This window comes from Vigna unguiculata, chromosome 4 (assembly GCF_004118075.2).
Source record: "Vigna unguiculata cultivar IT97K-499-35 chromosome 4, ASM411807v1, whole genome shotgun sequence".
Classification (NCBI taxonomy): Eukaryota; Viridiplantae; Streptophyta; class Magnoliopsida; order Fabales; family Fabaceae; genus Vigna; species Vigna unguiculata.
This window is the reverse complement of record NC_040282.1, coordinates 11049614-11121702: the sequence shown is the minus strand read 5'-3', so window position 1 is coordinate 11121702 and position 72089 is coordinate 11049614. Positions and strand designations below refer to the sequence as shown.

Here is a 72089-nt window from a genome sequence, read left to right as displayed (position 1 = left end):
ATTGTCATCATCAACTACAGAAGGGGCTAGTGTTGGCCCTTCACCAACTATTTCTAAGTTTGACCAAAATGCATCTCGAATGAAGTTGGTGAAAATGTTTGTGAAGTCCGAGCTTCCTTTTCGATTTGTGGAAGATGAAGACTTCTATGACTTTGTACAATCCTTGCAGCCACGGTTTGAGGTCCCATCCCGCACTACATTGAGGCGTGAAATGTGGGAACTCTATGAAGAGGAAAAAGAAAAGTTGAAAATTTTTCTATCAAAGCAGTGTGGGAGAGTTTGCTTAACTACAGACACATGGAATTCAATCCAAAACCTAAACTACATGAGTTTAACAGCTCACTTTATTGATGAAGATTGGAAGCTGCATAAGAAAATTTTGAATTTTTCTCAAACAACAGGTCATTCAGGGGAGCTCATTGCTAAACATGTTGAGGCTTGTTTGAATAACTGGGAGTTGAAGCGAGTCCTTAGTGTCACTGTGGATAATGCTACATCAAATGATGTTGGGGTCCAATACCTCAAAAGAAGGATGTTATCATGGAATTGTCTTGCTTAAAAGGAGAATATGTTCATATGCGTTGTTGCACACATATATTAAGTTTGATTGTGAAGGATGGGTTAAAAGAGATAAGAGATTCAATTTCAAAAATTCGAAGTGTAGTTAAATATGTGAAATCTTCTCCAGCTCGATTTGCTAGATTCAAGGCTTGTGTTGAACAAGAGGGAATTTCTTATAAAGGTCTTGTTTGCCTTGATGTTGAAACCAGATGGAATTCAACTTATCTAATGTTAGAGGCAAGTTTGAAGTACAAAGATGCCTTTGTCTTGCTAGATATGCAAGATAAGAAATTTGGTGCTGAAATGGCCAAAAGTAGTGGTGTGCCACTATAAGAGGATTGGGAATATACGAGGTCTGTTCTACCGTTCTTAAAGATGTTTTATGACTCTACCATGCGCATTTCTGGTTCTTCTTACGTCATTAGTCATATGTATATGAAGGAAGTGTTTGGAATTCGTAAAAAGATTCGACAATATTCTGAGAATAGTGATGTGAGTATAAGATCAATGGCAATGAGGATGAAGGGTAAGTATGACAAATATTGGAGAAATCCCAATGGAATTAATATTTTATTATTGATTGCTGTTGTGCTTGACCCTAGGAGTAAGTTGGATTTTGTTAATTACTTCATTGACTATATATTTGAATATAGCATGGCCAGTGGATTGAAATCAAAATTATTGTCATCTTTAAAAACACTTTATGATCAATATCAAGGGGTTGAGGAGTGTTCTCAAAGTAGTCAACAAGAATCCCAACTAGATGATGAAGATGATGATCCTCATGACATGAGCTTCTACCTAAGAGCTACAAGACATAGATTTGATTATATATCAGAGCTTGATAAATATTTGAGAGAGGATCCTGAACCTTATACAAAGTCAGTTGAGTTTGATGTTTTACATTAGTGGAAGGTCAACTCAACTATATTTCCTATCCTTGCAAACATGGCTCGAGAGGTGTTAGTCATTCCCATCTTTACCATAGCATTAGAGTGTGCATTCAGTACAGGAGGAAGGGTGGTTAATCCTTATCGTAGTTGCCTAACGCCTAAAATAGTGGAAGTACTTGTTTGCACACAAGATTGGTTAAGAGGAACACCTTTCTCTATACTTTTTAATGAGGATCCTAAAGAGCTTGATGAATTTGAGCAATGTGAGTTTATATGAAAACTTTATATACTTTTTAGTTGATACTTTATATGAAAGCCTAAATTTTATTTTTATTTTTTGTAGATATAACTTCTCAAAATGAAGTGGGACCTTCAAGTGCAATTAATTTAGATGATTGAAGATGTATTAAGATGTATAACAGTGTAGTGCAGTTCATATTATAGTGCAGTGCAGTTCAGTCCAGTGCAGTCCAGTTCATATTATAGTTTATAACAGTTCAGCTCAGTTCATATTATAGTGCAGTGCAGTTCAGTCCAGTGTAATTTAGTCCAGTTTATTTTTTAGAAAAACAGTTCAGTTCAGTTCGTTTGAACTGTTTTTCAGTTTAGTGCAGTTCATGCGAACTGTTTTTTAGTTCAGTGCAGTTTTTGGTAGTTCAGTGCAGTTTGGTTTATTTTGCCCGGCCCTACAAATATATGAGGTCTCTTAAACAAAGTACACAAAACATCTACAAGTTATGTAACAAACAAAATTTGTTTATAATGTTCACACTCAACTGAGTGATTATGAAAATACAATCACTTCTTGTTTTAATAGATAACTTCTCACGCTTGAAGGATATACGGGCAAGAACCTATTTTTTTAATAAGTTGTTTAGAAGATGACGTATCTAAGCACTTAGAAGCTTTAAAAGAATGAAATAATGCGCCAACATATGCACATTAATAGTTTGTTCATAGTTTTTTCATCAATTTTTAATGTGCATGGCAAGTTTCTATTCATAGGTGTCACAAAGATTCATTCTTACCCAATGCTTCTACATTTTTCATTGTCAAAATTTTCTATCAAAGACGTGTAACTCAAATTTTACGAGACTGCTCTTTAAGGGTAGATGGTCTTCTAGGCATTCAATGTTGTATTGGAGTCATTTGATGATATCAAGTTTGTCCAACTAATGCATCTATCACTTCTTCATAAATTCTCACTCTTTTATCGTGTAGTCCTTCTAAGTAAAACCATTTATGCATGCTTTGTGTTTCTTATTTGTTTGAAAAATAATAAACTTCATTTATTGTTTTATTTATATATATATATATATATATATATATATATATATATATATATATATATATATGAAGAAAATAAACAACCTTTACCAAAGCTTACTTTGTTTGAAACTTTAATTGATTGAAAATAATCCTTAATTCAAGTTTATAAAAATAAATTAAAGAGAAAGTAGAGAAAAATTTCTAGAAAAAAAAAGAAAAATGATAGAGTAGTTTCACAATAAGCATAAATCTAGCTATAACATTTTAGCTCAAGTGCATGTGATTAAGTAAGTTAATTTTATCAATTATATAAAATAAACATCTACTCCATTTTGCGATAGATTGAAGCGCCCAAAAATAATATAAAAATATATAATTTAAATAATACATAACTATAATCAATTATATATATATATATATATATATATATATATATATATATTCGTTCATGAAATAATTTTTTCTCTCTTCATTAATTATGTTAAACATTTTCCTGATTCTCTATATTCTTTCTCCGTTAAAAATATTTCTGTTCTAATTTGTTGAATAGACAAAGTTAGATGCATTTTTTTTATGTATTTTCTCCATAATTATGACAGACATGAGGGACGATTTTTTATTGCTGAAATTGATTACATGGATATAATTCTAAATTTAATTTAAAAATATATAATATCTATATCGTACCTAATATTCTCTTGTCTAAGAAAGCAGATGCAAGTCCCTTTCAAAAGCCCATGCCCCACCTAATATTCTCTTGTCTAACATTTTTAGCTGACTCCTATTTTGTTGCATGCATTCATAAAATCTTTTTGTTTTTGACCTTTCGGACACCACAAACAATATAAAACTTTCGTAGTGTTTTTTTTTCTTTGATGAAAAACATAATAAGATAATGATTGATGGTATACCGTTAGCCAACAAAATCTGCACTGTTAAGTGCCTTATATATGGTTATATTATGTATCTTTACCTAACCTCACTTTACTTGACATCATCACTCACTTAATACCTCTGCCATATTACATTTTTATAAATATTTAGGATCTAAAACCTTTTAAAAATAGGAAAATGATAACTTTTGTCAAAAAGATAATTTTCCTTAAAAATATTAGAATCTAACATATAGACAATGATATATGCAACATCGTATAATATCAAGAAAAAGTTATAACTAATTACGCTAAATCGATCTTGCATACATTTTAACTTTAGATAAAATATTTACTTTTTTAAATTTTTAATAAAATGAAATTTATACTTTATAACTTTTAATAAACATCGACAACTCCTAAGCTTTTAATAAATGATAATTACATAACTTTTATGCCTCGGTTATAATCACAACCAAGACAGTAACACTCCCAAAACTTTTAAAATTCTCGTTGTTTTAAGTTTTTTGAATTGATGACAGTTTTATGCCTTGAGTCTCACTAAATTGAGGCATAAAAGGCCTTATGTTACGGTCAAATATCACCCGAGGCCTATGAGTGGCAGTCACTTTTCTAGCGTGGCACTCTTTTTTATTATTTTTGTGAGAATATGACTCGATTTAGCGTTTAATTGAGGCTTGAGTGTTTATGCCTTGATTTCAAATCAACCGAGGTAGTAAAACTAGTTAGGGTTAAAAAAACCAAATCGCTTCACTATTTCAACATCTTCAACCTTTGTTTCTACGAACAAAAGATGTTGATTCTAGTAGAAAGAGCACGCCAGCCACTCCGTTCACCCCTCCATTGTGTTGGTTGGCCATCGAACAGGTTGTTCTTGTGGCTCCTCTATTGTTGTTGTGAATCCTGCCCCTTTGTATGATTCATTTTTATGTTTTGTTTCATTTTTGTTTTGCCTCTATTCTTCTTCTTTTTTGCGTTATTTTGTATGTTCTTGAGTTTTCAATCTTGAATTTGAGATTGTGATGATGTATGATAGAAATTTGGTTTGTATTTCGATAGAAATTAAGTGTGTAAATTTTTTGAAGCTCGTAAAGATGAGATTGTTGATGATGGAAAATACTTTGCTTTTAAAGATGGGATTAATGATGATAAACTATGCAATATACTTTGTTTGATTTTTGAAATTATGAAAAATTATCATAATTTTTTTAATAACTAATATGCCTCAGTTGGTGTAACATCCCGAACGGATATTACTAATTTAAATAATAAAATAAAGAATTATGATGAAAACCTCATTTATTATACTTCATTTCTTAAAAACACGGGAAATTTTAAATTTTATTATATCGTAAAATAAATCAAACCCATAATTTATGAAACTCCAATACAATAACCAAGTTCAATAATCCAAATGATTACAAAGTCTTTACATTCCATAAAATAATAAACTCGGTAGAAAATTCCCAAGATAGCCCACACTTTGGCTCTATGCCTCACCAGATCCCCCTACAACATCATATGCTCACGTGTAACAGAATACAAGATCATCGCTAAACACAAGTAGATAGAGTGAGCAAACAGTATAAAACTTATACATACATACAGTTCAAATATATGCACACACATAAAAGGAACCCCTATCATTTGATTCCACACAACATGGCCACCACCATGTCATACATTCTCTATATCTTTGATGAATACCTCAAGATGTCTTACTGCCACACCTACAAGAAACAACTTGTAGAACATGTGCGAAAAACCTGCTACGGACCATACTCCGTAATGCCAGGTGGAGTTCCCAATACAAACATAGTTCGTAACGTCCCAAGACTACTAAACTCGTTAGCTTAATATTGAGGAGGGCAATCTATTTGGACCCATCCGTACGAGCCACAACTCGCACACTCACACCAGTAACACTTGCCAACCCGAGCCACAACTCAAGAGTTCCTCGTGTTCATCTGCCAAACCAGGCCATAACTCAAGAGATGTCATTCCGAGCCACAACTCAAAGGATATGTTCTGAGCCACAACTCAAGGAACACTCCAGCAAACCGACCTTTAAGGTATCACCAAAGCCTTGTAAATCACACACATCCAAAGCAACAAAACACAAGTCCTGCCTCTGTATTATCGCTTGGTGCTACTCTAGAGCCGCTAGGCAAAATTCGCTTCCAGACCATATAGCGGAGGCCTCGTGCTGCCAGGCGCTAAACACCTCTAGTGCCACTACCTTAACATACATCGCCTGGTGGGACGACCCTCACCGCTAGGCACCACGTGTTCCAGTAGCCATTGTGAGTGTAGCCATCGCTTGGCGGTTCAAACACCACCGTCAGGCGTTACACCAGTATTTGCACAGTACTGGTTTTTGTTCAGGTCCAGGCGCAATTGTTCACACACTACCCATATTGCCACTAATCCAAAGTACCATAAACCTAGTTTATTATTGTCAACAATGATTTCAGTTGTCATAACTTCTCTTATGTACATTCATTCCCTAAATGTTGTCACATATGTAATCCCAGGTATTCACTTTTATCATTTCTTTATTAACTAACGGAAATGCCCTCCCCCTTCCAACATAACCACATCACTAATTCAACCTTACCATAGAATAGACCTATACCTTATATCCAACTGTTGCATCTTCACTTAGGAACTCTAACTTTTAATTGTCCTATACCTCTCAATTCGGAAATACTTTAATTTAATAAGACTCTTTACTGCATTGTTATTACTGTCATGCTTCTTCCAACCCCCATTAGCACTCATTTTAATCACCCCAGACCGTTGTGCATATAATTTCTCAATCCTACATTCAGCATCAATCTGATTCACAAAAATCCCAGACCCTCCAATGCACCTCATAGCCACGTAGGTTTTTTATTCTGTGTTGGCGCTTGACGACTCAATCAGTATTGCCAAGCGATGCATAATACTCTGGGAAATTCCCAGAATTTCCAGCACCTGCAAAGACCCCAAAAAACCCAAAAAATCATCTCTCTCAATATCCCCACGATCCCACCGTCGATCAAACTTCCAAAGGGTTCTAATACTAACATAATTATGTAATTACAATTTCCTTAAGATAATTCCTACATCCATTAATCCTAGATGTTGTAACATCCTTATTAGATATTACTTATTTAAAATTAAAGAAATAAGAAATGAACATCAAACATTAACTCTTTTATTACCCCAAACGCGGGAAAATTCAATAATAAAATTAACGCGCCAAAACTATTTAATAATAGTAATTAAGATTATTACAATTTTCCAAAATGCAATAAAATAACAGCAAAATGACAAATTCCTAGCTTCAACCCAAGCTAGCCCTTCTCTCCGTCTCAAGCGTTAACAACATCACCTGTATCATCAACTGCTCCCGTGTAAAGAATTACACGATCATCGCCAAACACAAACAGAAAGGGTGGGCTCAATAATAAGAGAGAACACATCAAGTAATAATATAAATACACCCTGTTATATTATTATAATTAGACCTTGGCCAAGTCCTTAATTCCCTAAAGCTTTTCAACCTCTAATTCCCTAAAGCCATGGACTCAGGATTTATGATGCTCACACGAACCTGCCCGCTCGTAGTCCTGCCTCTACGAACCTCCCCGCTCGTAGTTCTACTCTACGAACCTGCCTGCCTGTAGTCCAACACATGTGATCCACCAACTATGTAAGACCTAGGAAATTTAAATAATTAAATAAATAATTATTTAATAAATGTGGGTAGTAGGAACCCTTATGGCATTTAATGCATATTGTTATAACGTGGAAAAGTACTAGCTCAAGTGGTTGAGAGTACTTAGTTATGTTGAGAGGACTTGGGTTCAAGTCCTATGTGTGCTAAATTGTGTGTTATTTTAATAAGTGCATTATTTTAAATGTTATGTTTGGATGTGGTTAGTGATAATGTAATCCTAAAATTATAGGAATTATCATGAAACATGAAAGGGTTGAGGAACCCTAGCAGCCAAGAGAAGCAGCTTAGAGGGCTGGAAACTATTGGAAGGAAAGCAAAAGCTAAGAGAGTTTTGGGTTAGAGGACCAATTGGGGCGCGAATTCCAAGTTAGGGGAGCTATTTTTAATTGTTTTGATTCGTGACTAATGTACTGTGATTGTATGAATTGAATTGCATGAACCCCCTTATTGAATTACGTTGTTCTCGCAAAATTCTGGGTTTTCGCCCAAAAACTGCCTGGCGGGCATGAAGGTGTCGCTAGGCGGCACGTCAATTTTTACCCAAATTTTGGGTTCTGTCATGAACTGCCTGGCAGTGAGACAGAACTGCCATGCGATGTGCATTGTTCTATCACCGTTTGATTGCAAAACTGTATATTTCGTGGTGTATTGATCTTTCAATGATGTCTATATTTGTGAGGTTTCAAAAATACCATGAATTCCTTACTGCTCGTGTGATTTTGAATTCCCAATGGGAATGAAGATGAGATGAATTATGATTCAACCTAAGAAAGAAATTGAATGTTGGGTTTCAGGGTATATAATAATGTATGGGGAAACCTTATGGTGCGAAAGGAGTAATAAGATTGGGAGTCAAATTGATAAATTGCGAGGGGTTATTTGATTATGGTAAAATGGGAGTCTAGATCAAATTATGGGAAATCTAGTTTTCCTTGTGTGTTTGCAGAAATGCGAGTTTTTGGCCAGGTTTTGGTGAGCAGCTTGGCGGCTCCTTATTGGCCGCTAGGCGATGACGAGCAACAGGTGTTGTGTTGTGAATTTGAGTGATTGGCAACGAAGGAAAGGAAACCATGAAAGTGAATGTTAGAATGAAATTAAGTGAGGAAGGGAGGAGGGATAGGACATGAAAATTTATGGAATATGAGACTAGTAAATGGGAAGTGGTGATAGGTTATACATATGTGAGGAGTGGTAAGATATGGTATTGAAAGAAAAGGGAAAAGTTACTGTCAATTACAGGTCTAAGTGTTAGGAAGCATAATTTTTGTCAGGTTGGTATCCTAGGATGTATAATGGGCAAGCCTTAGTGAGTAAGAAATTAATCTTAAATGGTACACTATAATGTTCAAAGGATCGACTAAAAGAGTTGACATTATTGACAATGCAGTATAAGAAAATTGCCCAATTTTAGAAAACTATTAGCCAAGATTAGCCAAGATTAGAGAACTTGGTGAGTCATGGGTCTAGAACAAATGAATATATCAAGGTGAGCTAAGAGTAATGGACTGATTTTGGTATGGCTGAGTGATTAGCATAATACCTGAGAAGAGAGGGTATAGTGATAATTGTGGTAGTATTTTGTATTAAGAAATTACCAAACTTGAGTGCCAAGACCAGTAAACAGCGCTACTGATATCGCACCTAGCGGCACGAGAGAGTGCGCCAGGCGATAGGATTCCTAGAGACAGTCCTGCATCGCGTGGCGCTTGGCGGCAAGGTGTGTTTCGCTAGGTGACAGACCTTGAAATAGTGGGTTTGTTTGGAGCTTGGCGCCTGGCGGCAAGGGGGAAACCGCCAGGCGGTCTGCGCAAGTTTCTCTTGGCAGCTCTCAGGTCGCGCCAGGCGATAATGTTGCAGGTATTTATGACTTGCGTGTGTTGTTTTTAAGCATAGATGCTATACTTGGATCAGGAGATGTTGTGCCATGAGCGGGTAGGTTCATGAATGGTGGTGGACATATGATGATATGAGTGGGGAGATTCATATCCAGTTACTCTCGTGTGAGGATACGAGCGAGGTAGGTTCATATATTTCGTGCTCACACTTGAGAGATGTTGCGTGCGAGGAGGTATGTAGCTGGCGGATCACATATGTTGGACTATGGGCAAGTAGGTCCGTAGAGCAGGTCTACGAGCGGGGAGGTTCGTAGAGTAGGACTATGAGCGGGGAGGTTCGTAGAGGCAAGACCACAAGCGGGCAGGTTCGTGTGAGCATCATAAATCCTGAGTCTAAGACTAACTACTTGTGTGTTATGAAGGTTGAAAAGCCTTGGGGATTAAGGTCTTGGCCAAGAACTAAGTAGAATGAATAAGATAGGTGTCTCATTTATATATTTTGTTAATTTATATAATATTTCTAATTTTATCAGCTCACCCTTTTTGTTTGTGATTGGCGATGATCGTGTGATTCGTTACACGGGAGCAGATGATGATATAGGTGATGCTGAGGATGCTCAAGCGACGGAGTGAGGGCTAGCTGGGATTAGAGCTAGGGATTTTTATTTTGTATTCATTTATGTTAATGGATTTTGGAAATTGTAATGATTTTACTACTACTGTTTATAGTTTTGGCGTGATGTTTAAGCATTTTAAATTTCCCGTGTTTGGGAATAATAATATTGCGACGTTTGAACTTCCTTTTTCTATATTTATTTATTTAATTAAGTAACATTCCTTAGGGATGTTACAAAATGTCATAAAGGCTTCTACTACCCGCATTTATTAAATAATTATTTATTTAATTATTTAAATTTCTCGGGTCATACAGACGCAGTATTCCAATCTCTTCCACACCCTAAAAATGTATCTTTATCGTTATTTACTCAATTACCTTAAATCGCTGCAAAATTCAATCAACCAATTTCATCTAGTATTCACTCATAGTTAGAGTTATATGTCCCTCTGATTAAAATCACCCAGAATCACCAAAACAATGAAAATCGAGCCACATTGCTCGCGTCGCCTGGCAGGTGTTTATCGCCGTTAAACGAATCATACAAAAACCCCGAGAACTGGGTTGCAGAACATGCATCACCTGGCGGCATGAACTGGGCCGCCAGATAGTTCCTCTCGGGTGCCCAGAATTACATAGAAAAGAGGATGAGTCACCTGGCAGCTTTGAAGGTCTGTCAGGCGGTTTCTGGAAATTTTCCAGAAATATGAATTTACACAGATTTATCACAGTTCAAGCTTTCAAACAATCATTCAATCATGTAAGAATAATAACATGAATTAGAATAACGGAGTCCAACTCCCCTAACCTAGTACTCCTTGCTTCCAATTATAAAAGCTTGGAACCTTGGTGATAGCAAACAATCCACTCCTCTTCCACACGTCAATAAGCTTCTAACTCCACCCTTGGCTCTTCAAAATCTCCTCCTCAAGTGTATAGATACTGCTATTCTCTTTTCTCTCTAGTGTCTCTCCCCCCCTAACTCACTTATTTAATCCTAATTACTAGAAAAACAAAAATGACATTAAAATTATGTTTAATTGTCATTCAATGGTTGTTCCTTGGTGGTTTTCCATTCCCCTTGGCTGCCCCTTTCTGACGGCTAGGGTTCCTTACCTTTCTCATTCATGCCAAAATGCTTTAGCAAAAAGAAAGCTTAATTTGTGTATACTAAGGTTCAAACACACATCCATGCAATTACCAAGCCAATGCATCACCATTCAACCAATTCATGTTTCATGATAATTCCTATAAATCTAGGATTTTATTATCATTCTTCAACCTTTTAAACTAGTTCTATTCCACGTCATACAAGTCAACATGCAATGTCATAAAGACTCCCACTACCCGCATTTATTAATTAATTAATTATTTAATTAATTAAATTTTGTGGGTCTTACAGTTGGGACATAACCGAGGTAGTAAATCTCGCTTTCTGCCTCGGTTGGACCAAACTCGAGGCAGAAAGTACATTTAATTTTTTTTATTTTTGATGCCCATTAGGCTCCAGTTGTGGAGGGAACCGAGACAGTAACACTAAAATATGCCTTAGTTCATAATGAGGAATAAAAAACTGTCTTTTTACCTCGCCTGCATATGTCTTGGGTGCAAACCCGAAGGCAAAAGTTAAAAATAACCGCGGTTAAGAAAACAATAGATAACTACTAAAAAAAACTCAAGAGAAAAACAATTTAAGTCTTGAAAAATCAAGAGGAAACAATGTGACATTAACTCAACAACATAGTCACACAAAAATATTATTATATGCCTAGAAAAAGTAATCAAGAGGAATTTCAGGATCAATACACAACATTTAAAACTCGGACAAAATCAAGAGCGTATTCATTTTCACCATCATCTGTAAAATTAAAGATAATATGATTATCTAAATCATTTCCATCACTCTTCTTGTCCAAATAAATATGGGGATTTAAAGATTGAAAAACATAAAACACAAATTGGAAAACAAAATTAGAAATCAAAATAGAAATCAAGAATCTCAAAACAGATTAATCCAAAGATTCAAGACTCAATCTATATATATATATATATATATATATATATATATATATATATATTAAATCATACATATATTAAAATCATATATCATTTATATATTTAATGGATACAATTTCAATTCATTCCTTTAATAAAACATTGTAACTAAGTATTTAACTATTAGTCCATTAGCTATATCTCATGTCATAATATTATTGACATCAATTACTAAAGACACTATACTCTACTTCCAAAAGATACATATGTTGAATTAGAATAAAAAATATGCACCTATCACATTACCTTCACTAAGTATGTCATTAAAGCAAAGTTATATAACATGGACTATATTCCACTCATGTGATAAGGTAAATCCCTATAACCATGCATTGACGTCTTCTTCAAAAGCCCTTTGAATCGTTCCCAGGATTGGTTCATTGATTCTTCATAGTCTTGTTGGAATGATGTTATCTCTTGCTTTCCCTAATTAACCTTAGACTGAGGGAAAATTTTTTGAAGAGATTTTTGTACCAAATCATCCCATTCAATTAGGCTATTTTTCAGGGAAAGAGTGCAACCATACCTTTGCATTCCCTACTAAGGAAAAAGGAAACACACTCAAACGAATATCATTATCAGGTACTTAGTTTATTTTCATTATGCTGCAAATTGGGAATGTGGCCAAGGGATTATGTGGATTTTCATGAGATAAACCATGAAATTGATTATTCTACACCAAATGAATAAGGGTAGGCTTCATTTCCATGTTTGTTGCAACTATGGTTAGCCTGGCTATGCTGTTAAAATTTAGTAGACTTGAAAATGTTGTATAGTCTCCCAAAGTATGTTGTCCTTCACCTACTCTAGCCATATCCATCTCTTCTTCCTAATCAAATGGTTGGATATGTGCGTGATCAAAGAAATTCGTTGTACTTTCTACTATTATGAAGGAATCTTGACATGCTTCCTTGAACAATCTTCTCCTTATGATCTTGTTTCTCCGAGCTATTCTTTCAATCTCCAAATCATCGAGTAATTAATTAGCCGGAAACCTACGTCTCATGCACAATTAAGAAAACTAGAAGAAACACATTAAATAGTGAAAAAACAACTTTTTGAAATAAATATATAACCCAAATCGGAAAACAAACACAATTAAATTAAACCAAAGTTTAGTCTCCGATAATAGCGCTAAAAACTTGTTACGTGATTGGCAAGTATACCAAATCATACAAGTAATATAGTGGAAAAGTCCATATATCGTCGTATCCCACACAGACTAACGTGGTTTAAATTAATTGGTTAATTACTGATAAATGGTGAGGATAACAAAACAAATTTTGTTTAGATAAAAGATAAATTTAGAATTAAATGTAAAGAATAAACAGAAATTGGCACAATGAAAACAAATAGATTGATTGAGAAAATATAATATAAAAAGTTCATCGGGATTGGGATTCACGGTTCCATTCTAAGTAAAAACAACAAATAATACATTTTTGTTTCCGTCTCTCACGCTCATCATTTTTAACAAGCCTTGATTTTGTCACACAAGCTTAAACTAGAATAATAAAACCTTTATGTCTAACAATTCTTACTATTTCATTTAGATTAATGACCAATATGTTGATCATTAAGAATAATCAATGATCACATCTATGTCTAGCATGTGAAATCAATAGTTGTTTTATCCTACTCAGGTTTTTCAAACAATCTTTTGGATCAACCGGTACTCCCCAATATGCACAATATCTAGAATATGCACAATATCTAGAATATGCAAGTTGAAGATCATAATTTGGTTTCCCAAACTATCTTTCAGATTAGTTGGTGCTCCCGAATGTGGAAAATTCATAGACTATGTAGTTAAAATAAGAAAAAATATAAGAGATTATGGAAAATAATAATATTGAATGAAGAATTCACAAAGAATTAAGAATACATTACACCAACCCCCATGAAAGAGAGAGTTAGTTACTCCTAAACATACTGAACACTAAATTAATGATGAAATTGAATGTCTTCAGCGTTTGCAATGCCCTTCTACCTTCAAATGTATAGATATCAAGTTTTTTTTCTCTCCAAATGTGTGTTTTAACCTCTATCAAGCCCTCAATTTATAGATTTTTGAAATGCACAGCTCGCTGGACGAATTAAGCATGATTCGCTGGGAAATTAGTCCTTCACTGGGCGGATGGCAAAAAAACTTGTACTAGAATTTCCTGTTGGATATATCTTTTTTTATCAACTAGAACTCCATATATTCAATTTACTCTTCAATTCTTCTAACATGTAGTTACGTAACCAACTTTGTGGATAACTGATATTTTTTATAATCTTTGATTATTCAATATTCCACTCATTATGTTGATAATCTTCTATTAAGACTTTGGCAAGTGTACCAAGTCGCGCAAGTAGTAACCGATAAGACCCAGTTATCGTTTTCCCAAGGGAGTTGCGTTTGTTTAGTTAACTATGCGTACTCACTAATTTAGGCAATGAATATGAACATAGATTGATTTGAAACAAGTGAAAGCATAAAATATTTCTAAACTGGAAAGTCATAAAATAATTAGGGCAAAGACTCATTTGGGGTTGGATTTCATGACCAAAACTTTAAGCAATCATCTCAACAATATATATTTTAATATAATCAAGCTTTTACATCAAAGGTACTCAAGCACTAATCCCTTAGAGGCAAGTTCTAAGCTATTATGTAGAAATACTAATCCTTTAGATATTTAAACACAAAAAGATGCATTAAAAGAAGATGTCTACAATGACCAAGAGCTTTGGTTTATGTCTAGAACCAAATCTCTAGGTTGTTTTATCCATGTCTAACATTCCAAAACATTTCCCAATGATTAGATACCACCAAAACACATAGATATTCCATCATGCACGTAAATAATGTAGATAGAATACAAAAGTAGTGAAAGAGATTCTATTGCAAAGAAGAAACTACAATGAGTTTAGGTACATTACATTCAACCCCAATGAAATGGAGTTTAGCTACTCTTATACATCTAGAACATAAAGGGAGTTGAAATTGTGGAGTGGATGAAGAAATATGAATTCTTTGAGCCCTAAAAAGTGCCTCAACCTCTATCTTGAGTTCCAGTAGTGTTCCCTTTACCAAAACTGAGTTTTTCCTCGAGTCTCGACACTTTCAATGTTTGTCCAAAAGGTGATTTCTCGCTGGGCCAGAAGTCCTTCTCATTGGGCGAACAAGTCTTCCTCGCTGGGTGAGCACATCTTACTTGATGGGTGAGCGAATTCAAGCAGTTGCTAGTTATTCTTCTTCAATCTTCCATTTTTCCTACAAAAGTTCATAAACAACAAACTAAACCTGCCTTTGAAGAATAATTACAAAGTCCTAAATTCTTTCATGGAATTAACATAGAACACATGAATAAAAGACAATTAAGAGGTTCTAATAAGTGTAAATAATAGGTAATTATCACACTTATCAACTCCTACAATCTCCAAGATTTCCCCTTATTTGCCCTTTATCTTTTCACTTTTATTGAATAAAACCTGAAATATCAAATAAAATCACAATAAAACATAAAATGAACTAAAAAAAAACATGATAATGTCAATTATCTCCTTTCTTGGAATAATTATGTTTACAATGCATTATATGAAACTTGTCATATAAATACATAAAGTCAGTATTTTAGTACAAGTATAATTATGATAGAATAAGTGGGCTCTAAAAAGGGGTTGGATAGAGCTTGTAGAATTTTTTTTGTCTACAACACTAAATTAGACTGTCTAATTCTCCAAGAATACATAAGGGATTTTATACTAATTCACCCAAAACACACGAGCTACATCCAATTCTTTTTTAAGCACACAACTTAAGAGGTCCCACTGATCAACAAAATTGAATACAACGAGTATGCAAAACCTCACCAGATTACCCCATATTCTTTCATAAGATTAACAATTCTCAAGGAACGAAAAAAAAAAACTCTCACTAAGAGCATAGTTAAAGCTCACATGGGAAAGCTTCACAATGTGAAGAATTACAAAGTTTTCTCTCAACTCAACAAAAGACACAATGTATGCAATTAAGATCCAAAAATAAAAGTTGATGTGTTGATCAATTTTTAACTTAATCTTTCTATATATCTTTTGAAATCTTGATCACTGCTTGTATATAAGGCATGCTTTGATCTTGCAATGCCTTCATGTAGAAATCTTAAGTTGTATATTCTAACTTTATGATAGATAAATCTTGTTTTAAAAATATATGATTTAATCTTTTCAATGTTCATACTTGAATTTGTTAAAGGAGATAATTCAAACATAATATTTAGATATAGCAATCAAGTGTAATCAAACATACTTAATCAATAATCCTTAAGATTATTTGTTTCCTAAAAAGTTGTGTTGGTGTAATTTGGCTGTAGAAGGGGGAAGGAGGGAGCATGAATAGAGCATGAAAACAAATTCAAAAACCACGTGCACAAATATACAAATGCAAGCAAATTAACTAATTAAACTAAAAGTGTAGGGATAGAGAAAATGCACACAACATATTTATAATGGTTCACTTCAACTTGAGGCTACATCCATATTACAAGTCAGACGTCAATATTAACCATTTAATTCCCAAAATTCCACCGTGTGTTTTTTTACGTTTGTTGCCTACATGTGACATAAATTCAATGACGTGGTAAGTTGTTTTGTGTTAGTGATAATACAGTACTTAAATGAAAGTACACATAGAAAAAAATTAAACTAAAAATAATTCAAATAAAAAAGTATTATATAAAAAATCATTAAAAAATATTCTACATGGAAAAATAAGTATTAAAAAGAAGTAAAAATGATAAAATGTGTATCTTATAAATGATTTGATACACCATTCAACAAAATTGCACAAAGGAAAAAAAATGTGTGAGTATAATAAGATAGAAAATACTTTGAAAATCTAAGAAAATTAAGAAGATGCGTGTTTTATATTACTTGGTAAATGAAAGGTTGTTGAGAATCACACAATAGTAAAATAATCTCTTCAAACATAAGCCTACATCCACCAATACTCAATAAAATATTATTATTCAACATGCAATTTTTTGTACAAAAAACTACAAGCCTTCATCCAATATCTTCTCGAGAAAACTACAAACCCTTCTCGTGTGATTTTTTGTGGACGAAAAAATACCGGAAATCTTCATCATAACGAATTTATTTCTCATTCTAAACATGATGAGTAATTCGATAAAATTGAGATTAAATCATACTAAAATAAAAAGTTTAACAACTATATATGGTATGAACAAGTTACGAGCGGACAAAAATCTAAAAATGGTACGAATTAAATTTAAGCAGTAGTTCATATTATTTAGTATTTTTTTCATTTAATTATTTTTTTTTATTTTATTGATTCTCTCTATTTATAAATACTTTTTAATAACTATGAATTTTAAAAATGTAACTCGTAAAAGAAGACTAAGTATTCCCTTAATTACTTCTTAGGACATAAAATAAAATAAAAAATAGAAAGGCATGCACACCTAAAACATTTGAAAATTTCAGCCTTTTTTAAGCTAATTAAGAAAGTCGTGATAAATAAATTGTTTCTCTTTAATTAATAATAGAAAAGATTCTAAAAAATTAAAATAATTAAAAGATAAATAGATATTTTAAGTAAAAGATAATTGAGTCTAATAATTATTTTTGAACAAAAGGATATTCTTAGATATTGCTAAGTGATAATTATTAATTAGTAAGAAGATATTAAACAAATTATGTAAAAGATAAATTGATTATAAGATGCAAAAACCGAATTAGATTTCATAATTATATATTTAAACTGTTTATTTAGTTAATATTCTTTTAGGGGATAACTAAATTTTTTGCTAAGAGTTTTACTATAAATAAATTAGTTGGGACAGTGGTATGACACTCAAATGTAGAGCTTTTTAGTTATTAGAAAGTGAAATGTGAGGAGTTTTCTTAAGGAGAACGGGAAGTCTTTTTGAAGTTTTCTTTTTTTTTTTTAAGAGGAACGTGTGGGAAGATGCATAAAGTTTAAAATGAAGGTTAAAGGGTTAATTTAAACATTTGAATATCCATGTAAGAGAAGCTAATGTTATGGAAAATGACTTTATACTAGGAATATTTACAATAATTATTACTCATAAATACAAAATATCATATAATTTGAAATTTAGGAGAACAAATCAATCTATGATTTTCTTGTTTATTCCTAAGAAATCATATCAAAATATACTCATAATTATAAAATATCCTATAAAAATGAAATTAGGAAAAACAAATCACTCTATGATTTCCTAGCTTATTTTAGGAAATCATATCAAAATATTGCAGGAGACAAATTAATTCGTGATTGACATCCCCTCAAATTGATAGGTCTTGGTCAAACAACATCAATTTTCTAACAAGAAACTAAGGACGCCGGCAAGGAACAACCTTGGTAAAAATATTTGCAACTTCAAGTTGAGTAGTGACATGAAGGAGTGAAATAATATGATCATCATAAGCTTCATGAATAGAGTGACAATCTACTTCAATATGCTTGATGTGTTCATGAAACACTAGATTTGCAATAATTTGAATGGCACTTGTATTGTCAACATATAAAGGCGTTGGATCGTGTTAAGGAAACCTAAGTCCAGCCAAAAGACCATGAAGCCAAATTATTTCAGAACAAACAGTAGGCATGGCACGATACTCAGATTCAGTAGACGATTTAGATATGGGTGGTTGCTTCTTACTTTTCCATGAGATCAACGAAGAACCTACAAACATGCACCAACATCAACGAGTGTCAGAACAACAAACCCAATCGAGACCACTATAAGCAAGTAATTTAGAAGGTGCACCAATGGGAAAAAATAAACCTATTTGAGAGTTACCTTTCAAATATCTAATTATGCGACGAATTGCGACCAAGTGAAGATGGCGAGGAGAGTGCATGAATTAACTCACGTGTTAAATAACAAATGAGATGTTAGGGTGTGTAATGGTCAAGTAATTAAGACTACCCACAAGTTGTCGATATAATAAAGGATTAGGAATAAGGTCACCTTTAGTGCGGTGATATTTAACATTAACTTCAAGAGGAGTATCCACTAGAGTGGCTTATTGAAGGCCAGCCATAGAAATGAGATTTGTGGTATACTTATGTTGATGGACAAATATAAAATTGAAGGTGGATTGAACTTCAACGCCAAGGAAATAGTGTAAGTGGCCAAGATCTTTCATATGAAATGAAGTTTGTAATTGTTGTTTAAGTTCTTGGATAGATGCTTGATCAGAGCTAGTAATAACCATATCATTAATATAAATAAATAGGAGAACAATGCATGTAGATATGCAGTGAATGAACAAAAAGGAATAATATTTACTCTTGGTAAAGGAGAACCCAAGGAGAGTGGAACGAAACTTGTCATACCATGCTTGGGGAGCCTACTTTAGACCATATAAAGAGTGTTTGAGCATGCACACACATGTAGATGAAGAAAGGAGGTCGTGAGGAGGAAGCATGTAAGTATCTTTAGTCAACTCACCATGAAGAAATGCATTATTCACATCAATTTGATGAAGGGACCAACCATTAGAGGTAGCTATAAAAAGGACAATTCTGATAATTGTCATTTTAGCAATAAGTGCAAATGTCTCATCATAATCAATGTCATATTCTTGTTTGTTTCCTAGGCAACTAATATTACCTTGTAACAATTGGGTGAACCATCAGAATATCGTTTCACATAATACACCCATTTGCAACCTAAGTTTGATATCTGGAGGGAAAGAAACAATATCCCATGTGAAGTTCTCTTGTAGAGCCTAAAGTTCATCATCCATTGCCTTTACCCAACGTAAATCTTTAACAACTTGTGAGTAACTAGTAGAAATGATGTGTCAGAAAGAAAAGTTGTTAGAGAAGTATGAGAAGAAGCATACATGTCTACCAAATACATATTAAAAGCATGAGACATTCGACTTGATCATCGTGGTGCAATTGGTACAGACACAGGTGGTAGATCAGATTCGGAAGGGGGAGTGAAAATATATTAATAATGTTGTGAGGATAATGTAGAAAATGTGGGAAGAATAGCAACATCATTTAAAATAGGAGAAAGACAAGGAAACATAAATTGACTATAAAAATGTTACAGTTTTGGAAATGCAAAAACGTTGATTAGAAGTATCATAACACAAAAATCCTTATAAAAGGGACTATACCCCCAAAGAGGCACATTGGACCGATTGTGCTCTAAGCTTATGCCTTTCAAGCGAAGGTAAAGGAACAAACACACACACCCAAAAGCATGTAAAATACTATAAGCAAGGTGAGTTTTAAAAAGACAAAAGAAAGGAGAGTTAAAATCAATTACCATAGAAGAAAGGCAATTGATTAAAAACACAACAATGGATAAAACCTCCACCCAAAATTTGTTTGGAACAAAAGCTTGAAGAAGCAATGTGCAGATCACATCAAGCAAGTATTTTTCTTTTCAACAATGTCATTTTGTTGAGGAGTATTAGGACAAGAACGTTGAGATACAATATTTTTTTCTTGAAGGTATTCCTGAAACTCATGACACATGTATTCAGCACCAGAATCTAAGGAAAAAGTTTCAATTTTGGTTTGGAATTGAGTCTCAACATATGTCATGAATTTCTTAAACATGGAAAACACTTTAGACTTATGGCGAAGAAAATATATTCAAGTAAAGTGATTATAATCATCAATAAATTTCATAAAATATTTCTAACAAGCATCAGAAGCAATAGGAGATAAGCCCCTAAACATCACTATGAATTATTTTAGGGCAAGACAAAGCACGATGAACACTAATTGGAAAAGGAAGAGTTTTACTTTTAGCCAATTTGCAAATAGAATAAAAAAGATTGTACCAGGAAAAACATTTTTATTTTCCAACAAACCAGTTTTAAATAAGTGATGCAAAATAGTAGAATTTAGGTGACCCAATTTTTTATGTTAAACCTCATAGAGATTTAGAACATTATTACACACAAAAGACAAAAGACAAATGATTAGAAATAAATTGGAGCAAAAATAATCGTCCCACTTTAGGCTCCTTCATGATCATCTTCCCTAATACCTGCTTCAGCACAAGACAACCAGACCTAGAAAATTTAACATCACAATTATAGTCCATTAATTGATCAACAGACAATAATTTTGAAGAAAGTCTAAGTGGGACAAGCACATTCGGAAAATCAGGGGTTAGATCACCAATATTAGTCACAAAAAGATTATTTCCATCAACAATTTGTATTTTCTAAGTACCATTATAAGAATGTACATTATAAAAAATTTTAGAGGAACTTGTCATGTGATTGGATGCAACAAAATTAAGGAACCATAGGTGAGAAACACTAGAGGACTTACCCTGAAAACCCAAGGATGAAAGAGCGGAAAGTGCCATTTGTTGAATTATTTCAGGCTGAAGAGCACCACCATTAGATAGACATTAGGTAGGAAGACAAGTGTTTACATTGGTAGTGGCATGAAATGCTTGTACATGACATTTTGTTGGTTGTGGAGGACGTGTGGGACAGTTAGCAATGATATGACCTTGTTGCTTGCGATAACTACAAAACTTCTTATGACAATTGCCAACAATATGACCAAATTGTTTGCATGAAAAGCATTGGCATTGTCGCATATTACGACCTTTACTTTTATTTTGGGAAACATATGCAACTAGAGCAGGTTCAGAGAGAGCAACATCACAAGTCTGGATCCTTGGGTAAGTAAATGTTTATCTTCCCTATAAGTTCAACAATACATGTATCTAAAGATGGATCTGACTCCTATTCTGCAAAGCACTTCTAACAGCCTCAAATTCAGAACGAAGTTTCATGAGAAACTGATCGCGCTTGCTACTATTGTAGATTTCTTAAACAGACGAGAGTGAAGTTTGGGGAATAATAACATATAAAATGGCAAAGTGTTTTCTCCATTAATTTTCCTCACATATCACAATGAACATGCTTTATATCTTATTATCAAAAATTGACCTTTAACTACATAATAATAATAATATAAACTCAATTCAAATCCAAAAGAAAGACCAAGATTAATTAGTTTCCCTTGCCTTGATATTCAAATGTTTAAACTAACCCTTTAACCTTCACTTTAAATTTTAAACTTTTCCAAGTGCAGTTGGGTATTTCTCACCATGGTGAGTTGTATTTCTCCCCATTTTTCTACTTCAAAGCGAGGAGCCTTTAAAGCCATTTACCAACAAATTAACGCCCTTGAATAAGCACAAATCGATTGAACCAAACAATCAACTCACTCTCCTTTCTATCTTCATATACAGTATACTAAACCGGAAAAAAGCATGGCCTAAGTAATTTATGCCATTATATTAATTTATTAAAATATTTAGATTTTACTAATCAAATTAATATGGTATGAAACTAATTTTTACACATGATTTTCTCTTAATTTTAGTTCACATTTATTTCATCTTATTAATAACTATTTTTTAAATGTTGGCGTATATAGCTCAAACTTTATATTATGAATAAAATTGAAATGCAATTTTTATTAATATCTTATATTCATTTTGCAAGCATTGTCTATCTAATTTTAATTTAAATAATTTAATATAATTATTTCACATTTATGTATTCCGGTATGAATTTAGTCTTTCAATGAATTAGATTTAAATCCAATAATTTTCAAGTTATACTTTTATCAGTTTTTTGATGAAAAAAAAAAGTATACATACAAAAATCAATCTATATGTATACCATTAACGTATTCATGGATTAATTTGATTTGGGTTGTTCAAATTATGGGTTAATTCTGCAAATTATATTAAATTAAATTTTCCAATAAAAAAATTCATTTTATTTTAAATAAATAGTATAGTAAATCTGTAACTAAAAGATGAGATGCATAATTTTAATAATAATTATTATAGTGGAGTCTGATTGTATATAACATACTATTAAATTTTAACATAATAATATTATATTAAAAATAAAATTTTAAATGTTAGATATATTTACAAATTTATAAATATTAAAATATAAATCTGAATTAAGTTGGATTCTTATAATATTTTAATCCACTAGTGACTGCAATTATTCATCTTATTCAATTTTATTTATTCGTTATTATCCTTTTATCTAATTCAATACGCTTAAATTCACTTTGAACTTTTTCTGGTTTGATTAAATACAATTTTTTTTATCACCCCTAGAAAAGGCAACAGTATTATTTTAAGCAATTTAATGATTAACTGGAAAATCTTAAATAAATTTCTAATTAGTATATTTTATTAAAATCATTAATAAATATCATTTATATATTCTACAGAACTAGTTGATACAAAAAATTAAGTAGTTAAAAGAGTTATTAATAGAAATTAACTTGATATCTAATCATGCATTTTTTTTTTCAAGCTTTATTTTAATAACTTAGAAATGATACAACGAAAATTAAAGCGTCAAATGTATCAAGGATTTAAAAATATTTCACTATCTATTAAATAATTAATAAATTATTCTTCCCAGTCTCGGGAAAATATTAAAAAATTCTACAGAAAAACAATAAAAAGTAAAGTGGACAAATAAAGAAATAAGAATCAAATGAGTAAAAGAACATACAGGTAAGAGGGTGTTTTCTGGATTCATACTGTTTTATATATTTTTAAATAATTAATTATTCAGTTAATCTCAATAAAATTTACAGTTTTTATATTTAAAATTTATCGATTATAAATGTTTATATAGTTATTTTAATTAAACTATAGAAATTAAGAAACTCAAATAAATAAATATATATATATATATATATATATTAAATTTCTTAATTAAAATAAATTTATTTAACTATATAGGAAAGATCATACTTTAAAATTTAAAATATTTTATAATGATTCAATATGCAATGTAGTTTTAGTCTTTATACATTTTTTGGATGTGGAATTTTAATTTTACTAAAAATTTAATTGCTCATTTAGTCTTTTATTTTCTAAAATGAAATTATTCTAATTCATTACTTATTTACGTATGATATTAATATTAATGTTTAATAATAAATTTAAAATTTCAATAATTATTATTATTTAAAATTTTACCATTATTTACTCAAATATTTATGTATTTATCTAATTTGCTTAAATAAATGATTTTTTTCTTGTTTTAATAAGAGAATGCTATCTAATTCTTAAACGAGTGGTTATTTTAAAAAATTTTATTTGTTATTAAACTATTTGTATTATTTAAATTGTTTGTATTAACTATTATAATCTTTGAGTGTATCATTTGGGTTGCCTTTTGTATCTATAAATAGAGACTTTTCCTTTTGGTAATGATACACAAAAAAAGCACCGAGAAAATTTGCTCTTCATTCTCTCTTCTTCCTTCTCTTCTTTTATCTATTATTAGCTTTATTTTATAACATGTTATCACCATGATGCTTCAAACCAACTATTGAGAACTAGTAGTTGTTTTTTCTCTCTAAGGAGTGTGTCTCAATCCATATTCTTTCTAATTTTCATTCATTTACAATTTTATCTTATATTCTAATTTTTGTTATAAGAATTCTTTAACTTTATCAATTTTTATTTGTGTCGTATTATTATTATTATTATTATTATTATTATTATTATTATTATTATTATTATATTACTTTAAGTGCTAGTTCTAAATATGTCAAACCCTGCAATTTTAATTTGTGATCCTTGATATTACAAGGAAAAATTACTTATATTGGATATTAGATGTTGAATACATTTAGATACAATGGATTTTGGTGATGTCATTAAAGAAATAAATAAAGCATTTGAGCAACTAATTTGCTTCTATAACAACAAAATTGTGAGAAGAGATTTCACAAATATTTTGAATTTATTTCATGTATTCTTGTAGCTAAAGAAATCAATGAGCTTTTGATGAAAAATCATAAGACCCGCCTAACTTCTTATTCTTCATTCCCATAATTGAATGCAAAATGTCTTTGATTCATATTTTCATGGTCATAGTCATGACCTTAGTCGTGGTTGTGGTCATGCTAGTGATAATGGTCATAAAGAAAATTTCAAAGAGACATCTTATCACCAGAAGTATAACAATATGAGAAAAAGAGAAAAGAAAAATGTGAAAATAATGTCAAATAAGATGAGAATATAAGTTATCATTGTTGTGGTAAAGGCCATTTGAGTTGTACTCAATGGCGAACCATTGAAGTGACAAAGGGGCCATGGCCCCCCAATTTCTTTATATCTATATAATTTTAATTTATTTTAAATAATTTTTTTAAAAATTTATTATTTTTAATATATTTTGATATTTTAATATTTTTTTATATATCCATATTATATAAAGGAAAAGTTATTTTTTTATTGTCCAAATTTATTTTTTCATTTTACCTTTTAAATATATTTTAAAATAAAAATAATTATTTTATTAATATTATCTTTTATGTAATCATTTGTTTAATTTAGCCATTTTTTATTTAACTCTTTTTTAAATTTAATCATTATAAATGAAAATTAATTATAGTAAAATTATAAAATTATTTGTATTTAATTTTATAATTATAATAATAACAATAATTATTATTTTATTATTTTTTATTATCACAAAAAAAGTAAATATAATGTTTTTACTATTTTGTGTAAAAATTTTGGAATTACTCTTTTGGTTCATATTTTTGCTCAAAAATATCAAGTTGGTCCTTCGGCTATTTTTAGTCTCAATTTGGTCCTGATTTTTTAAAAAATGATGCAATTTAGTCATTTTTTGTTAAATTTCTTAAATCAAATCAAGGACTTTTCATCAAAATTGAAGTTATGAATAAGGATGGTTTATTTTATTGGTGTAATTGACATAATCCTAATGTCAATTTTGATGAAAAAACCTTGCTTCGTGCTTCAAGAAATTTAACGAAAGAATCAAATTGCATCAATTTTTAAAAAGTTGGGACCAAATTGAGATTAGAAAAAATTAGAGGACCAACTCGACATTAAAAAATGAACGAAAAGAGTAATTCAACCAAAATTTTGGCATCTCCAAGATATTGGTTGAAGATCCGCCATTGGTTGTACTTGTCATACACCAAAGCATCTTAAAAAATAAGGAGAAGAACATAGAAACATACTTTTTTATTAAAATGTTGTTTTTAATTATGGTCATATGGATGTCACTTATCTTGATATTGTTATTTCCTTTGCTAGACTTGATGAAAGCATTCATCACCACATTTTTAATTTATTTTTATTATAATTTAATTTAAGGTGAATTTTCTATGGTGTTTTTACTATGTATATTGGTTTAAAATATGCATATCTAATGTTCGTATTATGTATAGGTATAAGCATTTTTTTTCTTTTGTACTATAGAATGTATATGTGAATTGAGATCATTTATTATTGCATAAATTTTATATAATAATTGTTATAGAAGTGTGAATGAAGATATTCAAATACCAATATTATACATTATTACAAATGAATATCTTTAAGTTAATGTTATATTAAAATGTACATATTATGCATAAGAATGTGAAATATGGGTTTTGATATGGATTTGTGGTTTGATTTTGTTATACTATATATATACATATATAAAGGTTCAAAGTTTTTTGGAGATGATGTTTTATACTTAGTTTTATTTGAAATGACTTGCCAAGTTGTTTAATTTTAAGTGGTACCTCTGAGGTTATTAAATACATTAAAATTTAATTATATATATGATCATTTGGTATATAAGTAGTATTGTATAGATTAATAAATAGTGTAACACCTCCTACAATTCTCAAGAGTAATAATATTTTTTTCTCTTGCTTTGTTATGTGAGAAGTCAATATTAGCTTTATCTCTAGTACTACAAATTTATTTGAAGGCTCTAGATGAACCACTTACATCTACCAAGAAGTTTAATTGAAACTTATCAAGTTTCAAGGATATTTGTCTAAATGGACATCATATTGAGACAAACAATGAAAGGATATATAAAATATCTTTACATCACTATAATTGAATTAAATAAAAAATGTGTATTGGAGAATTGAGCTAAATAAAAAATGTGTATTGGAGAAATTATCGGTCTTCTCTTATGACTTGTACTACATATATATTAGTGGAATTTGAAACACATGTCATTGTAAGCCAAAAACTTACGAATCAAAAATGAGTTCCTTGTTTGACATGATCAGTTGGGTCATCTTGGATCTATTATTATGCGAAAAATAGTTGAAAAACTCATGTTGACACCCACTTAAGAGTCAAAAAATTCTTCAATCCAATGATTTCTCATGTATTACACGTTCATAAAGGAAAGTTGATAATAAGACAATCACCAGAAAAATTAGAAATGAGTCAATCTCATTTTTAGAACGAATACAGAGTGATATTTGTGGTTCAATACCCCCATCATGTGACTCATTTAGATATTTCAAGGTTTTAATTTATGCATCAACTAGATGGTCACATATTTGTTTATTATCAACTCACAATCAGGCATTTGCAAAGTTATTAGCACAATTAAGAGCTAACTTCCCATATTATCCAATTAATAAAATTTGTCTTGATAATGTTGGTGAATTTACATCTCATGCTTTTCATGAGTCAATTAAAATAGAAGTTGAACATCTAGTAGCACATGTTTATACTCAAAATGAACTTGTAGAATTATTAATAAAACGTCTAAAACTGGTTGTAAGATCATTACTTACGAGAGTTAATCTTCCATTGGCTACTTGGCTATATGCAATTTTGCATGTTGCAGTATTGATTTGCATCAAGCCAATAAGTTATCACAAATACTCTATTATGCAGTTGGTTTTGGTCAATAACCTAAAATTTCTCATTTAAGAATTTTTAGGTGTGGTGTGTCTATTTAACTTTCCCCACCAAAACGGACTATGATGGGTCCTCAAAGACGATTGTGAATATAAGTTGGATATGATTTTTCATGAATAATTCATACACAAAATTAGTCAATCAATTGCCAAATGTTTTTATTAGTAGAAAAAGGGTAACTAAATCATATATATCACCTGTTATTGTTTCCAAAGGTAAAAACTCTCAAATGAGAAAATGAGCTAAAATGCAAGCTGACCTAATCGAAAAGGTTGAAATCTCAAAAGATTTATTTGACATAATTATTCGGTTCCAGAAGAACATCAGGAACTTGAAATTATTGAAAATGATGAGATTTCAATAAATTATGTCATAAATAAGATAATATGGAACCAAAATGAAATCAACATTGACGATACTTTTGTATATAATATAACGATGAGTATTATGAGTGAAAATGAGGATCAAGAACCAATGATCATAAAAGATAGTTAACAAAGAAGTGATTGACCAAAATGAAAAGATGCAACAGAAGCATAATTAGATTTGCTTCCCAAACGAAAGGTTTTTAGACATATAGTTCGCACACTTAAGGGTGTAAAACCCGTTGGGGACAAATGAATTTTTGCTCAAAAAAAAAAGAATGGTGAAATTATTAGATACAAAACAAGGTTAGTTGCTCAATATTTTTCACAAAAACCTAGTATTGATTTATGAAGAGACATATTCATTAGTATTGGATGCAACAACATTTCGATATTTGATTGTCCTAGTTGCACAAGAAGGTTCATATTTACATCTAATGGATGATGTTACAACCTATTTGTATAAGTCTCTTGAGAATGATATTTATACGAAAATCCCTGCAGGATTCAATTTGTCCAACAAGGCAAATTCTAAAGAGGATTATTCAATAAAATTGAACAAATCCTTTTATTGATTAAAGCAATCAAGACGTGTGGTATATGTAAGATCCGAGAAAATTAAATAATTAAATAAATAATTATTTAACATAAATGTGGGTAATGGAATATTTATGATATTTAATGCAGGAAGTTAAGATAAGTAATAGTAGAAGCTCAAGTGATTGAGAGTTCTTGGCGTTTAGACAAAAATCAAGAGGGGGTGAATTGGTTTTAGGTAATAAAATTAATACTTTAAAATTTTTTTCGAAATTTTACCGATTAAATTAAATATCAATTCCTTTAAAAACAATAGTAGATGAAATAAAGAGATCATATGTCCAGTTGTTAATCTCTTCAAATCAAGAGATTAACTCAATCACTAACAAAAAATCATATTACAATCAAATCATATTACAATCAGATAACAAATGAATAAGGAAAGAAAACACCTCTCTTGAAGCCACAAGAGATGAACACCTTTCTCTGAATCACACAGAGAACCTTGACCTTAGCTTTCCTAGCAACAGCAACAACACTCAATCTCCTAGAAACTTCTCAGGAAAAGTTATCGCTCTACCCACACTAGGTTTTTCAAAGCTCTTTTGAGAACACTCAGAGAACTTTCTTTGTAGTCACAACACTTAGCACTCTAGCTTCTCAAAAAGGTGTTTTCGAAGTTGAACTGCAGTTCCTTAAATAAGGTTTTCGAAAATTAGGTTAAAAATTGAAACGTCATGTTCCAACTGCCAAGGATAATCGATTATCAATAAGGATAATCAATTATTCTTGTAGGTTTTCTGAAAAAAAAAATTTGAACAGGATAATCGATTATTTTAGGAGATAATCGATTATTCCAGTAGGTTTTCGAAAAATAAAAGTTTTGCATTGATAATCGATTATCACTGTAGTTTTTCCAAAAATAAGAAACTTTAGAGAGACGAATGTTGTGCTGCTGATTCTAAGTTTAATTAAACTATTCTACAATATACTTATTTTATTTTACAATATAACATTTAACCATTAAACATTTTGTCTTCATTCTTGCTTGATCATCATTCATTCCTTGATCATCATTCAAAATCAATGGGCTTCCTTCTTTTTTGCCAACGAATTGTTGTGCCTTACCATGCTCAAATGCACGAAAACCCATCTTTTTCCACATTATTTTTCTGAATTTCTAGGTTTCTTCCCAGAAACAGCTTGGTAATGATGAATAGCCGCCAAGCGACTCATCTTGTCTGACCTAGTTTTCTAGGTTCTACTATGAACTGCTTGGCAACAATGAATACCCGCCAGGCGGCGCAAAGGCGATTTCTTCGTTTTTGATGTGTTTGTGGTGGAATTGTGATGTTTTGAGTTTTTGTGAAGTCCATACTCTTGGTTGAATGTATAATGCTAAAAGAATTGATGTTTATTGTCTGCATTGTTAATTTGGTGTGGATTTAATGAGTGTATAAACATGGAGGGTTCATGTTAGGGATTGGGGATTTAATTGTTAATATGAATTTTCATGGTGTGATCTTGATGAATTGGACATTGTATGATTTTACTGTATGGATATACCTGGTGGGAAAAAAGCATTTATGTGATTTTATGCGACTTTTGGACTGGAAACATTAATTGGGAGTTTAAGACTCTCACAGGTGCGGAAAGTATTTGGGCTTTGCCCAAAAACTGATGCACCGTCCAGCGGTATATATCTACTGCCAAGCGATAACTAGTGCATGGGAAGTTGTTTTGGTGGTTTTGGATATTTAAGCGAGAGTTGGATCCTGTGAGGGTTGGGTTAGAATCCGGAATACAATAAATTATGCCAAAATGCACCCATTTGATAAAAAAGGGAGGTCTAGGTATGATCGAATGGTAATTTTAAGGTTTAAACATAGTATATATATGAATTAAAAGAAAAAGAGGGTTATGAAGCTATGTTTTGTTGTAAATGAGTTTACTAGGTGTGTTTGAGGCATTTTGGAGGTGTAGTTTATTGGATATAATTGTGGATGGTTATTGTTGTTGAGTCCATATGGGAACAATGCATTATTGACCATTTCAAGTATTGGCATGAAGTGCATGGTTGAATAATATGGGTGGTGAGTTGGTTGAATGGTATATTTGTTAAAATTATAACTGAGATTATAGGTAATACCTAGACACTTAAATATGCAACTTGAAGGTGAACTTGAACTATTAAAGTGTGTTAAAACCCGTTTTAGGGTGCTAAACCAGTAGCTGGCACGCTACTGGTATAGTGCTTGACAGCGCGGGTGAGGTCGCCAAGCGAAAGGGGTACCAGGGGCATCCTTGGATCATGTGGCGCTTGGCGGTGAAGCGTGAACCTCTAGGCGATAGAAAATTGTGACGATTTGAATTTCAATTATAACTTATATATTATATTAAGTAATTTCCAGTATGGACATTGCAGTATAATTGTCTTAATAAGTACTTTGTTAAAAGAAGGGTATAAAAATGATCTTATTTGTAGTTGTATTTATATGAAAAGATCATAAAATGAATTTGTCATAATTGTTATTTATGTTTGTGACATAAACATCGTTGGAACTCCTAATGAGCTCACAAAGGCAATATTGCATAAAGAAAGAATTTGAGATGAAGGATCTTGGAAGGACAAAGTTTTGTTTGGGATTACAAATTGAGTATTTAAATAAAGGTGTTTTGTACATCAAGAGGCTTATATAATAAAGGTACTTAAAAGGTTCTATATGGACTCCAATGATGGTAAGATCATAAGTTGCTGATAAAGACCATTTTAGACCTTAAAAAAAGGATGAAGAACTGCTTGGTTCAGGATTACCATATCTTATTAAGCACTCTAATGATGGTAAGGTTCTTAGGTTTTTTTAGACCTCAAGAAAAGGAAGAAAAACTTATTGGTTCGGAAGTACCATATCTTAGTGTTATAGGAGCACTAATGTATCTTGTCAATTATACTCGACTTGATATAACATTTGTTGTAAATTTTTTAGCCTACAAGAAGACATTGGTTTGGAATAAAACATATACTTTGTTATCTTAAGGGCACTATGAATATGTACTTATTTTATTGAAATGATTCAAAATCATATCTAATGGATTATACAGATGCAAGTTATTTATCAGATTCTCACAATAATTGATCACAAAGAAGTATTTGTTCACATGCGGTGAGATAGCAATTTTGTGGCGGTTTGTGAAACAAATCATAACAACTACATCATCAAATCATGCAGAAATTTTGGCATTAAATGAGGCAAGTTATGAATGTGTTTGATTAAGGTTTATAATTCAACATGTGCGACAAACTTGTGGTCTATTATCAAAAAAATGGAATCAACAACCATATATTTCTCAATTGAAAAAATGATATATTAGAGGTGATAGAACAAAACATATTCTTCCGAAAAAAAAATCACTCATGATCTTCAAAGAAATGGTGATACAGATATCTAAAAGATTTGTTTATGTGAAAATCTAGCAAATTTATTTACAAGGTCTTTGTCAAGGAAAACCTTTGAGCAATTTATTCACAAGATTGAACTCCATCATCTTAATGACATAAGTTTACATGAGAGGGAGAAATAGAAGATGTACTGAATAATATTATATGGAAGAATAAAAAATGATGTACTATTTTTCCCTTAATAGATTTTTATCCCAAAGAGTTTTTTTTTTTTTTGTAGTAAGGTTAGAATGAGACACATCTCTAGATCACTCAAGGAGGAGTGTTACGAAATTAATGAATAGATGTTCATTAATTTACTAACAGTTACTCATAATTGATTACTATTAATGTTATTTAAACCGTATTAACTATTGTAATCTTTGAATTATATCATTTGAGTTGCTTTTTATATATACAAATAAAGATTTTTCCTCTCGATAATAATATACAAAAATACCTTTGATTCTCTTATTTTTCCTTTTTTTTTTCTTTTTCTATATTATTAGCTTTATTTTATAATATTATATATATATATATATATATATATATATATATATTTAAAATTTAATCAACCTCGAACTAAAATAGATTCATTTTAAATTCTGAATTTAAATCCACCTATATCTTTTTTTTTTTTCATTAACGTACAATTTTAGTCTCTTGTAAATATGTAACTATCTATTTAATCTATCATTGTGTTTTTAAATTAAACAACTTTAATTCATGAACAGTGTGTAAATAATGTTAACATTCATTTCTTATAATTAAATTATAATTTGAGCATTATTTATTTAAAAATATTGGTTAATGGTTTTCAATAATATGATAATATATTATGTTTAAATAATGTTTTTACTGAAATATAAATATATTATCTTTTCCTTAATTTTAGGAAAGTTATTATAATATGACTCTTTTACTCGAATTTTATGTTTATTAAATATTTTTATCTGTCAATCATAGTAATAATATTATGTGAACTGGAAGATTACTTAATTTTGACAAATAAAAAGTTAAATATAATATTAATATTTTAGTAAAACTCAAAAAAAAAAAATCCAAACATGATTTAAATAATTTCGTATAAAAGTCTTAGTAAAGAACTCCACACCTATCTTGTTGGAAAGATAAAAAAAAACACCGTGGAACCAGACTGACACTGACACTACAGAACTGATATCAAATTGCATGCACACACTCACTCATGTTTATTTAATGTTTTCTTTTTCTAAGAATGAGTGAGAAACTGAAACAGTGGCCCCACTAATCTCATTCTCACATAAGAGAGCAAAAGAAACATTGAACTTTTCAACAAAGAAAAATAAAAAAGTAAAACAAAAAAATCTCATTTTTAATTTGCTCGAATTCTTCTTTAAAACCTTGTCCTTTCTCTTCTGCTCCTGTGTCTTCCTTCTGGCCACCATTTTTCTCCTCTCTTTCTCTCTCTCTCTCTTCTGTGGCTCGTCAATGGCTGGCTGAGAGAGGGAATTCATAATGGCATTGAATCTCTCTGTCCTTTGATATTTTTGTGCTCTCCCCTTAGATTCTTTTCTCACCCAACAAGCTTTTAATGCTTTTAATGCGTTTTTTCATCGCTCAGCATTGTGAAAGTTAGACCCTTTCAGCTTGTCTGAATCTTCAGTTTCAATGAGTGCTGAAACGAATGTTTTCCCTTCACTTCCTGTCACTGTTATTGGTCTCCAGTGTTTCAACATTTTAGGGGTGATGGGTCATGTTGGAGGCATCAAATCTGAAAGTTCTGATATACACTTTCAGATTCTGAACGAGGAAGAAGAATCTTCTGGGGTTGAAGCCACGAGCTTGTCTTTGAAACCTGTTGAAGAGCTTGAAGCTAATAGTTATTCTGCTGCAGGGAAACTCAGACACACTAAGCTTTGTGCAAGAGGACATTGGAGGTCAGCTGAAGATGCCAAGCTTAAAGAGCTTGTTGCACAATTTGGACCTCAAAATTGGAACTCAATGGCAGAACATCTTCCAGGAAGATCAGGTAAATGACATGACAGTTTTGCTTTTTAGCGAACAACTATGTTTTTGTGTTAACAGGTTTTTTGTAATTGCAGGTAAAAGTTGCAGGCTGAGGTGGTTTAATCAGCTAGATCCTAGAATTAACAGAAAGGGTTTCAGTGAGGAAGAAGAGGAGAGACTCTTGAATGCTCACAAAGTGTATGGTAACAAATGGGCCATGATTTCTAGACTCTTCCCTGGTAGAACTGATAATGCAGTGAAGAATCATTGGCATGTGATCATGGCTAGGATGCAAAGGGAAAAGTCATGTGTCTACAGAAGGAGAAAACCAACATTTCAGATCCATCCATCAAAGAATTTGGATTTGATCTTGCCACTGAATAGAGGCAGTGAATCAACCATTTCAAGCACCACCATTGATGAATCTGCCTCAACAGGAACCAACCTCTCCTTCACTCCCTCTTCAGCAAAACCAACACCTCTTCCTTTACACAACCATTGTCCTGTTCAGAATCTCCAAGCTTTTAGTGCTCTAATGGGTATGATGTGCTTTTCCATATAAATATTACAAACCATGAAAGATTTTAACTTTTACATTACAACAAATGTTTGAATGACTCTAATTGAAGGGCCATTCACAGATACTATCAAATATAGGGACCACTGTTACATGTTTAACATTTGTTTCTGTGGGGTTGCAGGTTTATCTGGAGAAAGCAGGACACCAGCCAGGGATGTGAGTTTCTGCAAAAATTTTGGGGGTGGGAAAGGTTCATGTGAGGCTGGACACATGGGAAGGGTAATGGGTGTGGACCAATCTCATTACTCAGATTCAAACTCATCAGAAGTTTCAGCATCTGAATCATTTGCCACCAACAGGATTACCAATTTATCAATGCATGGGGAAAGTGATACCAGCACCAACATGTTATTCATTGATTTTCTTGGAGTAGGAGCTACATAAAGAAAATGTTTGATTAGAATGAATGAATAATCTTCACTCAGAAAAGCCATTGATCCTAACAGAGGAAGAGGGAAAAGGAGTTTGGAATAGTTGGCAATTATGGTTCTGATGATGAAGAGAAATGGGTCTGGGTCTGCCTTCATTCAACCTGTGCAATTAGTTCCATTTATGGCCAAAGATTAATTGCATAAATGAGAAATGGGTTTAGAAAATAAATATGAAAAACCAAACAAAAACTGAGGAAGAGAAGAGATAACAGATATAGAGAGTTTTGAGTTATTCAATATAAAAAATATGATAATTTTGAAACTCTTTAATTTGAACCACAGAAGCAGAACTGTGTTCTTTTGTGTTGTACTTTGTCATTTCATGCAAAGCCGTAGTACTTGACTTAGGTGTTTTCTTTGAATGAATCAACAACTAGTTTTGAATGATTGATTTATTATATGGGCCACATCGTGTAACACTTGTTTGCAACTTCTTTGCTATTGACCATGTTTTAGGTGCACTTGCAATTTATGGTGTCCTTGCTTTTTCCATTCTCAAGGATCAATTAATAAACTAGATGACATTAAGTGCACTACTTACAAGTTATTTTTTTGTAACGTTTTTACTAAAATTAATTTCACTTTAGTGTCATGTGTATAGAACTTGAAATTTAGCTTCACACCAATTCTCTCTATGAGTATTGTGTCTAAGTATTGTCTTAATTCTTTATTAAATTAACAATTCATCTACATGTGAAATGGTGATAAAAGTTTGCAGATAAGAATAAGTTTAAAAATTACATAAATAAAGACGAGTATCTTCACACTTACTTCAATATTTATGGTTTTAAATTTTCATATAAGAATTTCTTTAATAAAGAGAAAAAGAATGAATTTAATCATAAACCTTTTTGAATTTATAATTGGTAGTTTGATTGAAAGTTCTTTTTTGGACCATTGAGTGCAGTATCTGTAAGGACATAATGATATTCAAACTAGTAAAAGAGTAATACATTAATGTAAGCATATGTCAAATACAATATACTCCTTCAATAGAAGAGAGAAAATAATTTTGACGAGATATTTTGAGGGAAAATCTAATTGATTGTACTTGAATTTTGTACCACACCAAGCCAACTTAACAAAATAATAATACGAAAATGATATTCAAACATAAAATTCGAACTCAATTTTGACATGGGTGACGTGGCACCCTTTTTTTCTTTTATTTTTACTTTTTTTAAATCAAACAGAACCCATGGTCACGTGCGCAGAGGTTATGTGCAGGAAATTCTTTTTGGCAAAACTAAAGCAGACGTGGAGAGAGAAGTAACACAAAATGCAAAATTTGTAGAGTGTTCGTGAGACAGGGAGGGAGAAAGTCAGAGGAAGTGGAGACAGTTTCTGCAAGTCGGAGGAGAGGCGGAAACAGCGTGAGAAAGTCAGTGGAAAGGCGGCGACAGTGTGAGCAACTCGAAGGAAAGGTGGAGACAGGGTGATCAAGTGTGTGGAAAGGTGAAGCCAGCGTGAGGAAGTCGGCGGAACGACCGAGAGAGACTGAGATAGTCAGAGGAAGTCGAGACAGAGAAGTTGTGGTGTTACAGAAGCGAGGCGGGAGGCGGTCACCGTGAGAGGACACACCTGCGACAGCGACGATAGTGGAGGGGATCGAATCCAGTGGAAGCGAGTCGACGGCAACGAAAACCAACCTACCCGAAGCCGTTCCGCAACACCGTTTTAGTGTAAGGTTCGTGTTTTTTTCTTCACCAATCGAAAAGGTTTAATCTTTGGGGGAAAAACGTTTCATTTATTTTCGAGTTTGGTGCAACATTGTTTGACAGAGTCGTTGGTATATTCTGGTTTGCATTGTGGTGTGGTTTTGTAGTCTTGATTTTGTAGTGGCATGTTGTGGTGTTTGACAATGTTGTGCCTTTGGACAACACCAACATTTTCAAAGCAGCACATTTGAGGGTTTTTTAATTTTGTGGTGGCCGAATGTTACTGAGTTATGGTTGGATATGGAAAATAGGATTTTTTTATGTTTCAGGGGATGGGCTTTAGTGTTTGATATTGTTGTTATTGTTTGTTGTTTTTGGAATTTTATTTGGTTTGTGTAATTATTTGATACTATATCATTCAAGGGTAAATGTTTTCAGTTGTAAAATAGGAAAGGATGGCGGGTAAAGGACAATCTGATGAGAAGGTATTGACATTACACTTTTATGAATTGGTTGTTATCATTATTTGGGTATGATTTTTAAATAAGTTATAATTTATGTATTTTGATTGAATGTTAGTGTCGGTTGCGGACCTTTTGTTACACGAAGTACATTGTTGAAATTAACGGCTTGCTTTTGGATAGCCATCGTGCAAGGCTACAAGATACACCATTCCAATGGTGTTTGCAGATAGTGAAACCGTTACAAATATGTAATCCCCTTATGCTGGAGATGCTGAAGCGATGGTTACTGGCTCAGGAATCTTTTCGTGTCATGCAACGATGTATTCCATTAAGTTGTGGTGATATCTCCATGTGCTTAGGATTGGGTGGTGTTGGGGTGGATGTGGAATTTGATAAAAATATATGTGGTGTTGTCGGGTCAGTTATGAAAGATAAATTACTAACAGTTGAAAATGTTATTAATGTCATTAAGAGTTTGCTAGAGGCTGAGTTTGTTGATGTTGATAATGTTTGCCGTTTGTATATTTTAGTTTGTTTTGCTGTCCTATACTTCCCTAGGAATTCAAGAACTATTAGTAATATTCCGTTCAGTGTTTTAGACAATATAGATAGATTGTCCACTTACAACTGGGGTAAAGCAGTCCATACATATCTGGTAAAAAGTTTAAGTCGTGCCTTTTTGGCATTTGGTCAAACGGAAATTTGCTTAAGCGGCTCAACAACAGTTTTGCAGGTACAAAGAACTTCATTTAATGATTATTACTGATTTGTACAATATATAAATTGATGACATTTACAAATTTCTATTTTGTAGTTGTGGGTCGTAGAACGGCTTTGATTATATGCGTCAGATGCAGAGTTTGTATTTCCACGAATTTTGGGCTGGACGGACTTTCAATTAAAGAGAAGACGCGTTAAGAAGTTATTTCAAGAGACTCATGTATAAGTGCCTACCATTTTTACTTAATGAAAATGTTAATTATATTTGAGCACTAATCTCTAAGGTTTTTTATTCATTTAGATTTTTTTGGAATGGAGGTTGAGAGAAGAAGACCATGAGAATGAAATTATTCGAGAAGCCTTGCAACTTGGACACGAAGGGCAATCCAAAAAAGCGCATGTAGATAACAACGCCGCGTCGACGCAAGACTTGTTAAAGAAGCTGCGAAAGCATGGAAGACGCCTACAGAAGTTGAAGAAGCACATGACGGAATTGCGTGAAGAAATATTGTCTAGGTCTCATGTAGAGGATGAAGAAGATGGAGAAAATGTTGACGAGAAGGGTGCGGAAGGTGTACACAAAGAAGGCGATGTTAAGGTTGAGGTTGAAGAGCATGAGCAGGAAGATGACATTGGTGAACGTGTTCATAAAGGTTTTGATTTGAACTCCGAATCTGATGTTGCCCAGTTTGGGAAGGTTTTAGCACTTCAAGTCATTGCTCCATATGATCCACAACAGCCATCATTTGATTCATTAGAGGTTGACTTGATGAAGTTGTACAACACTATTACTTATGACCTTACTCCTTATAGGTATTATTAATTAATTTTTTGTGACATGTATGAAAATGATTAAACAAACCATGAAATTTGTTACTGACAGACTTAAATTGTAGGTTGGTGGCCAATATAAATGGCCAAATTTTGGGTACCTCTGAATGCTCTGGTTTTGGTCCTGCAAATAAGGTGGACAATATGGTAAGAACTGTTTTTTGTATTTCTATTTCTATGAAAGTGAGGTGCTGATGTTCGGGACGCAATGGTTTGTGATCAATAATTAATTTGAAAATCTGAAGACCAAAATTTATGTAGTCAGTCCCCATGTAATATCATAGCAGTCCCCATGCCTGGTCACAACAGTATGTTTGTAATTAATTGTAAATCTCCCCAAGCAAGGAACATAAAGGTTTTTTGAGCCCTTTGTAACATGAATTTAATTTCATATTCATTTCTCTGATTTGGTGAATCATTTTGTGTAGGCTATTTTGTTCGGTGCAAGCACAATGATGTACTTTGAACGACGCAAATATAGTCATGTCAAGCGAGTAGCTTTCAATCCGTTATATACGGTACAACAACTTAATGTATGATTACGAATGACTTAGCTTTATTTGAGTTAGAATTAAGTAATGTCAGTTTTGATTGTAGACTCATGTTCTGCACGACTCACGAAGGATGAAGATTAATAGACGGCAATGGACATTGAAAGACTATGAGGCTTACTTTCGTGCATGATTGATTTCTGTAGAGGATATTGTGGATGCTGATTTTGTGAGATTCCTCTTCATATATGTCATTTTTGCTGCATATTTAATACTTTCAAAGTTTAGTGATACATTTATTATTTAATGCAGTTGTTTGCCCCAACGGTGCATGAAGGTCATTGGTGGTGCTATGCTGTAAATTGTCAACAGAAGAAGCTTTATGTCTTGGATTCAATTGGACATTCGAATAAAATTCGCAAAAGAGTAGATAACGTCATTGTAAGCACTACAAATGTTCAATATACGTTTTGTATTTCTTGTCATAAACGTTTATTTTATTGATTTCATGATTGATGGGTAGGCTCATAATATGGGATTGCTTTTTGGTATGCTGTTGAAATGTGGTGATGATGAATATCCAATCTTTGAAGCAGAATGCCACAATACTCCTATTCAACCAAACTTATATGTGTTTTCATTTATACAATCTAAATGAGTTGTTCTTCCATGTTTTGTCTGAATTTGTGATGAGGAATGTATTTATTTGGCTTGATGTAGGTATGACTGTGGGATTATTGTTCTTCAAATGATGGAGTTGTGGGATGGTGAGAAGAAATTTGATGGCAATACCATGCCCAACTACATCAATGTAAGTTACAGGATGTTTAAGTTGTTACTTTTTACTTTGTGTATTATAATGTCATTTATGGAGTGGGAATTTTGATATTTGTTATGCAGGACCAACTACAACAGATTAGGCAGCAATACATATGGAAATGGATTTTAGATGTAGACAACATTCAGAGGCAAGATGTGTTGCAGTACTATGACTTGTTAGTTAGACGTTAGGGTTTGGTGAACATTTGACCTCTTATTGTCATTCAATGTCGAGAACAAGATTGAATTTAACTTTTTGTGTTTTAATGAAGTACATGAATGTACAAAATTGTTATGTAGATCCCTTGTAATTATTTGATGGGTCCCCTCTTTAAGCTGACTGTTGGTGTTGTATGCTTCATTACAACATGTTAAGACTTTGTATTTATGTTTAATTTACTGGAATGTGACAGTGCACTTTAGCAGGCCAGTTCCATTTAATGGGGTTAAGTTTTCCATAACGTAATTGGGAATGTGTACCATTTAGGAACTGATATTTAAGGTCATTCACACAAAGATGAGGTTATGATGTTGTGCTGGTCAGTATGTAGCAAAAAAATATTTGGCTACACTCCGCACATAATACAGGCCACTCCCCACGTATGGGAGCGTAACCTTATGTTATTCATTTTAAAATGCTTCGAATGTTGTAGACCTTGTGTTGGGTTTTCCTTTTTTTTAATTACGAAATTATGCAGACCAATAACTTTCCCACCGCTCCCCATATAATTTAACATCGATCCCCACCTTTGGAAGGATTAATTTATTTGATTTCATTGGATATGCATCCAAGGAAAGGATGTGAGGTCATGATGTTGTAGACCTTGGGGTGCGTCTTTGATGAGGCTCCTCCGTCGCGGTAGTCGCCGGAAACCTCTCCCAATCGATGTTTTACCGATTGAATCTCGCAGAAAGCGAGGGAAAACGCAGCGGAATGAAAATTAGGCTCGATTCGCTCTGGTTTCTCATTGGTTTGGTAAACCCTGAGAGGCAAAAACCTAATCTAGGGTTTGGGTGAGCTGATGAACGGTGGGAGTGATCTCTACCGGAATTCTCATTCATCAAAGCTTCTTTACAAGAGATTGGCCTGCACCTTTTATAGATTGAAGGGCAGCCGAAGCAAACAAAAACAGAAATGCCATCTAACAGACCTAACGGCAAGGGAAACAGAAGTGAAAGAGAGAACCTAGCTAAAAGGAGAAAATGCATGAGCAAGAAAGGTTCGCGTGAGGGTAACAGATGGTGACGGAGGCAACCCTAAGTGTGAAGACAAAAGCACTTTTGGGTGATGAACGCTCACAGGCCGAAGAAATGAAAAGTGAGGTAGGAACCCTGCGGCGTTCACCAAATGGGCTGCAGCGCATGATGCAGGAGACTCGGCCCAAGCTGAATTCAATTGGAGAAAGAAAACGCATGCTACACGCAGAGGAAAGAATTTGCTGTTGGGCCCATGTGATGTAATGTATTAGTTGATTTGGAGACGCGTGGAAGAAAATTGGTCTGCAGGAGAAAGCGTGCTCTCCTCCTTGGTGCATATGGGCTCGGACCCAATAAAGAGATGATGTTGGCTAATGAAGTTACACATGAAGGAAGAATCCCATATGCAATTCACGTCTCCATGCCACATGGGCTCACGTTGGGTTGGTTAGAAGGGAATTGGTAGCTTGAAAAGTGGACTGCAATAAGCAAAAACAAGTCAATTAAAACAATATTTATTTAATTGAAAATAAAGAAATTAAAAGAAATTGAAAGGAATGGGCCTAGGCGTTGGCCCAATGCTATAAGCCTTATTGGGATCACATCATCCCCTCCCCCTTGAAAAGGATTTGTCCTTAGATCTATAGGGTTATTAAAGGCTCATAGTAACCAAAATAATAGTACCACCAGGATCAAAAACAAATCTGCAATAGTCATCAAATAAAATGGAATTAAAATCATAAAGACCATGCAGTAAAATTGGATGGAAAATTTGTGAAAATGGGCATTTGAAGATTGAAAAAGATGGTATTAAGCCCACTTCACAAAAGAAATGTTTCACACTTTGACTAAGATGACTTTTGAAAAGAATTTTAATATCAAAGTGTGTTTTGGCAAAACAAGTTGAGGAGGATGAAATAAAGAAATGAGATGGAGAACAAAATTTTTGAAAAGAAAACAAAACAAAAGATTTAATGGAAAAGTGAGTAGAGGTTAAAGATGGGAAAACGCCCTTTGAAAATTGGATCTTCATGTAAGGAATTGGTGAAGAATTGATCACCAAATCCCTAACATAGAGTTCTGTTCGCTCTTTTGAAATACACTTTAACTCTACCATTTGTGATTGTTTTGCAAGATTACTCTCTTGTTTTATGTTCTCTCTTTCCTCTAATTCTTTTCTCTCATTCTCTTCTTTTGCTTTTCTTAGACTCTCCTCTTTAGCCTTTTCTTCTTCTTCTCTTTTTTTCTTCTCATTTATCTCTCTTTTCTCTTGTTCTCTTTTAGCACAAAGCTTCTTAAGCACTTCTTTTTCTCTCTTCTTTTCAAACTCTCGAAACTGTTGATGTTTAGCTTGCTCTCTCTTGTATTTTTCTCTCTTTCTTTGTTCACTCAAGAGCAAGCCTAAATTGTGCTTAAAATCCTTTTCTAGTGTAGAAAACTTAGCAATGTTTTGGATGAATGCATCCCCAATGTCAATGAAGTCTTCTATCCTAGCTTGTTGTTCTTTAGTGATCCTAAATGAAGGGGGTATGAAATGTTTCCACATGCATGTTTTTAATTCATAAAATGTATTGATGCATGATATTCTCCCCTTTTTCACTAAATATTGCCTCTCTTGCCACCAATCAAATGCACGTCCTACAAATCTAGATGTAACATGCCTAAGAATGTCTATATAAATATATTTACTAAACATTGGTTGCACCAACTTCTCAGTATCCCACATCCAATCTTTAAATGATATTGGTCCTATATCTTCCCCAAAGAATGGAATGTCACTATTAATGGTATGATGCAACTCATGACTACTATGTCTACCTAAATGCACATTATTACGCCTATCTACATGCATACGGCTAGAAGAAGAAAAACTCATTTTAAAACACTTTTGACAAAAACAATTGTTCACAAAGTTGATGAATTTCTAAAGAGAAAGTAGTGGAAAAGAATTCTAGAGATACTCCCAGGAAAGGGAGGTGAGTCACATGGACAAGCTTAGGAACCAAGCCTTTCCTAGCCAGAGATCTCTAAAATGCTTTCACAGAATTTCTCAATAAAAATACAAATGAAACAAATGGCGAAAAACAAATTGACAAAGTGTGTGAAAAGAGTGAAAACTTAAAGACCAAAAAAAGGTCAACTAGGTGTAAAACAAATGGCACCTAGATATCACGGTGACCTAAAACATAAATGGCAAACACACAAAACCTGGGCATTAAAACATAAAACAGAACACATAAAGGCGAAAAAAACTTAAACTAGACGAAAAACCTAAGTGAAAATTCAAGTGGCCTTTGGAACCCCTTGAACCTCACACTAAACGCTTAAACTATTACAAACTTGCTAAGGATGGGATTGCGCTAAAGCATTTTCCCACCTAAGCCAAATGAAAGGAAAACACTGAAATCTGAAAAGAAAAAAATTACACAAAATCCCGTGACATGAAAACAGAAATGACAAAAATAAAAGAAAGCTATGCTATGTCTCTCTCTCGGCCAGCCTCCAAATAAGTCTCCCTCAAATGGCTCCCACTTTTAGGGTCTCAAGTCCCAGCTCACTCCTATGAATCTCTCGTGATGCACTCCATCCAACTTCATGTGGTGCGCTCAAGTCCCACTCACTCTTGTGTTCCCTCGACAGTTTACCTCCCAACAGGTTTACTCATAATTCCACCTTCAAGAAGAGGTTTTACCTACAAAGATTTCCAAAACAGTGAGTTGGAAGTAAAGTGAACCAAGAGCATGCACAATCTTCCACATAAGAATAACAAAGCAGAAAGCAATAAAAGCTCAAATGGAAGAAGTGGACAACATCAAGTGAAAGATTAAATGACAAACTGAATGGAATAATCCAAGAAGACAAGCAAGAAACAAGATAAGAATTAAAGGTGGCACACAAAAGGATCCTAAGGAATGTGTCTAGAATAAGATGAATAAAACCAAACTCAAACAAAGACTCAAAACAAATTGAATCAAGAATAGAACATATGAAAACATAGTTGACATGGAAAGTGACACATACTGTTGTGAATTAACCTCGTTTCTTTCTTTCTTTCTGTTTTGAACTCAAAGTAGTTGATTCAGTAATCAATTTCTATTTTTCCAGATGTTTCAGGTATAACTTTTGTTCACTGATTCTTGTTTTTCAGTCCAAGGTCACGTGGGATACGCTTTCTTTCGCAAAAATTTCACAACAATATATCCCAAAGCAACTCAACCAGATACATATGACTATGGAAAGCAAATGATTCAACTCAAAAAAACAATTTTAAAGAGACACACAAGGAAACAAAGAAACAAGGCACAACAGTGCAATTAGACTCAATAATAGGCAGCAAACTTTGAATCAATCAAACACCAGTGCATCAACAAAAACCAAACTGGAATGAAGAGTTAAAACGTGATAAAACAGAATGATCTGAAGATTCAACGTTGTATAATAGATACAAACTGATGCAGATTCAAGATAATGAATATGGCCAAAATCAGCAATGCACCAAGAAGCAACATTCAACATAAAACAAAACTGTATCACAGCAATGCATTTGAATCTGATTTTAATCAATACTCAACAAAGAAACAACAAAGAGAGTCACGGCTAGTGCAGGGGACTAGCAGAATGAGGCATCAGATTTTACAGAAATTGTGCCACAGACAAACTGCAATAGATGAGTCAGCAGGAATAAAGTACTTTTAGCAAGCATAGATGCACATGGACAACATAATAGCTCTGCCTAACATATACAACCAAAGCAAACATGATATACTTGATCTATGCACACAGATTTCAACCAGATTAATAAAATTGTTGCACAATCTATGCAAGTATATCAAATTGCAATTAGATGATAAGAGACACACTCTAAGCTAATCACAGATTAACAAAATGTGATTAAGCATACACACCATTGAAAACAGATGCAGTTATAATTCAGATTCAGATGGCCACAAGAATTCATCAGATCAACACAAAACATGCATTGAAAACACTGAAAAACTATTAGAAACCAGATTCTGTCAAAATAGATGAAGCTAGCAGCACTAAACTCAATCAAGGATATTAATCCAGAGGCAAATATTTGGAACATAATGAAAATTGAAGCATCTGTGAAGGCATAGAATACTGCAGTAAACAAGGTACTAAACATGCCTATGTTTTGAGCTAAACCAAAACCTCAGCATAACTCTGAACATAATCAGATTGTACAAACTAAGATAGTGTTTGGCAGCAACAATCATTGGCCAGAAATGGAAATGTGGAAACAACACAGGAACAACAACAAAAAGACAGCAGCAACACGAATTAACATGAATCAGTGACAATATTCACTGCAGATAGTTGCTAATGATCTATTAGCCAACTCTCGATCAAACAAAGCACACACAATACAAAAACGAATGATTCTAGCACAATACAGGAACTGAATGAGACGCAAAACAGTGACAAAACACATTGTAGGGACAACAACTATGGAATCAGTGACATAAAAGAACTAAACAATTTCTAAGACAAAACACAGATTCTAAAATTGAAAGCTAGGTAATCAAAATTGAAATTAAAAGCTAACAGACATGCATTAAGTGGCGGATTGAGAGAGCTAAACATTTCAACAACATAGTTATTGATTCAAGGCAATCTGAACAATAGTAACGAATCAATTTTAGCACGAAAACACAGCACAGAGCACAAGATCAACACCAGAGAAGCAAAAATGACTCAAACAAATATAGAACAAGACGAAATCAAACATTAAAAGAGAAAAAAACAGTAGAGAGAGTGCTCGAATACTTCGCTTCGAAGACAACCGAGAATTGAGTGGCTTTGAATACCACTTGATGAGGCTCCTCCGTCGCGGTAGTCGCCGGAAACCTCTCCCAATCGGTGTTCTACCGATTGAATCTCGCAGAAAGCGAGAGAAAACGCAGCGGAATGAAAATTAGGCTCGATTCGCTCTTGTTTCTCACTGGTTTGGTAAACCCTAAGAGGCAAAAACCTAATCTAGGGTTTGGGTGAGCTGATGAACGGTGGGAGTGATCTCTACCGGAATTCTCATTCATCAAAGCTTCTTTACAAGAGATTGGCCTGCACCTTTTATAGATTGAAGGGCAACCAAAGTAAACAAAAACAGAAATGTCGTCTAACAGACCTAACGGCAAGGGAAACGGAAGTGAAAGAGAGAACCTAGCTAAAAGGAGAAAATGCATGAGCAAGAAAGGTTCGCGTGAGGGTAACAGATGGTGACGGAGGCAACCCTAAGTGTGAAGACAAAAGCACTTTTGGGTGATGAACGCTCACAGGCCGAAGAAATGAAAAGTGAGGTAGGAACCCTACAGCGCTCACCAAATGGGCTGCAGTAGCGCATGATGCAGGAGACTCGACCCAAGCTGAATTCAAATGGAGAAAGAAAACGCATGCTGCACGCGGAGGAAAGAATTTGTTGTTGGGCCCATGTAATGCAATGTATTAGTTGATTTGGAGACGCGTGGAAGAAAATTAGTCTGCAGGAGAAAGCGTGCTCTCCTCCTTGGTGCGTATGGGCTCGGACCCAATAAAGAGATGATGTTGGCTAATGAAGTTACGCGTGAAGGAAGAATCCCATATGCAATTCACGTCTCCGTGCCACATGGGCTCACGTTGGGTTGGTTGGAAGGGAATTGGGTCGCAGGCCCAATGTTAATTGGTAGCTTGAAAAGTGGGCTGCAATAAGCAAAAACAAGTCAATTAAAACAATATTTATTTAATTGAAAATAAAGAAATTAAAAGAAATTAAAAGGAATGGGCCTAGGCGTTGGCCCAATGCTATAAGCCTTATTGGGATCACATCAGTCTTCCATCTAAAATTTCTGAATTTTGGTAAGCAATTAAATTTTTTATTTTAAATTATGACCAATTTAAATTTAGAATAACAGTTTTAATATCATTTTAATTTTGGAAGGAAATAAAGTGATCTTTAAACTTTCAACAACATTACAAAGTGGGGAGTAAAAGTTTCCAAAATGGGGAGTGGTGTTATATATTCTGGTTCACCGTACCAGGTCTAATAACCATCTAAAATTTCTGAATTTTGTTAAGCAATTAAATATTTTATTTTTAATTATGACCAATTTAAATTTAGAATAACAGTTTTAATATCATTTTAATTTTGGAAGGAAATAAAATGATCTGTAAACTTTCAACAACGTTACAAAGTGGGGAGTAAAAGTTTCCAAAATGGGGAGTGGTGTTATATATTCTGGTTCACCGTACCAGGTTTAATAACCATCTAAAATTTCTGAATTTTGGTAAGCAATTAAGTTTTTTATTTTAAATTATGACCAATTTAAATTTAGAATAACAATTTTAATATCATTTTAATTTTGGAAGGAAATTAAATGTTCTTTAAACTTTCAACAACGTTACAAAGTGGGGAGTAAAAGTTTCCAAAATGGGGAGTGGTGTTATATATTGTGGTTCACCGTACCAGGTTTAATAACCATCTCAATTTTCTGAATTTTGTTAAGCAATTAAATTTTTTATTTTTAATTATGATCAATTTAAATTTAGAATAACAGTTTTAATATCATTTTAATTTTGGAAGGAAATTAAATGTTCTTTAAACTTTCAATTACGTTACAAAGTGGGGAGTAAAAGTTTCCAAAATGGGGAGTGGTGTTATATATTCTGGTTCACAGTACCAGGTTTAATAACCATCTAAAATTTCTAAAATTTGGTAAGCAATTAAATTTTTTATTTTAAATTATGACCAGTCCAAAATACGAAAAACAGTTTTAATAACAACTTTTATTTTATGTAGGAAATAAAATGTTCTTTAAAGTATCAATTACGTTATCAAGTGGGGAGTACAAGTACTCAAATTGGGGAGTGTTGTTATATATTCTGGTTCAAGTGAACAACCCCAATGTGCTTAAGGAATGACAAATACGTGCCAACAACAAACTGCTGAAAGTCAACTTGATATGGTTCATAATTCATGGCCTCCAAAATATAATTCCCCACTACATTCACTGAGGACTTCTATTACATATTTTTTATCTCACAGCAAAATGGGGAGTGAAGGGAAACGAAGTGGGGTGTTGTGTTATATAATTTGGTTCTACCACCCACAATAAACAAAAAAATATTACTGCTGCGCAAAATAAATGCATAACATCACAACCTACAACATACATTTTCAAACACAAAAACACATAACAAAATCATGGACATACTTTGTCCTGTAAAATCAATCCATAACAAACATTCTTAAATAACTCAAAATGAAATAAAAATGGTGTTTTCAAATTAACAAAATCAACCAATTTGTAGTGATTTCAACTTCTTCTTTCCATAAACAGAATATGGTGTTTTTGTGGCAATACTCTTGAACCACATCCTAGGTCGGGCCTTCATACGGTCATACATATTGCTTTGTTGTGCACCATCATCTTTTTCATCACTCATTACAGATGCACGTGGATCAATGAAAACATCATCACCAACTTCATCTCCGACCTCATCCTTCGGCTGTTGACCCTTCCAATTTGCAACCAACTCATCCAATGCGGACATAGATTGTTCCAAATCAACTATCTATGCTTCATGATGTTCTACCAAACGCTCTAGCTCTTCCTTGTCCTTCAAATCTTGGGTTTTGTATTCAATGCCAAAATGTTCAAATGCTTCTCTTACAATAGCATGATCAAGTTCTTCCTTTGACACCGCCACATCAACAATAGCCTACACAAGAAAACACATGTCTGAGTTCAATAAAAACTTACAGATTTCAAACATAACTAATATAGTTAAACACGTCCAAACCATGTCGTAATCAAACGCAGTCTTCATGACCTTGTCACCCACGCTTACATTCATCCAATACAACAATCGTGGGAACAAGTTCATCTTACACTTAAACTTTGATTGGTAAACAACCAAATGATCAAATGACCATAACTGAAAACATAAATCATTAATAAAATCAATTTATGGAAAATAAAAACCATATGTATACAACATTACAAAAAATAAATCAATTTACCTCAAGCAAATACGCACATCCAACCACATAAAACTCAAATCGACTTGGTTCGTTCTGCAACGCCAACGAAGCACTACACAAACTAAACACCAAATACTCATACACTAATGTACCCCAATTATATTTCCCAATATTTTCCATGTCATCAACAAGTTTAAAAATAACAGGGAAAACACAACCCTTTTTATTTGCAAGCAAGAACTCTGATATTCCTAACACAACATATAACTTGCAAAATAATTCAACATCACCAACATCATCATCAAATTTCATCAAAAAATCATATATCAACTTAAAATCAACTCTTTGACGCCCAAAAGTATTTCACGTCTCACTCTCCACAACTTCCTCATTTAAATCAATTTTTTCACCGACCACCCTCAATCCTAACCCTAAACAAACGTCTAATAAACTAAAGTCCACCACTTCACCACCAACATCAAAACCACCCCTTCTTTCAACCCATTTAATACATAACTGGGATAAAACGTTTCTACTTATCTTCAATGATTGCTTTAACATCGGAAACCACCAAAACGGGATGCTTGCAATATACTCATTTTGTGCCACAGTTAGCTTTTCGTTCAAAGCACCAATGAACTTCACTTTACAGCAATGACGAAAATACATATCTGTAAAAAATCATAATGTTACGAATTTCACAAATATTATATACCTTAAATGAACAATTATTTGACCACCTCAATCAATTATTTCAACACCCAAACTGCCCTGTTTTGTACACTGATAAAATCAAAAGCAGCAATACAACCAAATGGAAATTTCACTTTACTCAACCAAAACCTCAATACATGATTCCATGATTGGGAAACCCTACAAATAAGTAAAACGGAATTCAAATCGCACAGTTTCTGCCATATAAGCGGTTATTAAAAAATCAACGATTAACAAATGCATTAAGGCCAGAGAAAAGTTTCTACCCACCGTGCTCGTTGTTGTGTGCCGGAAGTCTTCGATTTGTGGAAGCCCTAGTGGCCGTCTTCTGAAAATAGCACTAACCCTGAATACTACGTCGTCGATGAGTTCTGGTCAGACACCTGTTCTCCGGCAACGCCTTCCTCTGCCTCTACTCTGACTTTCTATCTCACACAAGCTCCACCCTGCATCCACTTCCGATCGCCTTTCTCTCTCTCTCTCTCACCAAAACTACCAAATTTTGCATTTTGTGTTACTTTCTCTCTCCGCGTCTGTTTACAGCACATAACCTCCGCGCACGTGACCATGGGTTCTGTTTGATTTAAAAAAAGTAAAAATAAAAGAAAAAAAGGGTGCCACGTCACCCATGTCAAAATTGAGTTCGAATTTTATGTTCGAATATCATTTTCGATAATAATAAAATGATCACCATACCTATACACCAAAACATTCAAGTAACCGGCCTAGGTTGGGCTGATCTAAGCCTAGCCGGCCTGAACCAATAACATAAACATCCAGAGGAATAAATTGCCTAAGACAGCATATGAGCAACATAAACCATCAAGGGAAGTAGTCGGTTTAGGTCGACTACCTTAATACGCTTAGCAACCCCCCCCCCCCTTATGTTCAATGAGCCCACAGTAATCAATCTAAGGGTCTGGGTTAGGGTCAGGCCCACTTACAGCCCAAACTAGGGCCCAAGCTAAGGCCTGGCCCATGGCATAACCAGACATAATTAATACTCTATAAATACACATGAACCCCAGTAATTAAAGATACGCATTCATTACTCCATTAATCACCTGATTTGACTTTTTGAGAGCTTTGACTCACTTGAGCTTCGGAGTCCCTTCTGCAGGTAACCCCTCCTAGGTCCAAGCAGACATGTACCAACCGGGAAGAGGCCAACTGAGGAGATAGCGGATTACATGGGTAAGGTGACGCTTGTGCCTAACTTATCTTATTTGTTCTCTACAGAAACAAATTTGTAGATAGATTTTAGAATGAGAATTTGAATAGAATAGTAAGAATTTGTAAATAGTCTAAGGTAACTAAAGATAATAACACAATAAGGACATAGAGTAGATTTATATTGTTTCACCGACAATTCTTGTGCTACATCTAATTTTCTCTCAAGTCACATTTAAGATGTTTCATTAATTAAAGTTTTGATTACATGAAAAGTACATAAACCATTTTTAGTTATCCATTTCAATATCCCACCGAAATTGAGAACTCTAATATTTTTAGTTGTCACTCATGACTACAATCCAGATAATATAGATTAAGGGAAGATTAACTCTCAAATTGAAACAAAGATTTTTTCATAAGTGGATAACTTCACAAATTGAAAAATACAAAAGCTTCACGCTCTCCCACTAAAGAAAATATTACATAAGCTTAAGAAAAAGAATTGTAAACTTGTAAGCGTTGGATTTCTCATTGTGATGATAGTTTAAAAAGCTTGTCCATTATATTAGCTTTAAAAGAGATGAATGATGTTTTGCAATCTTCGAAGATACTATCTTTTCACTCTTGGTAACATAACATTTGACTTTTCTCTTAGATATTCCTTGATTATAAGTTTCTTGCATGGTGTCCTTGTATAGAACAAGAAGGTTGAGCTTCTTCATTGAGCATTTATAAATATAGAAACATGGAAGAATAATGGACAAAATATTTTCATTGATTCTATTTGGACATAGAGATGGCAAATAAACTTGTTCCCGTGGGTATTGTTCGAACTCGTCCCCGTTTTGACGGACGGGGAATCCCCGCATTGACTGGGTATGGGTATGGGTATGGAGAATCCCCGACTTTTTCAATTGGGTATGGGGATGGGTATATATCCCCGCCATAATATCTGTCCCCGCCACATCTCCTTTTCTATTTAAATTATTAAAATATTAATTAATTAAGTAACAATATATATATATATATATACTCTATTTTTTATTTCTTCTAATTAATTATTTGGTTTATCATGAAATTCATTCACATCTCGAATATATTTTTCATCTTATCATAATTATGTTAAAATGATGTATGCCAATTAAAAAAAAATTATGTCTCACATTTGAGTATTTCTATTATTTTTAATATTTTTATTTATTACATATTTTCCTTTAACATGAGAATGTTTAATACTCTCAATTTAATCGTTTAATAGCATAAACGTTTCATTTACTAGTAATAAAAAAAATTATTTAGTTACTATTATTTATTTTTGTTTCATTTGAAGAACTCTTTTATTTCGCTAAAACAATTTTTGTTATTTCTCAACCATTGAGTATATATATTAATATTTGAAAAACTTTCTTAGATCTCTAAGGTATTTTTCATCTTATCATATCTTTAATTATACATTTGTTTTTCTTTGTGCGATTTCTTTCACTAGTCTCTCAAATTGTTTTTAAGACACACATTTATTAATTTTTTTATATTTTTATTTGTTGTTTATTTTCATAATGTAGAATACTATTTCGATATATTTTATCTAATTATTTTTTTATTTTCTAACTTATTATCAATCATACTGTAATTTTTTTCACTATAAATAAATAAATTTTATTTATTAAAATAAAAATTTAATGTAATTGTCATGAATATTTTTTTATCACCATCCAACATATATTGGAGTTCAAAAGATACAAGATCTATGTCAAAATTTTATTATTGTGTTTATTATTTGTTATTTGCATCATTTTGATCAAGTGATGTATTATAACTTATTAGTGTATAAAAAAGAAATTTATTAGAATTTTAAAAATTGAAGTAAACAAAGATTTAAAATGTATTTTAATTTGAATATTTGTTTTCCTTTTATATTCTTTTTAAAAAAAATAAATTTTATCAACTAGGTTTCATTAATATTTGCAAATTTAATAAATATTTTAGTTCTCATAAAATTTTATTTGGTATTCTAATCTAAAATGTAAACAATTATAATTTATTTTAAAGTATTTGATATCGAACAAACCATCATCCTCCTAATATTGAATATTTGATAATATTATGTTTTCTTTTACGTAATTTTTTATTGTTTTATAAAAATTAATTAAAATTAATATTGAAGTATAAGAAAACGGGTATGAGTATGGGTACGAGATTATATCTGTTACCCGATGGGGATGAAGATGGGACAAAAGTTCGATACCGATTGGATTTTGGTATGGGGATGAGGATGAATTTTTTCTGCGGGGATGGGTATGGGATAGCAAAACCCATCCCCGCCCTTCCCATTGTCATCCCTATTTAGACATGTGTGTTTTATAATTGGTATAAATACACATTTGGTACCCAAACTTTTTCGGAAAGTTCAATTTGGTACCCGAACTTTAGGAATGTTCAATTTGGTACCCAATTTTCTAAAGAGATTCAATTTGGTCATCTCCGTTAAGTTGGAATTAACATCGTGTCCGTACAGGACACGTGTCAAGCCATGAAATTTTTTTTTTTTTTATTTTTTTTTTTAATTTTTTTTTTCAAAAAATTTAAAAACTGCCACGTGTGCCACGTGGCAGCTTACAATCATGACACGTGGTAGTGTAATAGTTGATTCCTTAAAAAATGTTTTTTGAATGTTGCTGAAATCACATATTATTAATAAAGTTACTGCACTCAATTCTTATTATGATTTTCACGTTAATATCAAACAACTTGAATCTTACAAAATATATCTTATTTACGTTTAAAATTCATTTGTGATTGTGACATAACCATATGATTTGTTTATCATTAAGTGTAATGGATTGATAAATCGTCTAACTCATTGTGTGAACCATTAGAAAGTTCTGACATAGAACATATATCAGGAGATTCGTAGAGAAAACAAAAGTTTATTTAATTACTTGTTTGTATATTTAACGTCAAAGCTCCACTTAGAGATAGTCTAGCGATTCTAGACAAGTATTCAACCATTTGAGTATTAACAATTTCCTCCTTTTTATGGTGAGAAATACTATAAGTTTTAGATTAGCCACAATAGGTATATTGATAAGAAGAATGCATCATTTTGACGTTATTCTAGCAAATGTTAAAGTATAAGAAAATATTAGGATGAACATAAGATGATTTGTAAGACGAATGTACATTATGAAAATGCTAGTAATTTTGAAAAAGTTTCTTATACATGAATTCAAAATCACTCCCCCCGTCCCCTCCCCCTCTTTTGTCATCAAATGTTGATGGGCCATCAGGTTGGTGGGAGGTGGGTTTGTTCGTTACTAGTGGCACATGATGAAGGTTTTGGAGACCAAGTTAACCTAAAGATGTTTAATGTTGGGTTGATGAAAATAATACGTCTTGAAAAGTCTCACATCGCCTAATACAAGTTAGGGAGTGGGTGTTAATGACTATATAATAAGCTCTAAGTCCATGGTGTTCCTTACCCTAGTCAAATACATTTTAAGCTTGTTTTTTACTTTTCTTATACTCTTGTAGTAGAGTATTGTGAGATTTGGGTTTAATTCTTGCTTTCGAGAGTCTGGGTGTACTTACGTTTATTTCTCTATTAATAAGGTGATTCTTGGGGGCAAAGACGGTAATGTTCTTAATTGAATATGCATTTTTCCCAACAAGTGTATTAGAGTTATGGTTTGGTAGAATTTTTTCTTAGTATGCTCTGTGGTTGCAACTTAGTTTGATCTTCCATATCAGAAAAGATTAATTCCTTATTGTTAGAGAATCATCATTTTTTGTTGAAATTGCAATGAGAAATTTGAGGCAAGGATCATTGTCTCCGTCGTGTTGATGTAGTAAACCTACAACTGGGTTCGTGGAGGTGCAAGGATTGTGAGTCGCATTAATCTATAATATAGTTCACGTGTGGTGAGATGCTCCTAAATCTGCGGAGGAGGTCGTTGTTGGTGCTCGTGTGACTCACTTGTGGATCTAAGCTTGCATGGAGTGCGCTTGCAGTTTTGGTGATGCTTTGCAGTGGACATGAACAAAACTGTTTTAATGTCCGTTGGTTGTGTTTTTCATATATGTTTGAGGAAGATATGATGACGTGACAATTCTTGGTTGGTCAAATCTGCGAGTGAAGGATTGTGGCATTGACATCTACTGATTGGTCAAATTTAAAAGTAGAGGATCGTGACACGTGGTGACATCTAGTTGAGAAGATTGTGAGTGTTAGGATGAATTTTTCTAACGTTAATTTTATACATGAGCATTGGCAAATATTGATGCAAGATGCATAAGGATTATGCATGGGCATTGGTTAGCATTGATGTAGGGTGTATGATATTTATGCACGGACATTGGCTAATATTTATGCAAGGTGTGTAAGATCCGCGAAATTTAATTAATTAAATAAATAATAAATAAATGCGGGTAGTGGGAGCCTTTATGGAATTAAATTTTGATTGTTGTGACATGGAAAAGTACTAGTTCAAATGGTTAAGAGTACTTGATTATGTGAGTGGACTTGAGAACTTGGGTTCAAGTCCTATGTATGCCATTTATGTGTTATGTGTTATTTAATTGATTATTAGTTTAATAATATGTTGGATCATGATGAGTGATAATATAATCCTAATAGAATTATAGAAATTATCATGAAACATGAAGATTTGCGCACTTTTGGAGCAAGGAATCCAGGTGCTATGCTTGCATGTTGTATGTAAAAATTGGATGTTTTTCAGCCTAAACGGCATAATGACATGTTTCTGGAAAATTTCCAGAAAGCGCCTGGCAGGCCTTCATACGGCCCCCGCCAGGCGACTCATACGAATTTCACTGCATTTCTAGGTTCTTTCGAGGAATCGCCTGGCTGCGAGGAACCACCTAGCAGCAAGCAACGTGCCGCCAGGCGACACATCCCTTTTCACCTAGTTTCTGGGTTTTTGAATGAACGGCATAACGCTGATGAACACTCGTCAGGCGACGCGAGTCAAATTGACTTGATTTTGGTGTTTTGGGTTGTCTAGGTTGATTCTGATTGAGAAACCTAGGAGCTATATATGTTGAGTGATTATCGGACGTCATATATTATTGAATTTGGTTGAGATTGGAAGTTAATTTGATGAAAATGCCATGAACATCTTTTAGGGTTGGAAGATTGAGGGTTTTTGATGAATTGAGTATAATTGTTGTTGATTGGTGTTGCAATTGTTGCTGGATATATTTTAAGTTGAATAATGGTACCAATGTTATTATGATCACTTGCGGAACGACGAAGATAGGCAGGGAAATGCATTGGGGAACCTTTGGGAGGGGCTTTGTAGGTGCTGGAAATTTTGGAATTTCTAGAATGGCATGCACCGCATGGTAGTACGAGTTGGGCTGCCAGGCGCCAGCGCAAAAATAACGGGATCTGCGTGGCTGTGAAGACATGGTGTTTTTGGTCGATTTGAGAACTTGATTATGAAGGAAATGGAAGTGGGGAAGAATTATTATGCATATCCTTTAGATAGTATTAAATTGAGGTTTATGTGTAAGTTGGAAGAATTATTATGATGTAGACATTGCGGGTTAAGTTAATGACACTTTGGTTAGACATGTGTCTGTGACAGAATAAGATGGAAATTTTGGAGACTCTTTTGTAAGTAACCAATTGAAAGTGGGAGTAAATTTTGATGCTAAGGATTAGTGATATCACTAAAATGATAGGAAAGTTATTTGGGAGTATTGATTGCAGTTGAGTAAACTACTAAGACTTGCAACTTAATTGAGAACATTGCTATTAATAATGAGAGTTGGAACATCTTGGAATACTATCCTATTGAGATCCTGGAATTGGTGAATCTAAAAAGGAATAGGACAATTGGAGGGAAGCTAAACCCTTGAGAATTGAGGCAATTAACTTGGTAGATATTACTGTGAGTTTGGATGCCCAAATTTGGGGGATGCAATTTGTTTAGTGTGCTTAAAAACTAGTATTGCGTGAGTATTGGTGTAGCGCCTAGCGGTAGGGTATGATCGATAGGCAATAGTTACAAAATCAGAGGAAACCTGGAACGCATGGCGCCTGGCGGTGAGGTTCGTCCCGCCAGGAGATACTTGCAGATAGTGGCAACAAAGGCGCTTGGCGCCTAGCGGCACATGTCCACCGCTAGGCGGTCTGGAAGCGTATTTCGCTTGGCGGCTCAAGAGCAACGCCAAGCGATAATGCAGAGGTAGAGTGACTGTTTGCTTTTGATGTGCGTGATCTACAAGATTTTGGTGATACTTAAAGGTCGGATTGCTGGATGTTCCTTGAGTTGTGGCTCGAAACGTATCCCTTGGGTTGTGGCTCGGGATAAGGTTAAACACGTGGCATTCCTTAAGTTGTGGCTCAGAATGACATCTCTTGAGTTATGGCTCGGGATGGCGGATGAACACGAGGAACTCTTGAGTTGTGGCTCGGGTTGGCGAGTGTTACCGGTGTGAGTATGCGAGTTGTGGCTGACGAGTTTGGTAGTCTTGGGACGTTACAAACTATGTTCGTATTGGGAACTCCACCTGGTGTTACAAAGTATGGTCCGTAGCAGGTTTTCCACATGTGTTCTACAAGTTGTGGCTTGTAGATGGGGCAGTAAGACATCTTGAGGTATTCACCTAAAGATATAGATCATGGATGACATGGTGGTGGCCATGTGGTATTAAATCAAAGGATAGAAATCCTTTGATGTGTGGATGTGCTTATATATTTGAATTATATATGTGTGTTTTATATTGTAGCTCACCCTATCTGCTTGTGTTTGGCGATGATCGTGTATTGCGTTACACATGAGCAGATGATGTTGTAGGTGGATCTGGTGAGGCATAGAGCCAAAGCGTGGCTAGTTTGGGAGAAAAGTTTACCAAAGTTTTTATTGTGTTTTGAATAAATTGTAAAATATTTTATTTGGATTTTATAAGCATCGATTTAAGATTATTTTACGATGAAATAAAGTTTTAAATTTCCCGCATTTTTGGAAAATCGAATTATAATAAATAATGTTTAATATTATTTCTAGTTTATTTTATTTAAATTCGTAATATCTGGACGAGATGTTACAAGCTGAGTGGTGATTATATACAAGTATAGGTTAACATTGATGCAGGGTACATGAAAATTCTTAGGATGGTTTGATTCCAAGTGAAAATTATTGGATGGTTTGATTTCAAGTAAAAATTCTTGGGATGGTTTGATTCCAAGTGGAAATTATTAGGATGGTTTGATTTTAAGTAAAAATTCTCGAAACGATTGGATTCCAAGTGATACTCTTTATGATGGAGTATGATTGCTGGTATAGGCAATGAAGATGTGTTTATTTTAATTAGGGTGGAGAATGTTGGGCTGATGAAAATAATGTCTTGAAAAGTCTCACATCGTCTAGGATAAGTTAGGGAGTGGATGTTAGTGGTTATATAATGAGCTCTAAGTTCATGGTGTTCCTTGTCCTAGTTAAACACTTTAAGTTTGTATTTGACTTTTCTTATACTCTTGTACTAAAGTGTTGTGAGATTTGGGTTTAATTCTTGCTTTGGAGAGTATGTGTGTACTTGGGGTCAAAGGGCATGAGAGGGTAGTTTATGTATTGTACAAATTTTCACATAATATTATTCTTTGGCGGTCGTGGTTTTTCTTCGACTTCGAGGTTTACACGTTATATTCTTGTGTTCCTGGATAAAGACAGTAATGTTCTTAATTGAAGATATGTTTTTCCGAACATTAACCTAAAGTTGCTTAACAACATGTTGAAGGTTTTGGATCCCAAGACAACAACCATCACTAAGGCATGTTATCTCAATATGCTCGCATAGGACGAGCTTTTTGGAATCTTCACAGTGAATGAATTTCATCTTCAATATAAGGATCAAAAGGAAGCCTTAACTACAACATGAAAAGGGTTTCATGTTACATGGACTAAAGTGGGAAAGACTTGTTATGGAAAGAATATTTAAGGTTTAATTAATCGTAAGGTACCCAGTTTGGTACTAGTGTGTCAAATTGGTACCCGCTTTTAAAAAAGTGTCAATTGCATCCCAACTTTTGAAAATTGCTTCAATTAGGTCCCTTTCAAACAGAGTTGACTAACGCCGTTAGTCAACGTGCCACGTGTCAATCTGTGGTTTTTTTGATTTTTTTAAAAAAAAATTTAATTTTTTTTTAATTTTTTAATTTTTTTTAAAATTTTTTTTAAAAAAAAATAAAAATACCACGTGTCAAGTCCCTGTGTGTGACACGTGGCATTGTCAGTGCCACGTGGCATTGTAATGCCACGTGTCAGTGTCACTATCAGATGCCATTGTGATGATTTCGATTTAGTCCCCATTTATGTTTTTTCGTTTCAATTTAGTACCTACTTATGCGTATTTGATTCAATTTTGACCTAATAATTTTTAATAATTAAAATATTTTTTAATAAAATTAAAAGTAATTAAGTATAAAAGTTTTAAAAAAATTAAGTATTTGATATTTATATTAAAATTTAGTGATAAAAGTCATTTTATTAAGTCATTTTTAATAAAAAAAAATAGCATAACATTCATATAAATAATAAATTTGGTCTGAAATTGAGAGAAATATTATAAATATTAGTACTTAATTTTGTAAAAATATTTATACTTAATTATTTTTAATCTTATAAAAAATGGATTACAAAAATATTTTAATTATTAAAAAAAAATTGGGACAAAATTGAATCAGATACACATACTTAGGTACTAAATTGAAACAAAAAGACATATGTGGGGACTAAATCGAAATCAACACAATGACATCTAATAGTGACACTGACATGTGGCATTACAATGGCACGTGACACTGACAATGCCACGTGTCACACACAGGGACTTGACATGTGGCATTTTTAATTTTTTTTAAAAAAAAAATTTTAAAAATTTTAAAATTAAAAAAAATTAATTTTTTTTAAAAAAAAAATCAAAAAAACCACAGATTGACACGTGGCACGTTGACTAACGATGTTAGTCAACTTTGTCAGAAAGGGACCTAATTGAAGCAATTTTCAAAAGTTAGGATGCAATTGACACTTTTTTAAAAGCGGGTACCAATTTGACATACTAGTACCAAACTGGGTACCTTACGATTAATTAAACCAATATTTAAAGAGATTAGTCAAAAGAAGTTAATACCTATACAATACTCAAGATATTAACTAAAGGCGATTATGAGGTCAAACAATACTCAAAATATTTATTAGTTTAATGAGACTTAAATTGTTGATTGAAAACTAGACATAATAAACATCATTAGATGAATTAATATAAAAATATATTGTATATCATTATTATTATCTACATTAAATTAAGAAGAATAATTATTCTAATAATAAGTTTTTAAAATGTTCTATACAAGAAAATAAGTTAAGTTAAAAATCCACCATAAAAAAAAAGAAAATATAAGATAGAAAGTCATTAAAGAATTGTTCATCATATAAAATTATGGGTTAAGTATGTTTTTAGTCCTCAAACTTTGACTCAAAATTGGATTTCGTCCCTGTTTGAAACTTCGATACATTTTGGTCCCTAAACTTTAAAAATAAATGAATATAGTCTTTTTGACCCAATTATGTTAACTTTTTTTGACGTGTCGAACACTTTTCATATTAGTATTAAAGTTTTTTACACTGTTTGACACATTCTTGGTTCAATATCTACTGAGAAATATGCTCGACACTTCAACAAAAGTTAACGTAATTGTGTTAAAAGGATTATATTAATTCATTTTTAAAGTTTAGAGACCAAAATTTATTGAAATTTTAAATAGGGACAAATTCCAATTTTAGGTCAAAGTTCAGGGACTAAAAACATACTTAACCCTAAAATTATTGTTTAAGTATTTTTCAATAAATGATATTTACAAAAAGTTTTAAAAAGTAATTAAAACATAATTCTCCATTATTATGTTTTTTTAGCATGATTAATATCAATAAAATAGTTTTTTATTTTCCATATGTGAGTCAACATATTGATTTTAGAAAAATAAGACAAATCTAAATTAAATTTACATATTGAAATTTAATAATATTCCTCTAATAATGAAATTTCTTGGTCTCAAACAGTGTTATAACATCATTAGTCAGTAAAACCTCTAAAATAATATAATATTAATAAAAAAATATTATTTATTTATCTTAAAATTTGAAGGCAAAGAAATAGTAATTTATTTCATCTTATTATCTTATCAAATACCTGTGTATAATATTTACTATACAATTTTCTTATAATGATTATACATAATACATACAATCTTTAAACACGGATCCTTTCTCGATGATACTCTTTCCAAAATCTACTTTGGTAAGGTGCTTTCTTTTTGGATTTCCTCTACACCTCCAACAATTTTTAAAATCTCAGAAATATTCTTTCATCATTTGAACGAAATTACGTATATCACACTTTCAAAATTGTTTCTGAGCTGCAGGAAGAAAGTACCTTTGTTAATGGTGAATTAGCCCATGATTTCGTCTTGTTCTTATCTTTCTCTCTTTGCAACCAGACAAACAAAGAAACAAGGTGAGAATTGAAACAGCCTAAGCTGGAAAAATGCTGAAACAAACAGTTCAAAGGTTTGAAGGATGCATATCAGCATCAAGAAGAAATGGTGATGTCCATATGAAATGGAAGAAACACTTATTTGGCAATTGGGTGAGAAGCATGAGCAGCAAGCCCCAAAGTAATGACAACAGGTCAACCTCGTACAGTGTTCCAAAGGAGAGAGTGGAGTGCGTAGTGATAGGGGCTGGAGTTGTTGGCATAGCAGTGGCAAGAGCCCTAGCACTTAAGGGCAGGGAAGTGTTGGTCGTAGAATCAGCCCCCACCTTTGGAACCGGGACCAGTTCCCGAAGCAGTGAAGTTATTCATGCTGGAATCTATTACCCTGCAAATTCTTTCAAGGTGGGTATCTCCCTTGTAATCAAAGTTGTCATTTTTATATACCCACAAAATATAGCTGCCATTTTTTGCTTTGCTGTGGTTCGATTTCGTTAAAATTGCTGACAAATACGGTCGATATATGTTTTTATTGTGGCCACACTAACCCCAGAAATCTTGACGGAGGGACTGAAATCTTTGTGTTATGTGTTAGTTGGTGAAAAGAGAATATTGGGTATTGGAGACTCAAATGATGGAGTCATTCATTGACCTACAAGGCTTGATCATTTGAGTTGATCAATTGGGAGGCAATGGATTAAGAGATGACATTTCTGCATTTGAACTTCTATTGAATGCATTAATTAAACATTTCGATACTTGGGTTAAAGTAAAATCATATGATGAATCATTATGCTCTAGTTTTACTGAATAAAGTTGATGTTATAAGGTAGTAGCGGCAAACACGATTTATATTCTAACCTCACTTCTATTAACAAAAAATGAACTGTTTGCAGTGCGTTGGTTACCTTGGTTTAGGCCTTCATATCTATTCTTTTTGCCATACAAAGTGAAAATAATATATATAATGCCACAAAGAGACTTCCTATGGGGTTGGAAGGCAACAGGTAGGAAGAGAGCATGGAATATAAGCAAACCTAAGGAACAAGGAGGGTTGGGTATTAAGGACATTAGGCTAGCCAAGTGGAAATGGGGGTTGGCTACAGTATATAAGGGTTTGTGGGGAGAAATTTTGGAATCCAATGGAGAAACTTGAATAATAAGGGGTGCTAGTAGGCAACGATGTATGTGTAATGTGTGTTGAGATGGATGAAACCGTGTGTCATCTATTTTTTACTTGTAAGGTGGCAACTACAATATGGAATGTGTAATACAAGTTTAGTACAACATTGTCAAGCAGCAAATCACTTCCAACAGTTTAGTAGTTTAGAGCTTAGTGCTAAAGGTAATATCTTTTGGAAGTGTATGTGGATAGCAACCATTTGGGATCTTTGTAATATGAAAAATAGAATTATCTTTAAGAATGCTACTGGGGATGCAGAAGAAATATTTTGTCTAGCACAAATTAAAGCTTGGACATGGTTAGCGCATAAATTCAAAAAGGCATACTTTTCATACCCTGAATGGTATCTTTGTCCCCTTATCTGTATAAGATCAGTAGGGTAGTAACAAAGTTGGCTAGAGGAGGATGATGTGAAATGGGAACTTAGGTTTGGTTAGCTTTTGAAAAACCTCTACTTTGTTTTGCAGGTAAGGAACTTTTACACTGAAGCAAGGTACTCATGGATAAAGTTGTAGAATATATTAGCAAGGGGCTAACTTGGTGAAGAACTTACCCAGTCTCTACTTGGGCTGACCTTTACACATCAAAAGTAGGAATTCAAAGTTGTTTTATAGTTATGGATAACATCTAAGGGTCACACATACCCTTATAACTAATCTTTCTCTTTTCTTTGTTGTGGTTTTTTTGGTCCAAATTGAGGGGTATCCTGATTTTTTAGTTGATAATGAGCCCTTTCTTCATGTGATGGGTTTTGATGTAATTTGTACTATGAGCTTTTGTATTGTATCTAGAGTTCTATCTTTGAATATACTCTACTAGCATGTACTTGTTTTTGCAAGTTTTGTACAAGGGTTAGGATACTCCAAGTGTGCTGTATTATTTATTTAATTCCTTTTTGTTGATGAAAAAAATGTACATAATGCTAAAACGTATCATTACATTCATGTAATATACTAGTGATTTTTTGTTTGCTGACTCGTTTTCAGTCTGTTTTTCCCCCTTTCGCGTAGACCATAATTCAGTCTGTTTTTTGTAGGCAATTTTTTGTAAAAGGGGAAGAGAAATGTTGTATGAGTATTGCTCCAAGCATGATATTCCACATAAACAAATTGGTAAGCTTATAGTGGCTACTCGATCTTCTGAGATTCCAAAGTTATGTGATATTTTAAATCGTGGGATTCAAAATGGGGTTGATGGTTTGAAGATGGTGGATGGTGTTGATGCCATGAAAATGGAGCCTGAATTGCAATGCATGAAAGCAATACTATCACCTGTCACTGGGATTGTTGATTCTCATTCATTAATGCTTTCTTTAGTGGTATGCATTTCTAGCTTCTTTTACAATCAATTTTACAAATTCATTGTGAATCTTCTATTTTACAATCAGTTTTTGACAATTACGCATTGCCTTTATTTTGAGTTAGAACGATATATTCACAGGAATATGAATCCTCATGCTCGTCCAGGGGGAAGCTGAAAATCATGGAGCAACCTTCACGTACAATTCAACAGTCATTGGTGGCCATGTAGAAGGAAATGATATTTGTGTTCATGTGACAGAAACTGAGCGTCTTAAAGAATGGAAAGGGACATCTATTTTGCATCCAGAACTACTACTAAGTTCTAAACTCATTGTGAACTCTACTGGCCTAAGTGCCCCTGCCCTTGCAAAAAGATTTAGTGGCCTAAAAAGTGGAGTGGTTCCTCCTTCTTACTATGCCCGGGGTTGCTACTTTACATTATCTAATACTAAAGCCTCTCCTTTTAGACATTTGATATATCCTATACCAGAGGATGGTGGCATTGGAGTGCATGTTACTATAGACTTGAATGGTCAGGTCAAGTTTGGCCCAAATGTTGAGTGGATTGACAGTGTTGATGATATCTCAAGCTTTCAGAATAAGTATTTCCCTTCATTTGCATGGTTTTTGTTTATGTTTTAGTATCTGCTTCTGTTGCATGTTCTATTTCCTACTTCGTATGATCCATAGCAACATCTGTTTGTTTCTGAAATAGTTCAATTCCATAATCTATAATTATTATTTCTGATTAGTACTTTGATAAACATGCTCACCTGGAGCATTTTTCACCCTACCATTATTGCGATTACATTGTACCAAGTACTTGAACACTCTACTGCATGCTTGAAGTAACGAACAAGTCATGGTCATGAGCTAGTTGCAAGCATAATGAAATCATGTTTTAGTTTCTAACAGTTTCTTAGCATGGGGAAGGTAGATTCTGCACTCTACTCAGAATAGGCATTATCTGTTAATTCTGATCCTATTGATGGAACTACGGCTTGGATTTATTCTGTATTTACTGGTTTGTGTCTGTATCTAGATCATGTGTATAGTTTTTGGATGCCCCATTGTATTGTCTCCTTTCATTTTTTTCTATATACTTAAGATTAATCCTAAATTTTAAGTCGATATACATAAATTTTGCTCTCACTGGAACTATTTTACAGCTGCATATGATCTTAAGCAAAAGATATAAACAGCTAACTTAATAGTAAATAAGAATTTGCTGCTGTAAAATTTTTGTTCATATTCTCCCTTTTCTTTCATGGTGTGTTTTCCATGTATGCCTTTGATAAAAGAAATGTGTATTGAGTTCACAGAACTGACTAAAGAACAATGAATCCTAGGTTTGATTATTCGGTGAATCCAAATCATGCTGAACGATTTTATCCAGAGATAAGAAAGTACTACCCAAATCTGAAGGACGGTTCCCTGGAACCTGGATATTCAGGGATCAGACCTAAACTTTCAGGACCCTCACAGCTACCTGCTGATTTTGTTATACAGGTTTTTTCTCACACTCTCTTATTCCTCAACCTTTATGCTGACAATTTCGCATACTTGATTAGAAGCAGTATTGTCCATGATGTTAGATTCAGTGCTGTGTTTCATGGATAATATTTATGTAGCAGTTCTCTTATTTTTACTGAATGGTCTATATGCCACCATATGTTACATATTTAGATGCTAAACTTCATTTGCTACATTTTTATCATAAATGAAAAGTATCGGCATTGGTGTTCTACAACTATGTTTTATGCATCATATAATTTGTTTATCTTTTTATGTCATTGGCTAGTACGCACGCCATAGATTTTGTTTATCTTTCCATGATTACCTTGCAATCACACCATGCACTTTTCTCTTACTGATTTTTGTTTTGTAAACTACAAGGTTCTGATTACATGGTAAAATATGCTTCGGCTAGAAACTACTAGTTTGTTGATCTTTATTGCAAATAGATAGATAATAAGCATTGGTTGGTGTTCTAGATCCATCTTTTTCCTTCACGTTAACTTCACAGGAATGGATTTGGATAAATTAGCATTGCAGTGTTGCAGGAGGCAACATGTTATAGTGATGACTTTCGATCAGGGGAATGAAAATGTGACATTATTGACTGTAAATGCACAAGCTAATTAAGGATGTCACATGTTTCCGTGAAAAGTATTTCAGGTCACTCAGATAACGTCCATAATAGATTCTGTCTAGATAAACTCACTTTACTAATATGTTTCTAATAAGATGGAATAAAACAATAACATTTCTGTAATTTGAAAATTTTGCTCATCTTTTGGACTATATATAGTTGCATATGATCATTGTGTTCAATGAATGAACAATCTTCGAAGGTTCCACTGTGAATGGAGAGAGTAGTTTCAGTTTCGACATTTTAATTAAACAATGGCTTCTTTGTTCCATCTGTTTTTTAATTTGTGCAGGGAGAGGACATTCATGGAGTACCTGGTCTTATCAATCTTTTCGGAATAGAGTCACCTGGTCTAACATCAAGCATGGCCATTGCAGAATTTATCTGCACAAAATTTGTGGGGTGATTCAGGCATAAAGCTTGAAACATGAACATACTTGACACCATTGAAAACCAAATTGTTGTTATACTTTAGCTTACTTTGAAAAAATAATGGCTAGTAATTCTCAATTTTATGAGAATTTAATAAAATATTATTCCAGCTAATAAACTTTATCAAAAGGGCATTTAGTCTTGCAGTTTTAAGCTATAACTGAGTACACCTTGATTATACAATTGCATAATTACCGAAAATGGATCCCAAATTAAAGTACATTGATAGAGCAACTTAAATTGTAAGCCAAACTTGTCAAAATATACGTAAGAGGAAACATTGGTAGAATAGAACAAGCTGAGGAAAACTGATTGCATCACAACCAACTACCAGGAGAAAAATGGCCACCCAACTTTATCCAACTCAAAGAGTTAAGAGTCAACAGTATAATCCACATGAAAACTATGTGATGTGATAGCATGAAAAAGAATTGAGAATTCATTGCAATGAAGATATCAAAAGATGGCTGAACTAGTTCTGCGAAGCTGTTGCTTAGGCTCAGGTGGTGGCACAGATGGCAATGCCTTCTCAATCTCCTGCAACAAGGAATCATTAGTCATCCCTGTTTGAATAAACTTCTCACTCAGGTAAATCCTGAACAAACAACAGTCTAAAACAATCTTTAATGGCTTCATAAACTTTTCAAGAGTACTTATTCAAGAAGAAAATAAGATGAAATGAACTAAAGTTTTTCCATGAATTCAAATCAAGCTATATATTTCAATCTTTTTCTATTTTTTTTTTATGCAAGTGTTAATTGAAAAACTCATCTAATCATTCTATTGTAATGACACAGCCATTCCAAATGTTCAAGTTATCAGGGAAAGGCAAGTTGAGTTGTGTCCTGCTTCAAGCTCTAAGATCCTGAAGAAGGTTCTAAGATTATAACAAGTTATAGATATTTATCCTGAACTACTTTCAGTTTTCAATAAGATAAACCTCTTGTAGATGTAACTTGTAAGTATAACCATAATATGTGCATTGTGTTTAAAACTGTAGAACACTTCAGACTGAGGGAAAAAATGTTGAAGTTACTTCCCTGTGTTTTACATTTTTGGGGCCTTCCCTTTTCATTGAAGTTTTCCCTTAAGGTTCCTTTTTGTGAAGTTGTAAAGAAGAAATTGAACCCAATAGCCTGAATAGTTTAAAAAACAAACAGAAAAACAAAAGGGTCGAAGCCAAAATAGAGACCTAAAACTATGGACAATAATATGAAGGTTCTCTCACAAATTCAATGATGTTTTAACCAATGTTCATTATCAACTTCAACATTTGGAATCATGATGCATTCCAAATATTAAAGCTTTGAAAGTGTATGCTACCAAGTGAGATTCTAACACATAAAAATCTAATCACTCTGTCTCAATAAAATGGCAAACATAAAATTTCATAATCAGTGCAATGTTTGATTAGAACTAAGCATTCAACAAAAGTGCAACACACATATGTAGTTAATATGTCCAAGAAACAAGCACGTACAAACACGAAATACTTTTCTATCTTTTCCAAAACGACTTCGCTTGTCAGCCATGATCATAAAAGACAGAGACAGTAACAAACTAAATATTCACTAGGCCAATCAATGGAGTTTTCTGCAACTTATTAATTGTCAACCAACTTCTATTAGGATACATTATGGTTGTAAGGAAAGAGAAAATTTCACGTTATCCTGACAACTTTTTCTAGTTTACCTTTTTTAGTCAACATTCTCTCGATGTAAAACACGAGAAAATCTAGATCCAAATGCAATTAAAGAATCATAATAGCGACAAAGACCAGTCTATCTTAGAAGTTCAACTAATTTGAACATTCTTAGTATTAGTTTTGAACCCAATCCCATTATTTTTTTTCCTTTTCTAAATAAAAGAATAATTCATATGTTACCTTCTTTTTAACAGGTTTGTCCACCACTAATTACTACAATTTATTCCATCATCCTCATCATATAATATACAATATTTCACCATATTAGTGCAATTTTAAACCAAATTACAGAAAATGGACAAATTTTAAAAAATTAATGTATATGGATAAATCATGTTTAGATGACTCGATTTTATTATAAAGAAGCCGTGTCAGTATGATACGATTTCAAATTTATTAAAGTGAAATTGCACTAGCTAGTCCTAGACTTCTTCCATTCTGTTTTTTTTTTTAATGTGAACTGAAATCGTGTATGGTGGTACAATTGCAGTGTAATTTAATTTAAACTGAAATCCTGCAACGATAACACGACTTAAGTTTGAACTGAAATTGTAACACAATTTCGATTGTTTGAGTCATCATTACACGACTTTAGTTCAAATTAAAGAAAAGAACGATTTACCTATGTGCTTAAAATTTGTCCATGTGGATAACTTTTGTTTAAAATTACACTAATATGGTGAAAAAACCAGCAACTCATTTTTCATTGTCATAAATCAATTGCCTAATCCAAGAAGATATCAGACAACCACAAGCTTTAGCCAGATGAAATCTTTTACAACAAGCATTTCAGCCATACAGTTTCCTGATAAGATGGCAGGCCGCAGGCCATGAAGAGATGTGGCAAACAAATATTTCATTAAACAAGAAAAAGATAAAAAATGACAAAGCAAAGGTAAGAATTACAAACATACATTCAGTCTTCTAAGCCTTTCATTCTCCTCTTCTAACTGCTTAACTTTAATCTCCAGTTCTTGTGTGTATGCCTGTGCATGAACATAGATGACACCTTGTATCAAATTAGAAACAAAAAATGAAAAGTAGATTTCAAAGAATAACATCGCACATACACACACACTCACAAACACACAAATGCAATGTAACCTGTCTTCTTGCCCGAGATCTAGCAGCAGATTCTCTATTTTTAATCATTCTCTTGTGCCTCCTCTCCACAGTCTTCTCCACCACATCACCAGAGGCAAGCCTTTTTCGACAGGGAGTTTGTGTATCAGATAAAGCTCCCATCACAGAAGCTGGCTCAGAGTATGCTGCATCAAGAACAAAAGCCTGCTGAATGGCATGCCCAGTCACATAACCCCCAACCATGTTCTGATGCTGCATTGAACAATGCTGGTATTGCATCCAATGACCATGCTGTGAGGAAGCTCCATTTGAATCAGAAACCACTCCAGCCTTCACCAAAAAGTCCTCCAGAGTCATCTCACCCAGTGTAGGCTTTCTTTTCTGGGTTTTCTCATCCTTCTTCAGTTGCATATCTCTCCACACCTCATCAACAGTTTTCCTGCTAAGATCCCTTGACACCTCAGGATTCAGAGAGAAACCTGAAGCAGCTTGGCCATCCTGCATGTCAGCACTCCACACACTCTTCAGCAACTCATCAAGATTCATGCTCCCAAGTGGCTTCCCCAAATCCCCAATCTGGGTATGCACCTCATCTAGGGTCAGATTGTACAAGGATCCTTGCCTAACCAAAGGGGTAGTATTGTTTGCCTCTTGAACTTCCCCACCTTCAGATCCCATTTTTCTTAACCCCAACACAACCCTACAATTCTACACCATGCATCTCCTAAGCTCCCCAGAAAGCATTTCAATCTCAGGTTAGTATTCTATTCCCCCTCCCCCCAGAAAAATACCCAGAAAGAAAACCAATTCTGATTCCAAAAGGCGGTTTCTTTAAGCTATGAAGATTTCATAACAAGCACCCACAAAGACAATTGTGAAGTAGTGGGTGAAAATTGGTCCTGAAGAAAACGAAAAAGACAAGCCAGATCAGATTTCAAGGGAATCAATGGTATAAATGGTCCGCACACCAACATAGGATGGCACTTGAGAGCAAAAGATAAAAGCCATCAACTAATCATCATGCATGTTATTTCCATCATCATCATCGTCACCACTGCGCATTAAAGAAATAAAAGGCCAAACTTGATCCTGCAAAATCACAAATGAAACCCCTTACGGTGATAAAAAAATTAACACTCCCTGCTGAAACAACATTGCTCATTACACTGTCAAGGAAAAAGGGTGATTGAGTTTTCTTGTCTTCCTTCAAATAAAAAAGATAAACTCATTAGTGAATAAAAAATGTGGCATTGAAGAATAGATAGTTCTAGTTCTGACTTTATAAGCTATGAACAAAACCAAAACTTAAGAGGGTCACCATATTTTCAGTAATATTTCACCTACTTGTGCAGTCTTACATATTGGAGGACCAAATTTGAAATCTTCAAAATCTACAAAAATGGCATTTCAAATTTTTCATTGGGAGTGGGAACACCAGTGCACACCAAGCAAGGTAGAAGAAATATTTTAAAAACAATAGTAATTAGTATCATTGTTAAATGGAAGAAGCACAGCCTTTTTCTCTCTCACCAGTCTTTTTCATTCCTCTTACTCATACAAAATATAATAATTAAATGATAAAGATGAGTGGGTAAAAGGTGATGACTCAATCTATTCGATCACACCATTTTTTTAATATTTATTTTTATAACTTAATTTTTTCGATTAAAATTAAAAAATGATTTTAATATTTATAAAATGATATTATTTATTTTAAAATTCTCGAAAAAAAATTACGTTGTATTTTCTACTCACATAATAATATTTATAATTCAGATCGTAACATAGTAAAGATATTATGATCATCAAACAAAATCATAATCGTTATTAATGCATTAACTATATGTAAATCATGTAAAAAATTTAGTACAGTTAAAAATCTATGTTTTTTTTCGTTTAACCTAATTAAAAATTAATATAATTAAAATTTTATTTTATTGTATCTTCAATCTCAAGAATTTTTTACGCCAATAGCACTGTTCTACTTTTTATTAACACATATAGTATACTGTTCCTGATATTTATAAGCATAGCATGGTTTTTTATTGTATCTGAGAATTCGGTCAGCAAGGAACCAAATTTTAACCTATTAGTTGGCTACTTTTTCATAAATTATGAGTCAGAATTCGGTCTTCAGGATCCAAATTTTAAACTAGTTTTTAATTGTTGAATTGGGATTTTTGAAATTTTAAAAAAAAATATTTTTAGGTGTTATTGTTTTATTTTCTCTTTTTTGAAAAAAAAAATGGTTGAATTAGAGATTAAAATAGTTTTAAAAAAATAGATTTAGTATTGTATTTTTAGTTATTTTAAGTGTTTTTTGGAAAAATAAAAATATAAATGTAGGCTTATTTTATTTTTGAATTTTTTGACTTAAAAATAGATATAGTATTGTGTATTAAGCTATTTTAGGTGCAATTTGGAAATATAAAAGTAAAAACAATTAATATATAATGTTTGAGGTGGTGTTATACTATTTAATTTTTTTATGTTTATTGAATATTTAAAATTAAAAAATTTGGTGGAAGCACAAATTTATTTTTCATTTATATTTTTTTACTTTAATTTCTTTATAAGAATTTTATTGATAAAATGTCTATTTTTTTACACAAATAAATAATGTGAAATTTATTGTTATATGGTGAAATAAAATAGTAGATATTAACTTTAAATATAAAGTTAGAATTAATTTTTTGAAATACCGTGATAAATA

The 72089-nt window shown here is 33.0% G+C and overlaps 5 protein-coding genes across 12 annotated transcripts; 4 read left to right on the top strand and 1 right to left on the bottom strand.

Moving 5' to 3' along the window:
* Positions 1–954: 954 nt before the first annotated feature.
* LOC114180487 lies at positions 955–1470 on the top strand. Its single transcript, XM_028066801.1, has one exon. The coding sequence runs from the start codon at positions 955–957 to the stop codon at positions 1468–1470; it is 516 nt and encodes a 171-aa protein (XP_027922602.1).
* A 31893-nt stretch (positions 1471–33363) lies between these two features.
* Positions 33364–35115, top strand: LOC114181479 (transcription factor MYB54-like). The gene is made up of 3 exons (XM_028067948.1): positions 33364–33974; positions 34048–34491; positions 34654–35115. Exons 1-3 carry the CDS (start codon positions 33614–33616, stop codon positions 34914–34916), a joined length of 1068 nt encoding a protein of 355 aa, XP_027923749.1. The 5' UTR covers positions 33364–33613; the 3' UTR covers positions 34917–35115.
* A 1961-nt stretch (positions 35116–37076) lies between these two features.
* Positions 37077–40138, top strand: LOC114180486. The gene is made up of 9 exons (XM_028066800.1): positions 37077–37106; positions 37201–37818; positions 38107–38618; positions 38702–38783; positions 39065–39154; positions 39440–39568; positions 39651–39760; positions 39848–39938; positions 40028–40138. Exons 1-9 carry the CDS (start codon positions 37077–37079, stop codon positions 40136–40138), a joined length of 1773 nt encoding a protein of 590 aa, XP_027922601.1.
* A 21122-nt stretch (positions 40139–61260) lies between these two features.
* On the top strand, positions 61261–67623 carry LOC114181963 (L-2-hydroxyglutarate dehydrogenase, mitochondrial). Of its 3 annotated transcripts, none has more exons than XM_028068670.1 (7): positions 61261–61328; positions 61528–61925; positions 63740–64021; positions 64170–64606; positions 65354–65513; positions 66449–67176; positions 67386–67623. In XM_028068670.1, exons 2-6 carry the CDS (start codon positions 61575–61577, stop codon positions 66560–66562), a joined length of 1344 nt encoding a protein of 447 aa, XP_027924471.1. In that variant the 5' UTR covers positions 61261–61328; positions 61528–61574; the 3' UTR covers positions 66563–67176; positions 67386–67623. The 3 variants fall into 3 exon arrangements, with proteins under 3 accessions (XP_027924471.1, XP_027924470.1, XP_027924469.1); XM_028068669.1 differs by having other exon boundaries at positions 61453–61925; XM_028068668.1 differs by lacking the exon at positions 61261–61328 and having other exon boundaries at positions 61335–61925.
* On the bottom strand, positions 66866–70848 carry LOC114181964 (ABSCISIC ACID-INSENSITIVE 5-like protein 2). Of its 6 annotated transcripts, XM_028068675.1 has the most exons (5): positions 70721–70848; positions 70494–70580; positions 69398–70275; positions 69208–69279; positions 66866–67125 (listed from the first exon to the last, which is right to left on the bottom strand). In XM_028068675.1, the coding sequence occupies exons 3-5, from the start codon at positions 70052–70054 to the stop codon at positions 67045–67047; spliced, it is 810 nt and encodes a 269-aa protein (XP_027924476.1). In that variant the 5' UTR covers positions 70055–70275; positions 70494–70580; positions 70721–70848; the 3' UTR covers positions 66866–67044. The 6 variants fall into 6 exon arrangements, with proteins under 6 accessions (XP_027924476.1, XP_027924473.1, XP_027924475.1 ...); XM_028068672.1 differs by having other exon boundaries at positions 69398–70580; XM_028068674.1 differs by lacking the exon at positions 70494–70580 and having other exon boundaries at positions 69398–70465; positions 70721–70844.
* Between the last annotated feature and the right edge of the window lie 1241 nt (positions 70849–72089).

What these genes read in the sequence shown, in the direction of transcription:
- LOC114180487 (XM_028066801.1), top strand. Translation starts at nt 955, where the DNA reads ATGCGCATTTCTGGTTCTTCTTACGTCATTAGTCATATGTATATGAAG.
- LOC114181479 (XM_028067948.1), top strand. Translation starts at nt 33,614, where the DNA reads ATGAGTGCTGAAACGAATGTTTTCCCTTCACTTCCTGTCACTGTTATT. An exon ending in ACATCTTCCAGGAAGATCAG is followed by an intron (nt 33,975 to 34,047) that starts GTAAATGACATG and finishes TTGTAATTGCAG; the next exon opens with GTAAAAGTTGCAGGCTGAGG. An exon ending in AGCTTTTAGTGCTCTAATGG is followed by an intron (nt 34,492 to 34,653) that starts GTATGATGTGCT and finishes GTGGGGTTGCAG; the next exon opens with GTTTATCTGGAGAAAGCAGG.
- LOC114180486 (XM_028066800.1), top strand. Translation starts at nt 37,077, where the DNA reads ATGGCGGGTAAAGGACAATCTGATGAGAAG. An exon ending in AAGGACAATCTGATGAGAAG is followed by an intron (nt 37,107 to 37,200) that starts GTATTGACATTA and finishes ATTGAATGTTAG; the next exon opens with TGTCGGTTGCGGACCTTTTG. An exon ending in AAAGAGTAGATAACGTCATT is followed by an intron (nt 39,569 to 39,650) that starts GTAAGCACTACA and finishes ATTGATGGGTAG; the next exon opens with GCTCATAATATGGGATTGCT.
- LOC114181963 (XM_028068670.1), top strand. Translation starts at nt 61,575, where the DNA reads ATGCTGAAACAAACAGTTCAAAGGTTTGAAGGATGCATATCAGCATCA. An exon ending in ACCCTGCAAATTCTTTCAAG is followed by an intron (nt 61,926 to 63,739) that starts GTGGGTATCTCC and finishes TGTTTTTTGTAG; the next exon opens with GCAATTTTTTGTAAAAGGGG. An exon ending in CATTAATGCTTTCTTTAGTG is followed by an intron (nt 64,022 to 64,169) that starts GTATGCATTTCT and finishes ATGCTCGTCCAG; the next exon opens with GGGGAAGCTGAAAATCATGG.
- LOC114181964 (XM_028068672.1), bottom strand. Translation starts at nt 70,054, where the DNA reads ATGGGATCTGAAGGTGGGGAAGTTCAAGAGGCAAACAATACTACCCCT. An exon ending in GATCTCGGGCAAGAAGACAG is followed by an intron (nt 69,280 to 69,397) that starts GTTACATTGCAT and finishes GTTCATGCACAG; the next exon opens with GCATACACACAAGAACTGGA. An exon ending in AAAGGCTTAGAAGACTGAAT is followed by an intron (nt 67,126 to 69,207) that starts GTATGTTTGTAA and finishes TCCTTGTTGCAG; the next exon opens with GAGATTGAGAAGGCATTGCC.